General features: G+C 39.5%; 1 protein-coding gene across 3 annotated transcripts; it reads right to left on the bottom strand.

The window, feature by feature from the left end:
• Window positions 1–29,004: 29,004 nt before the first annotated feature.
• MYRFL (myelin regulatory factor like) lies at window positions 29,005–65,267 on the bottom strand. 3 transcript variants are annotated; one of them, XM_039703853.1, is made up of 24 exons: window positions 63,158–65,267; window positions 60,130–60,197; window positions 59,781–60,039; window positions 58,875–58,966; window positions 56,945–57,092; window positions 53,593–53,788; window positions 53,049–53,125; window positions 52,255–52,365; window positions 51,599–51,689; window positions 47,579–47,779; window positions 47,113–47,221; window positions 46,542–46,651; window positions 43,021–43,184; window positions 42,360–42,423; window positions 41,587–41,663; window positions 40,468–40,539; window positions 40,299–40,345; window positions 40,016–40,180; window positions 35,537–35,611; window positions 33,218–33,305; window positions 32,889–32,963; window positions 31,822–31,930; window positions 29,706–29,780; window positions 29,005–29,612 (listed from the first exon to the last, which is right to left on the bottom strand). In XM_039703853.1, the coding sequence occupies exons 1-24, from the start codon at window positions 63,214–63,216 to the stop codon at window positions 29,526–29,528; spliced, it is 2,619 nt and encodes an 872-aa protein (XP_039559787.1). In that variant the 5' UTR covers window positions 63,217–65,267; the 3' UTR covers window positions 29,005–29,525. The 3 variants fall into 3 exon arrangements, with proteins under 3 accessions (XP_039559787.1, XP_039559788.1, XP_039559789.1); XM_039703854.1 differs by lacking the exon at window positions 41,587–41,663 and adding an exon at window positions 41,304–41,380; XM_039703855.1 differs by lacking the exons at window positions 60,130–60,197; window positions 63,158–65,267 and having other exon boundaries at window positions 59,754–59,816.
• Window positions 65,268–72,089: the final 6,822 nt, after the last annotated feature.

The raw sequence follows: 72,089 nt of genomic DNA, 5'->3' as shown, positions 1-72,089 counted from the left end.
AGCCTGTAATGATCAAACCAGGGGAGGTTTAGAGTGGATATTACCAAAACCCACTGAAAGGGTTGTCAAGCATTGGAACAGGCTTCCCAAGGCAGTGGTTGACTCCCCATTCCTGGAGGCTTGTAAAGATGTGTGGATGTGGCACTTGGTGACATTGTCTAGTGGTGAACTCAGCAGTTCTGGGTTTATTGTTGGACATTATGACCTTAAAGGTCTTTTCCAGCCTAAATAATTCTGTGATTCTGCAAGAGCAGCACCTACAGGAGGCTGCAGAGCCCACATGCTGTATGTAATCCTGCAATAATATCAAACTTCTTTTGCTTTCTGACATTTTTTTCCTCCTTGCTCTGTATTTCCCTAGAAACCTCACAGTCAAGTTTATTCTAATTTTGCCCTTTCTTCTGTCAGGTTATTTTTACTCCTGCATCCCTAATGTAGCTTGAAATTAATGCAGCTTTTTTATTTATATATCAGCCTCCTCAATGATGTATGCACAGTTTGAGGAGAGATATAATTACAGGCTGCTGTGGAAGAGCACAACAGGCTGGTGTCATTACATCCCAGGCAAACTTCAGCTTTGTTTGGAATTCATGGCATATTGGATTCTTTTGAAAATGTTTGATCTGAGTGTCATTCCCCTAGACCTGATAATAATCTAAATCAGATCAGGACACAGGCAGTTTCCCTGTGCAGCATCAGAAATCACAGGAAAAGGGGCTGAGAGAGCACATCCCTGCTGCCTGACCAACAGGGCAGTCCTTCATCCAGGGACTTTTGAGCTCAAATAAGGAATGAGGCAGTTTTGATTAATACTTTAATTAAAGCACTCCAGACAAACACATCTAAAACTAAGAAATTGAGGTACAAAATTAATGCGAAAAACTGAAGTCCCCTTTGCAATGACCCCATCCTTGAATTTGCAATGTGTTGTCAAACTGTGGATAAATCACTTCTTACCAAAAAAATAGGTAAACCTCGCATTGCTATTTGAGAGAAGAGGTTCATCTGTGACCCACTGGGGCCAGACATGGCTGTGTATTTTACATGGTGAGGATTGCAAATGAGGAGAAAACCAAGGGACATTTCATCTGGAGACTGACCTGAAGCAGCTGCTAAACAGCAATAAGAAGAGGAAAAAAAGAGAAGAAGGATTAAAACTTTCTAATGTCTTTCTAATGGCTTTTGCTGGGGTATCTTGCTGTGGCCTATGAATTTTTAGATAGAAAAAGTAGTAATAAAAATAACATGTTTTTATTTTTTTAAATAAAGCTCACCTCACCTTATCAATTCCCCCAAGGGTGCTGTGATTGAGCTTAACTCTGGCTGGAAAATGGCTTTCTCATGCTAGGAAAACCCCAGAGTTTCTTAATCTCAGGGTCTTTCACCAAAAAAGAAAAGGTGAAGGGGAGCCTACAGAAAGTACCAGAGGACAAGGCAGAAGAGAAAAAAAAAATCTCAAACTTTTAGAACCTTCTTTATATATTAAATAGAGCCCCATCCATGGATGCTTTATATCTTTACTGTATAGGACGGACTGGGTTTTAAACAACTGAGATTTAGCCTTTGGATCTGTCATTTCTATTCTCGGCTACATTCAATTTCCAGTGAAGAATATTTGTTGAATCTCCTTAATGTTTTCTTTGTATAAATGGCATATATAATAGGGATGAAAGCAGAAAAAAAATGAAACAATGGCTTATGAAAATGAGACATTTTAATTAAATTTAAACATCATGGTACTTCTTGTTACTTAAGTAAGCCAACACTTTTTGTTTAACATTGCTATGAGATGCTTTTTCCTTAAATAAATTGTGCATTCCAATCCAGGTATCAAACCAGGATTATTCTGAGTACTCTGAATGAACACTGGCCAGTGGGACATTGCACAACCTCGTGGTCTAAAGACCTTTGTAAGTGTGTCAGTAAGTTGATAAATTGGGATGGCACTTGTTTTACCAAGGTGTAGGCTAGATTGGTCTAATCTAATCATGGAGGCTCCCTCCTCTGGCAAAGAGAGCATTTCCAAAGATCATCTCTTTGAGAGGCAGATCATCTCCTTAAGAGTTTCAGATGTGCAGGTAGAATAGCCTTCTGTGGGTGCCTCTTTGCCTGCTCTGAGCATGGAGCAGGAAATAGAAGAGTGCTTTTGGCATCTGTACTTACTAGTAGATGAATAAAAATAGAGAGATGACCTCATACTTTAGATCAAGCCTTTAATTTTCTAGCTTTGGCACAAACTGTTGCACTAATTACTAGGAATTACTCACACATTTCAAGGGGGAAAGCCCAACATAACAAAAATGGAAACAGTAAAATGTGTGGCACTGCAAAAATTCCGGTCCCAGGTAAGCAGTTTTATATAAAATGGAAAATCAGAAACCAAAATGAAAGGGGAGTAGGGGTGAAATGATCTCTGCAGCCTGTACAATTTCAATCTCATATGAAACAAACTATAGTTGGTTTAGTTCTATTTTGAAAGGTATATAAAAACATCCCAAAGGGAAATCTCATTACACTATGAAAACAATAAAAATACTTTTTAGTTGACCAGTGGAGCAATTCTAGAGACATACCTTTGAAAGTACTGAGCAGAAAAACAAGTGGATGGATTTGCTTACATTTGTGCAAAAGCCTCACTGGATAGGTTTGGTTGGAAACAGGGGGAGGCTCAGCTCTGCAGACCTCTCCATTTAGCAGGAGGGAGGACCTGTGTCACACTGTGTGCACTCCCACATAGTCATCAGTCATCTAGGGACAAAAAAGAGATTGGAGATGGACTTTGCTGGATGGCACTGAAAGGCACTGGAAACCCCCAAATAACCAAGGGGGGACACTGAAATGCTTGAGACTAAAACCAAGGAGTGAGGGACCTCTGGTTTGATCCATTCTTCTGATGATGTAAGTAAGTGCTCCTCGGGTCTGAAACAAGATTCAGCCTTTCCACATCACTGCAAAGGCCCGAGTGATTTCTCCAGTGAATATCAAGAAGAAGGAGCTTATTGGCTTATTGGCCACAGGCACAAGAGGGCTGTAACCCTGCCCTGCCTTGGCAGATCAGTCATGTACCCCATGGCCCCTCACCAAAGCCCCTTTGTTTCTCGAGGGCTGAGTGTTGGATTTCACCAGCACCTCAACCCAAAATCTCTCTGACATGTTTTATTTCTTTTCTCTTAGAAGACAGGACAAAAAAATTCAGCAATGTTAGTCTCTCATTAGCTATCAAACAAATGCACAATTACATATTTGAAGTGGAAATGGGGAACATTAAGGCTATTCTAATTATAAAACCACCATACTCTTTACTGAAAACTGCCATCACAAAAAACAAAACAAAACAAAGAGCCATATTTCAATGTGATATTTTGTAAAATGGCAATACTGTGATAGAGATACAATTACTGCAAAGGCTGTATAATTGGATGATTTAGGGTATGCAGGGTTTTTGAAATACATTGGGCTTGTTCCTTTCACTGACATTGCTAACATTTTCTTTTAAGTCTTTCATTTTACATTAATGAATTCATTTTACAAAATCCCCTCTTATGCTGGTGCTAGAAGGAAAGTCAGTTGGGCCAATTTGCTTTCTGTGTACTGTTTGTTAATGCACATCCTTCCACATGTCCCTGCATTCATCTCCACTCTAGCTGAAAAAATCTATTTTTTCTGTTGTATTTCCCGGGGATCTTTTCCTGCTCTCATTAATTTTTATTGCCTGGTCCAGACCACTCTCTGCTCTGCTAAACAACAGGCAAACAGAACAGAAATCATGTTCCTAGTAGAGTGGACAGCAAATTCCTCGAAAGGAAAAATAATAACCCCATGTAATTTTTTTCCACTCAGTCCCTTACACGGTCTGGCACTTGAGTTGTTTTTTTTTTAAATCCCTAACTACATCAGCTGAGGGTTTTCTGTGTTCTGTCATCAGTCACATCTAGCTTTTCCCCTCCATCCCATCTGCAAATTAATCCAGCATCCCCTGGGGTAAATTCATTGTTCAAACCATTCCTGTCAGCAGCTTGTGAAGGTCTTGGCTGGCTCGCCAGGGCAAACACTGATCCCAGACCTTGTCAGCTCAGCTGGGACACAGCTGCTTAGTGCCATGCCAGCCTGAGTCCTGTCCCATGGCGAGGGCCAGGCCACCCATGGCACAAATATACAGCAAATTTTGTCTCTCAGCAAGAGGCAGGGTTAGGGCTTGCTCTCATTCATCATCCAGGAGGGACAGAAATACTTTTTTACTCCACTGCATGCTGTAACCTGAAAGGGTTGTGCTCCCCCCTAATACACACACAAAAAAAGACCTTAGTTAATTGCTTTTCCCAGTCTTCCTGCTCTAAGGGGACATAGCTGGTGCCAATGAATAATAAATTGAGTATTTGCATATTTTCTTTTTTTTTTTCTTTTCTAAGTTAAATACTTGGTGCCATTTGCCAACTATAGATCTATTGTCTTATTGCCCCTTTTTGAGGTGATTTATACTCTGAGCAAATAGCTCCATGGCTCACCTACAGAAGGTGGAAGTGCTGGCCTGCTGAACAGTGCCAATTTCCAAACAAATTATTTCCTTTCTCTTTTGATTAGAAGAAAAAGGTGGCAAAACCAGTTTGCTTTGCCTATTGTCTACCTCCTTTCTTTGAGCCAAGTTATTTCCACAATCCATTCCAGGCATCAGAGCTGGTCAGTGTAATGGAAACCCTTCTCTGAGCTCACAGAGAGGACAGCCTCAGCTCCTGAGGAGCTCATCCCCTTGGAGATGTGCAAACAGGGTGACCACTGAGAGACTGGACTCACTTCAAGCCTCCAAGCATTGGCTCTGTGTGACAGAGCCTCAGCAGCCTCATGGGAAAAAAAATCCTGCCCAGCTGGCTGAGGGCAAAGCTGACAGAAAAAACACTCCGATCAATTTTTTGGTTTTAATCTGAATACCACTGAGGTGAAGCTCAACTGAACAACATATAGGGTGGGCCTCAAGTACCTATGAAGAATAAGAAAAATTGTTCTCACTGGGATTTTTAGGTTACAGGAGCTATTTCAGTGCTTTCACAAGATTGTAAGGATAGTGTTTGAGAGTAATTAATTTTCTAGTTTATCCGCAGAATGCTTGAGTAGAGATAATTGTGTTTTACGGTGCTTGAGAAATCCAGAAAGCAGTTCAATGTCAACTTTTCTGCTGAGGCAATCCAGTCTTGCAGATTAAATACTGATAAACATACCAAAGATACATAGCTCTTGGTAAATGCTAAAGCTCATCATACTGCAAGTGTAATTTTGATGATGACTACTTTGCCACTAATTCAAAACAACACCTGTCATTGTGTTTGAAGCAGGCAAAGTGCTGAAATGACAGTGCTGGAAGCTGTGCTCCTTTATTCAAACACGCCTCACAGAGACACAAGTGCAGCATCAGCTCCTGCAAACCAACTCATCTTCATGTTTCCACATCTTATGGGAAAGGCTGTGGCTTTCAGAACATGAAAAAAATCTCTTTGCTCATTCCTGATCTCTCTACCAAAATAGGGAACATCTACAATACCAGCTTTTGCAAGAGGCTTCCTTGGCTCTGTTGAATAACACAGAATAACATCCATGATACCCTGTCCCTTTGTGACAGCTGTGGGGGAAAACTAAGAGGCAGTGACCTTTGCTCCTAACCTATGCAGAGGATGGTTCATTCACTGCCTTTCATGCTCTACCTCTCCAAAATCCTGCTTGCTGGGCATCCCTGTATCACCTGAAACCCTCCTTAATGATACAACTAATTTCTCTGTTCCTGTTTTTAATGTATCAGCCACTATGTTCCTTTCATATTCTTCTTGGTCAATGAAAACCTAAAAGTTAACTTGCCCAAGAAGACCTGTTGAAGGACATGTACCAAGAACCAGTGGGCTACAGCATCCAATTCCACTGCTTTTGCACCCACATTGGATCAGCCATGGGTTTGCCATGCTCCTCAGTGCTGAGCACACCCTGGTCACAGCCCTGGAAGGAGAGCAGGGCATGCTGGCAGGGTGGGCACAGGAGGGCTCCCATCTCACACTCACAGCCCAAGGATCTGCCCCGGGCAGGGCTGGTGGAGCCCTGCACATCCTCTGCCCTCAGCTTGGGGCCGTGTCACTGCTCACACCAGCCAAGAGCTCCAGAGTTTTCATTGTTCACGTGACAAATGCTAATTTACTGCTTAATTACATCTCAGTGAGAAGCTTCTTTCTCCCTACAGAAAATATTATTGACGTCAAATGGGGCTAGCACTGGCAGGGGTGCAGAAATCTACTCTTGAAGTAAGACATTATCAGAGCAGACTGTCTTCCCTTCTTCTATTTAAAATAACATATTGTTATTTAACAAGAATTTAGCAATCACAATACAAGTTTAAATACAAAGCAATTAATTAATTGCTTTGTAGATTAATTAAAAGATGCATGATTAAAACAAATCATTTTGAAGATTGAAAATTTTGCAACTAATTTTATGTTTCATAATTCCTGTTCTCCAATATTGTTTGCAAAAGTCAATGGCAATTAATTAACATTATACCATTCAGTCAAAACTAAAAGAACTTTGGACATTTGATTCTATCTGTTAACAACTCTGTTAAACAAAATAGCCAAAGCCCAAACTACATTTTCATAACAACATTTATTGATGAGTTTCTGTCCCCAGCTTCTTGCAAAATGAGAATGAGTTAGAAGAAGCCAGATTTATCCTGAGGGGCAAAGGAGGCTACCTCTGTCACATCAAACTGCTCCAGGATAGTGTGAAAAGGTGCTGGTCATGTCTACTGGCCTTCACCCAGCCACAGCCTCTCCAGAGGTGAACAATGATCTCCCAGCCTCTGCGGCAGAAAAATAATTCCCAGTGGGCCATTATCCTCTATACACTGAGGGGCAAAGTCAAAAAGCTCCATTAAAAAAAATTCTGAAATCAAAGAGAAGAGGAGAATTAATATGTCATGGCCAGGAAAAGGATATGGCAACTAAAACTGTAATTTAGGGCTCTATACACTGAGGGGCAAAGTCAAAAAGCTCCATTAAAAAAAATTTCTGAAATCAAAGACAAGAGGAGAAATAAGATGTCATGGCCAGGAAAAGGATATGGCAACTAAAACTGTCATTTAGGGGACTTTGAAATAACAAATTAAAATACTTCTGGAACAGAAGCAGGCAAATGTCATACCAGCTAACGATAAGAAATGCAACACCTGAGCCATAAATCCAACAGTCAAGATCTGGAAACCATCTGACCTCGTACTTACCTTTGCAGCTAAAGCACCTGATGGACAATTAGAGGTGGCTGGGGGGGCTCATGGCTGAGCTGCTGGGCTGGAGATCTCCAGGCTCACCTCACACCCCTCCCATTCACAGGGCTGGAGCTGCAGTCTCACCAGGAGCACCTGAAGATGAGGGTGCAAAGACTTCCTGCCCACCCAGTCAGAAATTGGAGAGAACCCCCCTGCCCACACGTGAAAATCCCAGTACTGCGAGTACTGGGGACCATGTAGCAGACAATAATCCTAGTAATAGATGCATGCAGGAAAACAACTTTAAAAAGCACTGTAGGATTGAAAGTCTTCCCTAACAAAATGCTGGATGTCAGCCTCAGTTGGTTAGCATTACAACTGAAATGTGCTTATAAATATGTCATATTTTTGTAGCACTCAGAAACCTCGGGAGCATTAGACAGTCCTCAGGACAGTTTCCCTCAAATGCGGCCTACAACAATGTTCTCATTTTCCTCAACACACTGAAGAAAAATATAAAAGGTTTATCGGTACTCAGGCATCACACATAGGCCAAGGGGAACATATGGGCAACATGTTATTACAATGTTTATGGGCATTTTTCCCAGCAACATTGCCCAGTATGGAACATAGGACGCTGACCTAGGTATAGGCCTGGGATTATCCTGGAAGGCAGCTCCTACATCCACAAAACAGTGACAACAACCCATTACTGAGAATCTCTCACAGACATGTGTTAATTATTTTATGACACATAAAGCCAAGAGAGAAAAAATACCAGGGAAAATGCTTCTCCAGTGGCAATTTATGATTCCACCTTGGTACCTGCAGGCAGAGGCAACCTCTTTGCACTGCCAACAGCCAGAACCTCCAGCTAATGAGTCTTCAGAACTGCCGTGAGCTAAGATGTGGTACATCCTCCCTGGTTTCCAAAGGTGGTGGAATCTGGGGTGTCCTTTCTTGGTGCTGCTTTCTGCCTAAGAGGAAAGTGTGCACTTGGCACCACAGTCATGCCCATGCCATGTTCCCATAGTCTCTCGCAGGCAGGGCTGGGGGTGCTGGGGGTGACACCCTGCCACACAGGGTGTCAGATCAGCTTATGGGTCTGGCCAGGCATTAGCCTCAGCCCACTCATTTGATGTGTCAGGTCTCAGAGTGTTCTCAGCCTGCACCCAATGTGTCTCTCAGTGCCACAATGCAGCTACTGACACCCACACAGAGGGGAGTGCCAGGTGGAAAGGGCAGAGCCAGCCGTGCCCCTGCACTCTAAACTCAGCTTAAGTATATCTAGGTGGACTTGGTGAAGATGGGTATTGGAGAAGGTGGTTATACTGCTCCTTGGGATGTCTCACTAGCATTCTCTACATTGATCTGATTCAAGCAGTTGAATATGACCTCATTGCTTCAGTGATGGAAATCAACATTTTATGAATTTGAAACAAAAGAAATAGCACTAAATCGCTAAGAACAAGCACCACACAAGTGCAGTTGGCTGAAAGTCAGATGCATTGGCTGCCAGTGAATTTTAGTTTGTGCCTGTAAATACATATTTTTTGTGCTTTTGTTTATAAAGCATGCAAGAATATCTGGAGGCAATATTTTAAGCAGAGGACACAAGACAAGCTCAACAGTCAGACTTGAAAATAGGATTTAATGGTATTTTTAAACTTATTTGATTATGTCATCATCAAAAGTCAAGGTTGGAATTGTGTCAATTAACTGACCTAAACCTTTTCTTCCATGTGTATTTTAAGAACATATTAAGGAATAAACATCATTAGCCAAAACTTGGGCAATACATATGATCTAATTATTAATTGAGTCAAAATACAGATTAAATAAAATTGATTAAGACATCTTTTACAAGCCTTATTTTCTCTCACCCCTGAAGTGAGTATAAACACATAGCTGTCTGTCTTGTCTCTGGAGGGAGATTTAATTTTTTAAATTTAATATTTATCATGTGATTTTACTTTTTGGAAATTTTTTTTGAAAGTGTCTATGTCCCTATTTATTGGAAAATGTCTGTGTCCCTATTTATATCATGATTTCTCACCTGATTATTCCTTATTATTTCAGAGTTATCATACTCTTCCTGGATGCATGTTTGGTAGTCTCCCTTTTCAAGGGTATACAAATGATTAAAAGTTTATTTTCACAAAGTATGTGGAGTGGTTTTCTCTGCTAAATACCAAAACAATATTCAATTGGGAGAATTAAGCTTGTGAAAGAGATGTTAAGGCAATGTCAAAGATCTTTCAGGAAGACGGAACTTCTATGCAATAACAACATGGTTGGATTAACTTTACAACAAAAGGAAATTAGACTGGATTTCTACAGAGTCAGTTTTGTTATTCTAGCTAACAATATGATTAACATTGAATGAATAGTAAAGGCCTCATTCATGCTTCACTTAGCCCAAATTAATGTGACTGATTACCCAGCCTCTCTGTACTGGCAGAAATTCCCGTGTCTCCTAGGCTCATTTATCTAGGAAGTCTCACTTCTAAGGGAGTTGACCCCAGGTAGGAAAAAATAACAATAGCTGAAGCCTTTGAAACTTTTGCACATCATTGCCTTTTCCTCTGGATAACCAACTCCACCTGCATGTGGGGGTAAAAGTCTACAGCCCTAAAGATCCAGCTGAGCTCCCTTGTAGACATGCAGTTTGACAGTAACTTCAGGAACTGTTCCTTTCTCAGGGAGGTAAATTTATTTCTTAAATTATTCCCATGCTCCACATTGCCAATAACCAGACCATCCTAGACAGAGGTTAGTACTAGGCTTGGGATTAGCTGCTTGCCCTCATTGAGGACCATCCCTGACTCCCCAAGGTGTCATGAATTAAAGCTGCTGCTGAATAGCTCCTTTCTCCCAAACACCTGAGGAACCTTTGAGGATCTTATGGGCTCTGAAAATGACAATATGCACATCAAGTGCTGTTTGGTTCACAGTGAAAAAACAAGTCAGCACAGACTGACATCAATGTCAGCATGACAAAGGCTGCAGAAAAAGCTAAGCTGTAGATTTATCCTAAGAGGCAGGAAACCAGGCAGGAGCAGTTAACTCCCATCCCTCCTGCTGCCACTGCCCCATCGCATCAGTAATGCTGGAGCAATCACTGCCTTGGCATAATCAACATGAAGAGCCTTGATTTTGCCTTCTCCTCATCCTCACCTAAGTACAACACGGATGAAAGCTGGAGGCAGTGAAAGCAGTACACGTGCATAAGCAGGCAATTGTCTCTTCACAAGCTCACACACTCCTTACATTATCCCTCAAAATACCTTCCACATTCCACCACAGGAGCCTGACTTTCACAAATGCACAGAAGGTACCTGCAAGACTGAGCACCTTTTGTGGTTTCAAGACCTGCTGGTGCTTGAATCCAACATCTACCCCCCACCAAGAAAGCCGTCAGCTGCATTTCTAGAGCTGGGCTGAATGGGGAACTGAATCCTGGCTTTATCCTTATGCATTCATGGCTGACTCGAAGGGAATCCACTAAGGATGTAATGGCATTGCCAGGGTTCTCACTGGGGTATTGGCACTGACCAGTGGGGATCTTACTGGCCACCCTTCAACTTCTGTCTCTTTAATCACCAGAAAAAGGACCACACTCTCTTAAATGTCACTAATTAATGGCACTGAACAGAGTGCAAGGCAACGCAGTGCTACATTAGGGGCAGAGCCTGAGTGCAGCCTGGAGGACACAAAATGGGAGCAAAAACATTGAGCCAAACCAGCTGCAGCTTCCTCGGCTTCTGCTACTGGCAAGGTGCTGGGTGGGCAGCAGGTGGAGATGGCTTTGGGGAGCCAGAAGAAGACAGGGAAACGTGGGAAGAGGAAGACTGAAGAATGCTCTGATGGTCTGTGGGTGGGAGAGGAGGAAAGCAGGTTGCTCAGAGTGAAAATCCAGAGGAAACTCTGACACACCTAGGGGTGTCACATTATATTGTCACAATACTTCCATTTTTAAAGGCACTCAAAGTTGAATGCCCTACATAGGATAAGGAAGTTTATCCAAGCTAGACAATAGGGTATGGATCCTACCACTGGTGAAGTGAAGACAGCACCTCCTTTTTCAGTGCAACAAGAGTGCCTGAAGGAAACAAATTCTGGTACTAGTCATTCAGTAAATTACTTTGAATGCAATTCTTAACACTATAAGCTAGGTAAATCTTCATTTCTGTGTTACTTCAGATAGACAAAATACAAACCCAATCTCATACCAAGGCTTGACATTAAACCAATTACTCTGAAACACTTGCACATCTTGAAGTCTTTTGATCTTTCTGAATGGGTGACAGAAACTTCTCCTTGCAACACACTCCATACTGAAATGATCTGGCTGTGATGCCATGACTCTAAGCACTAGCATGTGCTGCAGACAATTTGACTCACAGAAAAAAAGCTTTACCCCTTTACATTGGTCACTGGTTTGAGCAGTGGAAACCAACATTTTGGTCCATTTTCACAAACTCACGTGAGAAGAACAGGAGAAATTACTGAATACCTTCTCTAAATCCCATGCAGTTGTCACTACTGGTAGCTCCTGCATGACACTGTTTGTGTCTCTTGAACGTCTTTCTGGCATCTGCTATGCACATGTCACTGGCAACCAGAACCAAACCAAATCTTCCTCGAGTCCTCTAAGACAAACAAGAGAAGAATGGGAAAGTATCTCAATATTCTTGCTGGGAAAACTCTACAGAGGCTTAATTTTTATCACCATTATGGAGACTATGTCTGTGAAAGTAAACAAAACAAAGAAAGGGAAACCAAAGGTTTGTCCAAGAATATGCATGTAATTTTCATAGCAGACTAAGTCCTTGAGTCATGCAAAGGACAAAGCTGTGATAAAGCTGGGTTATATAAACCCATTTTTCAGCCCTACATGCTCTAAATATTTCACATCTAACAACACTTATGTGTACTCCCAAAAGTAAAATGAGTATTATGATACATATACATATCTGTTTGACTCCTGCCTGGACACAAAAAAATATATTTGTACATTAAATTGGAAAGCCCCATAATCCAGAATATAGTTCCAGAATGAAAACAATGTAAAGAAAATTGCAATCCAATAGATTGTATTGTCATACTTAGTCCTTAGCTAAAAGCAAATCCATGTTTAATTTTAAAGATTTGTCATTAGGACATATATATGAAGTAGTCTGAGCAAGAGTCAGGAAAGATGATCAGATTGTGTTACTTTTTCTGGTGTTGCTTTTTTCATTATAGTTAATTCATCTACAAACTTAACTCTTTGTACAAAATATTTTGTAGAACTTACTGACTTCATGCTTTTGAAGATTATCCTGACACAGTAACACAGAGCATTGTTTTGATGATGGCAATGATGTTGAAAACCAGTAAGATAACCATTCCCCTTCCTGAAAGAACACATGGCTTTTATGAGCATTTCTAGAAACAAAATAATAATAGTAATATGGCATTTGAGAAGAATGCAGAATTCTTTCAGAATAACACTAAAGGACATTTAAAACATGTTGAGATGCTGGAGCATGTCCAAAGGACAACAAGGCTGGTGAAACAAGCCTTGAGGCTCCAAGGCTGGAGCACATGTCCTGTGAGGAGCCTCTGAGGGAGCTGGGGTTGTTTAGCCTGAAGAACAGGAGGGTCAGGGGAGATCTTACCACTCTCTACAACCACCTGACATGAGGTTGTGTCCAGGTGGGAGTTGGTCTCTTCTCCCAGGCAACCAACAACAGAACAAGAGGACACAGTCTTAAGCCACACCAGAAGAAGTTTAGATTGGACATCAGGAAGAAATTCTTCACAGAAAGGGTGACTGGGGATTGGAATGTGCTGTCCAGGGCGGTGGTGGAGTCATCATGCCTGGAGGTGTTTAAGGGAAGACTGGATGTGGCACTCAGTGCCGTGGTCTGGTTGAGAAGGTGGTTATGTCATAAGTTGGACTTGATGATCTCAAAGGTCTTTTCTAACCTAGTTAATTCTGTGATTCTGTGGATTTGGGGAGAACAAAGAAAGGACTCAAGCCCTGGAAAGACAAATATGATACCAGAATCCAGAGTAGGATACATATGGGATTAATTACACAACAGGACAATATACACAAATACATCTGCACACTGCATTACATCTATCTTTTTCTAAATCTAGCAAGTTTCCCTGCTCTGTCATGCACGTACAGTTTCAAGCCCTGGAAAGACAAATATGATACCAGAATCCAGAGTAGGATACATATGGGATTAATTACACAACAGGACAATATACACAAATACATCTGCACACTGCATTACATACTAACTTTTTCTAAATCTAGCAAGTTTCCCTGCAAGTTTCTGTCACACACGTACAGTTTTCCAGGCTGGCTATTACAGGACAGAAGTAATTTACCCAAGGTAACTGCGCCAGGAAATCCCTCGGGAAGGATGAAAAGCAGGAGCTCTCTCCCCAGGGCCTCCTGCCTGGAGCCCTTTGATGTCAGCCGCATGTCCCCGCTTGGCAGCAGGCGGGTACTGCACACGATGGCCCTGTGCCAGTCACACTGTGCATCCCAGGCTCCTGGCAGAGAAAGCGTGTCATTCCCGGGAAGGAAAACCTCCTCTGGATGCCAGGGGAGCAAAACAAAACAACTCCTGGCAGGATGCAGCACAGGGACTGTTCCAGCACAGAGGATCCAGGTATCAGTTTGCACAGTCAGAGATTGAAAAACTGACATGGCAAATGTGACTGGGAGGAGGAGGAGGAGGAGGGACAGACAGATACAGAGGGATCTCGCCCCTTGCAAGCCAAATATATTGCTTTTGGCAAAAACGTGATTAAAATTTAATTAATTACTAGGTAAGAACAATCTTAGAATCCCTAAAGGAAAACACTGAGTTGTTCAGCAGGAATAAACCATCAAATTAGTTTTTGTCAGCACTTGCATAATCCAGGCTAAGGCAGAACTAACATTAGACTTAAAATTCCCTGTACAGCAAATCTCTGCCTTATCCTGGATGGGATTAAATATCCATGAACATGCTCAGTTGTGGTATCACAAACAAATAGGTTTTCTGATAAAATAAACATATAGAATAGGTTTTATTGAGCTTATTTTATAAACCAGAATAGGCAAAAAGCTCAGAAAGGCTGCCACTGAATACAGCCTTGCAGCTTTACTCTGAGATGGACAGGAAGACACATTGAATGACAAGTGAGAACATCTGGCTTCCAGGATCAGCAAACTCTTTTCCCCACAGCCTCAGTTTCTTCTCCAGAAAGACTCAAGGTATTGTGCTTTCCATGTTTGCAGAGGAGACAGAACAACAGAATAAGGCAAGTCTGTCAGCTAAACATCTGCTTGACTAGAGTCATATAACATTCAAACCAAAAACTTTCAACATTCTTAAGAGACAGAGGGACTCCCTATTGAGCTGCATGTGCCTTCCAAACTTGGGCAACAGAGACTCTGTTCTCGTTTCACCACCCTCATCATAAAGATCTTCTTCAGGTTAAAGGCATTACATCTTGTCCCACAGGTCCTACCAAACAGTTTGTCCCCATCCTGCTTATAAGCCCTCTATAGGTATTGCAGAGCTGCAGTAAGGTCTCCCTGGACTTTGAAGGCTTCTTTTGTCCCAGATGAACAACTCCAGCTCTCTCAGCTGTTCCTCATAGCAGAGCTGCTCAGGCTCTCTGATCATTTTCATGTCTGTAATCTGGACTTCCTCTAACAGGTCCATGTATTTTCTGTGCTGGGGACCCCACAGCTGGATGCACTGTTCCAGGTGGGGTCTCACCAGAGCAGAGGGGCAGAATCCCCTCCCTGGCCCTGCTGGCTAAGCTGCTTTAGATGTAGCCCAGGATATATTTGGCTTTTGGGGCTTCAGGCACACACTGTTGGCACATATCCTGCCTCTCATCTACCAGCCCCCCACAAGCCCTTCTCCACAGGGCTGCTCTCAATCCCTTCATCCATCAGCTTCTGTTGGTACCAGGGTAATCATGGCAGTCAAATAAATACAAGCAGCAAAGGGTAAAGAAGTTTTACAAGAAGCTGCACACACATGTAAGCAGTAAAGGACCGTGAAACCTGGGACACCTCATAGTACAAACTTGTAAATACTTCACCCGATGATGCAAGTGAAGCTCTTTTGGCTTGCAAAAGAGCAAAACTGGCTGCCACTGCTTCAGGCATGACATAGTGCTTGTGGATCCAAGCCCGTGTCTGTCAGATCAGTTGATACAGCTGGAAAACAGACAATACCTGCTCTGACCCCCAAGCCTCACCTCGCTCACATTCACTGTGGCGAAGCTCAGTGAAATTCCAAGAACCAGGCACACAGTCCTGCCAGGGAAGCCATGGGACCTGGGCAATTCCAGCGCCACACAGTCCTGTGTCGCAGATGACACCCCTCTCCAGAGACAAAATAACTCTGCCAGCCTCAGGCCTGCTCTGGCCCAAAGCACTGCTGGTATTTGTGAGGACCAGGCTTGGACAGAGATGTTGACATTCCCTCCCCAGGGACACACCAGGCTGCTCAGCAGCAGCTTGTCTAGCTCAAGCCTGCCATCTGCACCCTGTGTGTGTAAATATGCCCTTTGCAGCTGTGCAGCCCCCTGGAAGTTTCACTGACCTATATTCCCACGTGTGCAGCTCACAGAGCAGCACCAGTGCTCTGCCACCGACATCTCTTCCACACATCACAGCAGCTTCGCTCTGTGCCCACCCATCACCTCGAACACTGCAAAAGGACCGCTTCCAGCACCACCTCAAGCCTCAGACAAAAGCACAGCTCTTTGGCTGAGAACTTAGGCATCACCTCAGCTCTGACACACTCACCAAAGGGGTTCGAGAGATGAAGCAGCACAGCTGAGTTCACCAGATGTACAACTGTGTCTGAACAGCAGTGGGCCAGTATGTCAGGCACTGCAGGAGCTCACTAAACAGGCCCATTAGCCAGAAAAATAGGGCACTCTGCCAATTAAATTATTAACCTCCAGGCGTATTTGCATGCATCGAACATACTCAGCCTTTCCAGTTTTACTCCTTTTCCTACACTCAGTGACCCATGCATGTCACAGCACTCTATGTGGCTAGGAAAACATTTTTATAACGCTTTGTAAGTGAAGAATAGCAGAGACGAAGTCCTGCAGAATATCTTATGGCAAGTCAAGGGAAGAGCCTGGAGAAATGCCTCCTGACTCACCATACAGTGCTCTGTCCATCACATCACATCACATCACAATTTAGTGTAGGGACATTGCAGTGTCTGCCACATGCTGATAAAGTTGTACAACTACAAACAAATGTAGTAAGTATGAAATCTTAAATCACATGGGATTTTTACCTAAGTGAATGGTTTCTTTGTTTTCTCTTCAGCTTCTTACATGGATGAAGTTATATGCACCTTAAACCCTTCATAGACCGTGCTCTAAAAGGTGCAAACATCTTGTACTTCAAAATCTGTAAAATAATAATAATAATAATAATAACAACATAAAATATATATAATTGTTCAACTTGCATGGTACTTTTTCCCTCTCCTTTCTGCTCTGAAGCAAATGCATGCTTCCAATCAATGGTATTCTGGGCTCTGTTGCATGGGGTAAATAACCCTGAAGTGCTATCAAAATGCACAGCAGCAGCACAGGCCCCAGAGGCATTATTAGATCCTCTGACTACATTTATGGTCACAAATTTTTGACTGTAGTTACAGCTGAAAGAGTGACATTCTTTCATTCCTCAGGTCAAACTAATTCATATTGTGAGCATGTCAAAACTTCTAAAAATCACTTATTCATTTAAATCACAGCCATGGGGTTTTTTTTCCCTGAGTTTGAGCAGGGGAAGTACAGGCATAAGCATGCGGGTGAAGCACTGCAGCATAGGAAACTCCTAAGTACAGCTCCCAGTGGTTTTCAATGGGAATTATGCCCTTCAGTCCCACAAATGCTCTTGAAGACTTACTCCACAATGCACATCTTTCTTTGCAAGCTCCATGCCGAGCAGCACTGCCCTTTGGCAGAATGTCTGACTGCTCTCCTAATGTAATGCAAAGAGAGAAGTGAAAGAGAGAGACAAAACCAACCTTAATTCAAATCACAGAGAAGGGTTGTCTGTATTAATCAGTTCAAAATAAGAATATCAAAGAGTGTTTTCCATAAGTTAATATATTTGACAGGGCATTTTGAGAGGCTCAGGGATGCAGAAACAACTTTTGTATAGTCAGAACAAAAACAGCAGACAAAACCAGGTGTTAAAAAGCCTCTAACACTGCAGAGATTCCCTTAGTAAAGTCTGTTTTGATTATCATATTTTAATTTCACACAGCCGTTAGGTGAAGAGCATCTTAGCCATATGCTCTAGCACCATCTAGCTTGTGCCTAAGGTACTTCCTCTTCAAGTAGGAAAGTGGTTAATTTGTCATAAATGTGTCATTTCCTTCAAGTATGACTGTCTGTGCTTCAGGTATTTTAGTTATTTTGACATTATAATCCAAATGAAAGCAAAGGTAGTGAGTACAAAGCAGCCTCACATGTTAAAAGAGGCCCCTTCATGGATAAATTCCCTCAGCTGTACCCTTTTCCATCTGCCAGTTTAGCTGTTCCCTCTTTTCTGTGCTTCAATCCTGCCAAAAATACATGTGTGTTAGGTATTTCTAAAGTTTACACTTCAAATTTTGTTTGCTTAAACAAGGTTCCTTAGGGGAGCTCATTAAGAAAAGCAACAAAGAATGGGCCAAAATAACACCAATTCTAATTAACAAAGGAAAAAGCACCAAAAATATGGAAAGCAGAGAAGGCTGCTGCTCCTCGCAGGCAAGGCTAATGGTCAGTATTGGGAATGGCTTTTCTCATGGAGGATTGAGGTGGCTCCCAGGGGCCCTTGTGCCCCACAGAAGTCACCTTGATGCACTCTCTGGCTCAGAGCTCAGATGCAGGCAATGCAAGTGAGAAGAAAACCTCCAGTGAACCACTTAGTGGTGTGGGAACTGATGTTTGACTTGGTTCACCCAGGAAATGATACGTGATTCCATTCAATACTTGGGCTGACATGAGCTGCCCTGCCCAGATTCCCAAAAGTGAAGTTCATACTAATGGAAACTGTGATAAGGACCACCATTAACCTGCAGCAGACGTCAGAAGACCTCTCCTAAGGAGCCAAGAGGGCTGTTCTTCTTTCCCTAATCCTTGATGGAAATGTTAGGAGAGTTTCTACACGTTGTGAGGGCTCACTAGTTACACTGCTGCAGATCTCATCAGCAATATTTGTAGAGACCTCACTAATATTTTTTAAGAGGCTTCTAGCCTGCTTGCCCACTTACTTCTGCCTGGAAAGCATCTCGTAGCTGAACACTCATCCTTATGGCACAGGTTTACACTGCAGCAGAGTGTACCAGAGGATGAGGCTTGCAGACAACTGTGTGCAATGCCATTGGGGAGGTCACATTGAACTGGTGCTCGTGCTATTTCCCTCCTGAAGGAGAGCAGACAGGTCCTAATGCACGGTGTCTGCTCTGGCAGCCCCAGAGAGCAGTCTTAGCTCCTCCACTGCAAAGGACTCATTAGGCAAAAAGCAGCTGGGGCAGGCATTGATTTGGGTATTGTTTCCATTTTTGCTGAGCCAAAGCTTTAGGGAGGAACTCAGCTGGTTTGTTTTCCTGTCAGCAGCTTCATGACTAAATTAGCTAGTGAGTTACAAAGTGGTGATGCCAAAAGTGCAGCAATGCAGGGAGCCTGGTCACAAGCAGGTGTATCTGGAGACCAAACAAAACCCTGTTCTTCTGCCAAAGCTGCACATAACTTTATGTGTTTATGTGAAAAGCCCTTAAGGCTGTCACTCAGCTTTCAACTTCATTTTGCAGACATGATAAGCCTCCAAGACTTGAGCCTTTCTAATACAAGGCAATGCAAAAAACACAGGGACCAGGCTCAGCAGGGACATTGCCCTTCAGAGGGATTTAGAGACTCCCAGCTCAGCACTACGCCAGGACAAACCATTTTCAAACACCGCATTTTCCTGCCTGCAGGTTACAATATGCTCACAGAGGCAGAAAGCTCATTACCGGCCCTAATCTAAAGGCCATCTCCCTGGCTCGGTGTCCCCACGCCACGCCCGTGTCCCCGTGTCCCTGCAGGCGAGCAGGGCGCGGGCACCGGCGCAGCGCCACACGTCTCGCCGCGGCCTTTGGCAGCACGCAGCGATGGCACAGAGGATGCTCCATCTGTCACCGTGCTCTGCAGCAGAGCTTGACCTCGCTAGGACTAAGGAAGCCCCAGCAGATTAACATTTAATGATGCTTTCAGTTTCAGCCCGTGTAGTTTTTCATCTCTCAGAGGGCAGACATGGAAGAGAAAGAAAATCGTATACTATGTACAGCATATGGGTCTTCTTTCAGCCATCTGCTTTAATATGCTTGACTTTGACAGATTCTGATTTTTTTAAATTATTTCTACTTTGAAAAAAAATTCTACATATATCTTATTCCAGAAACAGAACATTATTGCTTCTTCTATACCCAGACAATTTTTGTTTAGATTTGTGTAACCATCATACCTAATTCAGTTTAAATAAGTAAACACAGGGGATGTGGTTCTTGGTAGCTGTCTGAACAGAAGCAAGGAAACTAAACCTTGCCAAGACAGATGGGTTAAATGAGATCCTTCATGTCACTCTTTGTTGTCTTGAAAAACACATATAACCACATGACTTAATGCAAAAATAAATCCTTAAGGGACAGTAAAGTGAACCAGAAACACAGATTTTCCATTCCTTTTGTAAAACACTTCTATTTTTTTTTTTCTTGTATTTTCTGCTTGTGAAGCATCCAGTTTGTGCTCTGTGCCCAGGATCAGGTGCAGATAAAGCACCTGGAGGTCTGCTCTATATTCCCAGAGGCCCATCAGCGCTGTCTGGAGCACCTGCTGAAGTCAGTAAGATCACCACAAGCACAGATGTCAAAAACCCAAAACTGTGGTATGAAAGTTCACAAAGTATATATTTGGTGGCATGGCTGAGCATTTGATGACTTAAGTTAGTATTTGTAGGAAACAATGACCTGAAAGAGGGATTTACCTGAAAAAGTATGGGGACAAAACTGATGGCACAGAAGGAAGGAGAAACACAAAATCCAGCAGAGAGATCCCAAGCCCACTGAACATTTCCAGAAGATAAAGGTAAGAATTTTAATTTTGGGACTATAGTTACCAAGAGATAAGGCAATAGTCAGATCCTTAAAGCAAGTAGATCACCTAGAAAAGTGATAAAACAACTGGCAAGAGGATAATTGGTACTGCTTCAGCCATGATACTGTAGGGGGGAAGCTAGATGGGAACACAGGAGCCTACAGGGGGAGAGAAGGAACTGAATATCACTACAGTCACTTCAGCAGCCAGAGCCCAGCTTTTATGTGCACTGCAGTAAGAGATGGCAAAGTAAGAGCTGTGCAGTCATGAGGGTAAAAACAAGGCAATTAACCTGTCCCACACAGTAGCTTTCATAGTTTGTTTTTTAAATAGTGCCCATGAGCCTTCAGCAGCCAGCCAAGCAACGCTCACCAGCACCCTCCCAGCAATGAGGTCACCTCAACAAGTCACTAGTGCAAGTTTTCTTTTACCTGAAGAAATCAGAAGGCTATTATCAGTTCCTAAAATACTGACCAAAGTAAATTGAGAAGACAGGAAGTCACTTTTTTGCAGCCAAGACCCTCCAAAGGAAGAAAAAGAAATTGCTTCTTAAAGTTTAAAATTGCAAAATCACAAGGTTGCAGCAGACTCCCAAGCAGCCTAGAAACTGAGAATCATTAGTTTGTAGAAAGGGTGCCCAATAAAACCTTACAATATCTGCAGTAATTTAGAGAACAACTCCATTCATAGATAGAGCATGTGCTCAGCTGCCCAAGTCACAGCAGATCTGGCTCAGAGGAAACTTCATTCTCTTTGGTATCATGACAGGCCATGGGTTTAATGGTGCAGGTATTTCATGTCTTCCTGGCCCATCTCTGTCCTACTCTGCTATAGAATAGATACCCCTGTCCTGGTGAGAGACATGCTGAGCTGAAGCATATCAATTCCTCAGAGGGAAAGAAAACCTTCTGGAAAAATCTGGAGCCTTGACTCTTCAACCTGCACATCTCACATCCCCTTGCTAAAGCTCAAAGCAGATAGCAATAGTATGAAATCCAAAAGGAAATTTACTCTGAGTAGTAAAAATGGGTGTTTGCAGTTAAATTTAACACAAAACTGAACTCCCTGCAGCAAAACCCTGAGGTATTAGTAGGCATTGTTTATGAGCATCCTCATAGTGTGTTCCTTCCGCCCCAAAGGTATGCACTGACACAGTTCCCAACAGCAACAGAGCAGGGAAGAGAAGAGTGCAGCAAAGCCCTGAAAGCAGATCTGCCTCCCTGTGCAACATTTTCAGGGTATCACCCTTAAGTGTAGGGTCTTGATCCACGTATGGGTGGCATAACTACAGGACATAACCATTATAACCACCACTAGATGTAAAGACATCCAAACACATCAGCAAGAATATTCACAGTCTCTAATTAACAGAATGAGAAGTCAGAAAATATAGATCATGCTTAGCTACTGCCTCATTTTGTTAACAAGGGATAATTGAAAAAATACATGCTAAAGTGATTGCCTAATCATCACATCAAATTTGTTAAAAATTCAATTTGCCGTGATCAAACAGTTATTTACAAAAAGCAACAACACAAAGCACGTTACTTGTCTGGGGTCTATCTCACCAAGTCTGAACAAACAGCCTTTGTGCGAGGAATTTTACAGAGGAAGGAAGATCAAAACTGTGTCCCAGCAGCTTTTGGGCTAATTTTGGGACTCAGAGTATCCTTCCTGCTGCTCCATCACCTCCAGTCTGAGAATTATTCATGTCCCTTTGCTGTGCATCCTGAGGAACCTCTGATATTCCCCCTTGCATCACTACCCTGACCCAAACCATTCTCCCTCTATCATCAAGGTAAAGGTCATGAGAGTCCACAGGAAGAACTTGCATGACTCTGTGCCTCCAAAATGCAGGATTAGGCCTACTGACAACTAAAGTCCTCTGTCACCTTCACTCTCTAATGATATTCTCTTAATCAAGGTTTTCTGTGAAAAAATGTGTCATCCAAATGCATAACAAATTATTTGTAAGTAATTTACCAAAGAGGTTTGTTCCAAATTCATGTCAAGCTCTGCAGATATAACAAAGCAGTCAGGACACAACTTATTTTAGGAATCAGCAATATGCTTTAGGCAGAAATCTCAACTTGTAAATATTGCTTTCTGGCCCAGCAGATTTCCTTTGTGACAGACCATGACCACTTCATAATTCTAGGGCAGAACCATGAAGATTAATAAAAAGCAGAGAAAGGATTTTAATCAACACAGCCAGCTGGTCTGTGGTTTGGATTAGGTTGTGGAAGGCAAAGTGTAACCTTAAGATTGAATGAAAAATGCAAAGCGCTGATTACCCTGCAGACAATGTACCAGCTAAATTAACATTAAACTCTCATTTGCAAATCCTCTGCTTATATCACTGCACGTAGACAATTGTGATACATTTAACATCAACCAGAACTTTTTAAATCTGCCTTTAAAATAATGAGTTTTGTTTCAAATCCTGTTCATAGAAGTCGCTTTCCACCGATTACTAAGATGACCTATTTTAGATCTCATCCTTTACAAGTATTGTGATGAGTTCCTTTTCTGGAGGGAGTAAAGCAGGACACAAGATGTCTGAAAAGCAACGAGTGAGGGATGAGGACAGGGAGTCTGCTCAAAACCCAGGAGCAGGAAGATGAAGGCTTATCCAAGAGAGGGACATGCAGCCAAAGGATGGGACTTCTGGTCTGCAGAGGAACAGATTTGGGTGCCTGGGAGAAGGTTCCTCCTCCAGGACACAGAGCAAGAGAGGCATCAGAGCTGCAGCCTGACCACTGCTCCTGATCAGCAGATGCAGGCTGCTGCCAGCTGCTGTGGGGTGGAGGGAGAAGGGGGGAAACAATCTGGCTGGACCCTGGCCAAGGAGCAACAAAAGGCTTGTGTGCCATCCCCACATCGTGCTGCCCGCTGGCCACCCAGCCCGCAGAGCACCATAGCAACCAGAGCTAAAATGGGTCAGGATTGCCAGGGCAAAACTGTTATTTTGAATTTACAGTTTGCACTGAAAATGTTCATTCATGTGCTGTTTTGACAGAAAACACACTATTTGGTGAAGCTGAAGAGGGGAGAGGAAACTATGCTTATGAGGAAATCAGTGCCCAAAGTGCTGTGAGTGCATGGATTTTTCTTTTTTTACTGGCACTGTACCTGGACAAGACACTCTAGCACTAACTGAAGTGCCATGACACACTTGAATTTCACTGAGGTTCCAGGCAATACCCACAGTGCCCTGGGTGCATCAGCCAGGCTGCTCCTGACCACCTGCCAGCACAGCCCAGAGGTAAGCAGGAGTGGAAGCAAGTCTCTGGACAAATATATATGATTTAGGACTGAGACATGCTTATGCCTTGGCCTTTCCTTAGAAAACACAGTTCTTTCAGCTAAATGCATGACTCATAGCCAGCCACTGCCACTCCAGGTATTATGTGATGGTTTGCAGATGTTAATTAAAATTATTCTGTCCATATTAGAAGAATTTCACAAATACTATGCATGCATAAGTGCAGGGGAGGGGGTGTGGAAGTGTACCAGTGAAAACAGTTTATTTCAATTAACTTGATCCCCACTGTACAGAAAAAAAAAAAATTTATGTTTTTTCTGGAGAAATATTTCTGTAGCTTAAGAAACATTGAGTTAACATGCCAGAATCAAAGCATTCAAGCCGAAAAGCTAAACCTAGACCTAGTACACTCCTCACTGGGACTGATTTTTCTAAAGTGCTGAGCACATGGTTTTACTAAAACAGGATGTACTTGATTAGTACAGGACATACATAATCCTGACACATCTGAGCATCTCAGTGTGCCTGACTCATTTACCCTTAAAACACTGACCCACTTCCAAATCCTCTTCCCCTTCATGAAGTAAAAACACAATTAGCAAAGTTTTACCACTGATGGAGGCATGAAGGCTCCATCAGTGGTCCCAGGTCTATGGAGGAGCAGAACTGCATCCCAGCCTCCTTGTGCCACAGATGTTATCCAAAGCTTTGGAGCTACAAACTAAAACTTCCCAAATATCCTGTTTCAAAAAGAAGCATCTCCCTTAAGAAACCTGAGAGACATTACTCAAGATTCTTTTGTCTGGAATGAACTAAATCCTGGCTTTTAACCCAACTTTTAACCTAAGTAACCAAATTTACAAGCTGATATGATCAGCTTCACTGTTCTGCTTACTAATAATTTTTAGGTACTGACCAATTACAATCAAATTTGATGGAGGCTCAGCCAAATTATGTTTCTTTAAGATGCAAGAAAATCTGAAGCCAGGAAGTTGAAAAATACAAAACTTGTGCCCACAGAAAGAAACAGATAGAAACAATTTAATATTTCCAAAGGCAAGTAAGAAATCCCTGTGTGAGGGAGCATCCAGTTATACCCCTCAGTATGAGAAAAGCTCAAATCAAAGCCAGTCCTGCCTTTTGCGTTTCCAACATGTAGAGAACATGGGAGAAAGCAAACATCTCGCGGAGGAGCAACCCACAAAAGCCAGCAGAGCAGCTGTGATGTTGGCAGTGACAGACTATCAGTGATACAGGACATAAATGTGAAGTTGTTTCTCTGTAGCACCACTTATCTGGGACATTAATAGAATTATTCTAAGATGAAGGCAAGATCAGTAAATGATTCCTTATCCTGAGTTTCCATCAGTTGTTCAAAGCTTCCACGGTTACTATAATGTCATATATAAAAGCCATTTCTTCATATAAAGCTACATATCATAAAAAAGTGTTACAGCACTGCAACTGAAAAATAGTTATTCATTTTCTGTGTATTTTGAAAGTAGTTTCTGCACCTAAAATGAACTGGCTTATTCAAAACACACTGTAGCACTCATATCAACAGAAAGAGTAAACCTGATATAAATCAGGTTTGCATTTTGCAAATGGATTGGCTCAGGTTCTGTGCTACAGATATGTAGGTCAAGAAGTCAGTGACTCCTGAGTGAGGAACTTCTTGTACTGTGAGTAGAATTTAACTCAACAGCAAATCTTAAAGTATTTTTCTGATTTTATAAAGCAAGCTAAAATCCTAGAAAAATGTAGATAATCAGGACTTAATAAAAAGCTCACCCCCAGGTCTCCCTTCAAACCTGTGCTGGGCAGGACTGCAAACCCAGTTTTGGGATTGGTAACTTCTCATGGTGGGCTCACATCATGTCACCAGGCAGCCTCCTCAGTACCTACCAGGCATCTTCTGAACAAAAGAGTCACTTGAACTGAGCTGTGGTAAGAGACCACAATTCCTCTTTGCTCACAGCCGTCCACAGATGTGCCAAAGGCCATCAGAAATTCCAGCTGCAGACTCACACCTCAGAACTGCTCATTCTGCTCTTCTGCCTTGTCCTTGGTTTCCATGAAGGATTTTCTCCCTTTAAAGCCTCTTGGCTCAACACACTGGGCTTTGAAGTGATCTCTGGCTCTTACTTCAAATGCTGCTGCCACTGCTAGATCAAACACAGAGAAAGCACAGCAAAGTAATTTGTGTTACAGTCAAGTGAAAACATGAATTGCCACATCATGTTCTTGGTATGCACAGCATGGTTTGAAACCCAGATCAGATGGCACAAGATCACCCCATTCTAGCCCTGCACTTGCCTTCTGCAACTTACAGCTGTGACTTTCACACAGCCTGGCAGTCTGCCTTGCCTCAGCTCCCTCTTAAATTAGGCAGACATATTCCAGTGATGGATGTCTGAAGGTCTCTTACAATCACATTGTGGTAAAAATAGATAAGGGAAAGAGAATTTCCTGTTCCAAGTAGAATTTACGTAAATCATTAATAATTCATTATTCAGTATTCACAAAAATTCTTCCAACTTAGAATGACCACTATTAAGAAATGTTGTAACTTCGGACACGGAAATGAAAAAAAAAAAAAAAACAACCAAAAAAACTAACAGACATGCTTAAAATTGTTAAAACCTATTCATTTGGAAAGGTCAAACCATACTTCCTGTGGGTGTACAGGATGGAAAATGCTGCTGGCCATATTTTCCCTGCGGTATTCTTTTCTCTGGTAGTTCTAGTTCAATACCATACAAGGGAGAAGGACAGCGGGAGGCCAAGAATGTCACCAGTCCAGTGCTGTCAAGATGAGTTCCACTGCTCCAAACACAGTAAAGAAGCTTGGCAGTTCAGGGAGTGAGAATCATTCCTAGAGCTTCTATATTTCCAGTCCAAAATTAGTCAAAATCTGGTCACATAGGTCAGTCACTCACTGGGCTTCTGGTGGGGCTGTGTCACAGTCTAACCCCATAAGCAGCTAAACAGCACCCAGCTACAGTTCTTTAAACACCAAGTGTTTCATTTCTGCTAGGTCTTCCCTAGCTTTTGCCAAGATTGATATTTGTTATCTCAAACATGTTAGAACACAGCCTTCATACAGCCACATGTCACCTAAACCTGAATGAAATCTTCTACAGTAGCTTACTACAAACATATGACAGGACTAGAGAACCAGTTGCAAATTCTTAAATGGGCAAACTGATCTATAAGTAAATCAACAAAGCCTTTTAAGAAAAAAATAGTTGCTATCCTACATGCACCTCATGCTAGACTCTAATTACAGAAACCCTTTTAAAGACAGGAAACACTTAAAGTTTACATTCTCCTGCAGGGCTCTGTGCCACTGGGAAAGGAATTACAATCCAGAATAGTGTGATGAAAACCAGGTGGGCCTGAAAAGCTAGAATTTTTGTTCAAAATGCACATGCATTATCATCTGTGACTGGTTGACTCTATCCTCAAGTCCATACTGCAAAAAATTAAAGGCACAAATTTCTGATTATTTTGTATCCACAGTTCCAACATCAGTTAGTCTCCAGAATATTACAGAACAGTAGTTTGCACCACAAATACTTCCCAGGAAATAAAAGTCCACACCACAGAAATCCCCTTACGCATATAAGGTCAAACAAATGAGTCATTTAAGGGAAAGAAGCCAGACATTGCAATTGACCCCAACTAAGCATATGTATCTAAAAAAAAAAGTCAGTGAAAAGGAGATCTTAAAGGAAATCCCAAAATAGCGACAAAAGAAATGCCAAATCAAGACACTGAAACAAATTAAACTCTCCCATCACGTTGTCAGGTAATAAATATATAATTAAGGCACACTGGTGTTTACAAAGACTGTGGCAAGGTCTTTTTTAGACATTAATTTTTCTTCCTAATGTTTCCCTTTCACTGCTAAATAATTTCATTCAGAGGACAGTTTTTCAAACATAGCTTTCATATCATAAATCTTTAAAAGCCTACAGTCAGTCTATTATATTTACTTTCTCTTCTCTACACAAAAAAGTATTGATCTAAACATACCCTACAACACTATTTACACCTTAGTTGATTATTATATCTGATTCCTTTCTGAGAAATTAATGTAGAACTTCATTTGAATAGCTCTTCCTTAAAAATGTATTTCCTAAATATAAATAGAAAGAATTTTCCCATACAGGTGTGTATCCATATGCAACTTAGAAAGCCATGAAGGCAAGACATTCTTATTTTCTATTCTTTAATCATACTAACACAAATCATAAACAACAAGAAAAAATGTGACCTGAATTTAAGAGTAAATAGTTCATTCCTGTTTCAGAGGGGGAAAAGGTAGCTAAAACACAACTCATTGAAATAGCAGCAGCGTTGTTAAATCACACAGCTGTGGTGGTAATGATGGGACTGCTTTCTGAAATGAAACACTCAGACAATTGAATTGACCTGTTGTTCCCTGACTTACACTTATTTTAGAAGGCATTAACAGAGTGCTACATTTCTCTTTTAGAGTTTTGGTTGGTTTTGGTTCTGACAACAAAAAAATAAATGTATTTATATCTGAAAAAGGGCAGCAGATACTAAAAGAAGGTGTATGCCTATAGGACAGAAGCAGGTTATTCCTTATTGCAAAGGAATAATAAATAAATAAATAACATTTAATCATTTTCCCATTTTCTGAAAACTGAAGAGTATCCCAGCTCAGCAGTGTTCCTACCCATTTGCTCTTGTCTGCTGTACATACAATATCATATAACTTCACTATGATCCTTACGATCATTTTATTCACACATCTGTAGCAGGATGCTCTGTCTGGGATGCAGTAAAGGCTTGAGCAATGCAAATTTTTCAAAGCTATCATTGGGAACTGAGAGGCGGTGTCATGCTGCTTTTGGTGCTGAATTACACAAAACCAAATCTGACTCATAACTCCAAAGTTAAACATGCTGATAGTGAGGTGAAGGTGTGGCAGATATTGTAAGGTATCGTTATCTAAAGACGCTGAGCTGACACAGCTGACTTCTCCATAACCATATGGAGACAGATGACTGACAGTGAACCACTTTATACTATAAGAGTACCATTTATATATATACACTATAAAAGTGGCAGATGGCAGGGATTTCCAGCACACTCCTTCTTGGAGCATCCTTGGGTGGGGACACCTCTTAAGGTGAGCTAAAGATGTTTGCCCACAATCATTGGTATGGGTGAGTAACATTGATCTCTACTCAATAATTGTTTCTTTTTTGATAGCTTTAATATCATTGCTTTAATACAGTACATTATTATATACTATATTAGCAGTGTTAGCTTCTATACCATGTAGTAAGTAATTCTGGTTAAGATCTTTTTGTTTAATCATTTATCGTAATAAATCATTCATTTTTATTCATCTGGCTTGCCATCCTTAATTCTGTGTGACAAAATTGTACAAAGGTTCAATCAATGTGTATAATTCCTTAGACTTATACCGTTGACCAAGTCTGGAGCTAAGATTGGATCCAACCACTCCCAGACTCCTCTCTGAGGAGTTAAGAAAGCCAGAGGTCATTCTGCACCTTGTGACTCTATGGGAAGGCTTCTCTAATAAACTTTGAAGCTCCCACTCCACCCACAACAGCATCATATATTCCATTACCTCGTGTCTTTTTAGAAACAGGTTCTGGAAATGCAGAGCTATGGTTGTTGTCAAACACTTTATTTTTCTACTTTTTTTTAATTTAAAAGTGAAAACAAAAAAAGCCAAGAAAGTCCCAAACAACCCAGAAAGAGGTTTAAAAAATATCCAGGATTATTTTGAAGTCTCTTTTTCATATGAAGTGTTTCCTCATCTTTTCCCCAAAGAACAGAATACTTTGCGACATTTTAATTACACTGCCGATAAAAGTAGAAGTAGTAATCAGTAAAAAACATTCCAGCAAAGTAACGGTCTGTTGAGCAGCTAGCAAAACCCTGCAAAAGAAGAATAAAGGAGGTTCATACAGGAACTTCTCTCAGTTCAAAAGCTATCTGTCTTTTGCTCTGCTGCCCTTGGGAAAGGCTTACCGGCACAGCTACGCGGAAGGAGTAGGCGCTGTCATACAGCTTGGATACAGGGAGAGCCCAAACGTGCTGGCGTCCCTAGGTGACAAATGAGAGCCAGATTAGATAACCTCATTCCACGGGAAACTGGAGAGGACAGACTCTGGAAATATTTCATTGACAAATGCAGTGCAAGATAATTATGATACCGAGACTTGATAACTACAGGCAAAGTATTTAAAGATCAAGTGCTGACTTTAAGCCCTGCAAATGTGGGTTTACTCTGATCAGCTCCACATGCAGGAGAACTGGCAGGCATCTGACTCCCAGTGACACTCAGCTGCCTCTGAATACCTGGATTCCTCACTCGTTTTCTAAGCAATTTCCCCCCAAAATAGGGATTGTTCCTGATATGCCAGGTGGCCTGAGAGCTTTAATTTGTAATACTAGCAAATGGCGGTTCTGCTGATTTTGGGACAGCAAAGTTAACAGTGCTCAGAAGACAGATTTCCTCCTATATATTCTAAAGATACGGGTAGAGTCTTCACTCACTATTTCAAAACCAGATACCTGCAAGCTTTCATGCTATTTTTTATTACAGTGTTCTGCCATGCAAAAGTGAAACAACATATTTTGTACCTGAAATATTTATGCTACAATGAATAAAACAAAATCCTCACCTCTCTATTACCTAATGATCCACAGTAACTTACATTTCTAGTGTCTCAACTCCTTTATCTTTCTCTCCTCACTTCACTTTCTGACACATCCTCTCTGCTGGAGACAATATGTTCACATGCCAAAACCTACATGGGACTGGTGAGTCCAAATGATTGCTGTTCTGCCTTTTGGTAGGGTATAAGCCTTCCCATCCCTTGAAAAATCCTCTTAAAAGAAACCTCTTCAACTAGGCAGCATTTCTATTCTGAGTCACATCAAATCTGAAAGCTTGCTGCTGCTGGAGGCTAGTTAGCTTTCATCTTTTGATGTGGATTTCAGGTTGACACAGGAAATCTCTTTGACCAGTTTTGTCTAAGCTTCAAGGACATTTCTGCATTGTGGAGCTCTCTATGTCTGACTTATGTCTGACTTAATTTCAGTTCTGTTGAAATTACAGCAGACAGGTCAAAACTTGGAAAATTTGGGCTTTTGGATGACTATGCCACTGTCATAGAGAAGCCTGAAACTTTTTGCAAGACATTTGAAAAGTTGAGCAAAAAGTTAGCTGGAGGTATCTCACGTGCTGTAATCTGACTAAGCACAAAAAAACAAAACCCAAACAACAACAAAAACAAATTAAAAACATGTTAGGTATGGGTTCATAGATCAGAATTCTGAAGACTCTTCTCCAGAAGAAATTGGAAAATACTTCCAAATTCAGAGATGTTTCTCCTACAATGCGTTCAGAAATGCTATTATCATTGTTTCTGCTTTTCCTACTGTTTTAGCCAGAATAAACATTTCTGAACAAACATTGACAAATAGGGGCCCTGAAGGAGGCCTTTATGTCCAGGGTGCATGAAGAAAGTTTAAAGCCTTCATCAATTTTCTGGAGATGCTTCAAGATTTGCAAAACCTGGTCACTAAATATCTTTTATTGGGAAAATCTAACCTGTTTTACCAGCTTTTATCCCTGTTGAGGCAATCCAGAGAATGACATATAAACAATTTTGCTTTTAAAATGAAGAATTTTCCCTAGAGGGATTTATTGGTAAACTCCTGTTCACACAGAAATAAAGCAGAACACTACCATTGTTACAGGAAATTCTAGACTTTAAAACTGGAATTAATTACCCATAAGATAATAATGGAAGGAGTTTGGAGTATTCTCCTAAAGTTCTGAGTGATAAGTTATTCCCATTTCTTAAATATCTCTAGAGTTATAATAAGTTGTAGTGGTGGCTTAGACTGCAGCAGAATCAAAACTGTCCTTTCAGAGAGTTATTGGATAGATTTTTATAAAACTGACTCCAACAAAAAGACTGCATCCCATTATATCCATGCCAAAGCCAGCCATGACTGATAGACTCAAAGTGCCAGCATTTGGATTTCTAGTACTTCAACAAATATTGGAATTTTGCAACCATTACTTTCATAAAAAGGATTCCCAAAACCCAGAGTATTGCTGTAAAAATCTTACCTGTGTGGTTTCTTGAAAATTCTTCCTAGTGTTTTGGCTTGAAGAATAATGAGAGCAATAATTTCCAAATGTGACTTTGCAGAGAAATATAATTAATGGTTCTGTGGTGCTTCAAGAAACAGAGAAAAATAAGGATAAATGGCTTTATTAAAAATAAAATCAGTTGCCCCCAAACCACAAACCAATATTCAAAATACACTCATACTCAGTGAAACTCTGTATATGATGTATTAATCCCTACATGGGAGGGCTATACTATTGGGTTATAATGGCATACATTTAAAAGACAAATTTTCAGTGGCTGTAGAAAACAAGCAGTACTTCAGGAGTACTGTTATATTTCATCTTATCTGAAAAATGCAGAAGTTTACAGGGATAACACTGAAGATCAAAAGACTGGACAAGTCCTTTGTTTCAGAGACAGAAGTCATGAACTGTTGTCAAGCAGATTGTTTGGCAGCTGTTCTGGCTATTGCTGGCCTTTCTCAGAATAAAGCTCCAAAATAAATAACTTGTTCCATCTGGGAGAACACAGTGGAGGTCGGCTTTTGAGGAGAAAATACCTGCTGAAAGGAATATGTCTGCTGCTTTTCCCTGCTGTAAGTCACAATTTTATGCAACATCAGAAGTTCCTACAGAAGGATCCCCTTTTACAGGGCTTGGCACAACAGGCCCAAAGAAGTACTCTCTGGAGTTACTCATGTTATGTTCCTAATAATGTTTCTCTGCAGCAAAAGAAAAATCAGATCCCTAGGCCAGAGACCACAATCCTGCTAATGCACACATACATGTCTGCTCGAATGCTTATTAGGATTGAAGCTTAAGACTTCTGGATTTCAATACCTGCAACATCGGGTGAAATCTTCCTTGAGCTGAGAATGGTATTGGGCCTATGCAACAGCAAGAAATCTACTCAAAAGGTCTACATTAACAATTTAGTTGTGCATAGATTTTTCACACTCCTCTGAATAGGACAAATTTGTATAACAATAGACATCAGACAAGAATTCCTATCAAATTAAGAACCACTGTTGTCTTTTGCACATATTCCTTTTAATTGTACTTACTTTATTTCCAGTGAGATTTCTACATCCATGGGTGTGTATTTGTTAATAGGAATAACATAGCTGTAGTTTCCAGAGCTGAAAAAGGTTGTGTTAATACACATGGAATTTTGAGATAGACAGTATCTTCACCAAAACATGGAAATTGCACTTAAATTTAAACAGAAAAAAACATAAAAAGGTATCAAAGACTATCATACGCAAGAGGAAACAACTGTGACCAGAAGCAGCCAGGCCACAATAATGGTGTTTTATTCTACTATAGCATAATAAAACAGTTGTTTTTATTATTTTATTAAATAATAAAATAATAATTATTAAAAATTCACTACCTGCATTGCAGATTTTTACTACAATAGCGGTTGTCAATGCTTTGCTGAGTTTCCAAAATCTGTATGGAACTGATTGTTGTATCAATCCCTAAAAATATTAAGAACAATAGTTTTTTCTTTATTATTATAGAAATCTTAGATAAGAGCATAATACAACTGCAGTTAGTCTACTGCCTTGATTGCCACCACAGGACTTGCTGCAGGTCTAAATTAGCACTCAGTTAAAAGCCCCTGGTTGATTACCATCATTCTGCCACTGGAGATAAGAACCTTGTTCAGTTTGCAAGGACAAGTATCCTGGGAACCTAACATTGCACCATTTTCTTTTGGTCTTAAACATCAACAGATGTTGAAGGCTACTTTGATGGCAGCGCAAGTAAAACTCAAATATGCCAATACTCATGTTAATGTACTAGCAGCCATACTCATTCAAGTAACCACTCACTTAAAAAACCTCATCTTTGTTGAGAGGAATAATATGGAATACAACAAAACTTGCTTCTAATTCTCTGTGGAAGAAAACTATGCAACTTAAATGAAAATTATTATTTCTTCATATAATATTGCCTTGGACTTGCAAGAACTTTTGTTTTTGCAAGAATTTTGTAATATTCTACAGATAGATGATGAGTTTATACTCATAATCTAATGAGGTTTATACATGTTTATAATGAGTTTATACTCATCATCTATCTGTAGAATATTACAAAATTATAACATTGTTTTTCCCTTAGGCAGACACCGCGTGTCTGAGGTTGCTGTCCAAATCCTTCCTGAACTCTGGCAGCCTTGGTGTCATGACCACTTCTCTGGGGAGTTTGTTTCAGTGCCTGACCAACCTCAGGGTGAAGAATCTTTTCCTAATATCCAGCCTAAACCTCCCCTGACACAACTTCCTGCTGTTCCCTCGGGTCCTGTCACTGGTCACCAGAGCAAAGAGATCAGTGCCTGCCCCTTCTCCTCCCCTCCTGAGGAAGCTGTGGGCCACCAGGAGGTGTCCCCTCAGTATCCTCCTCTCTAGGCTGAACAAACCAGGGGATCTCAGCTGCTGCTCATACAGCTTCCTCTGCAGACCCTCCACCTGGGGTTACGAGGTGGTGCAGAAAGCACAAGGAGGACTTGGCTCAGCAGGCCCATGCCCTTCACATCAGGCTCTGCACACTGGGGTTGTGTTTCTGCTCCTCTGTTCCACAGCAACCATTCGCTGTTTTGCAGAGAAACTTGATGAGTATGGGGTGACCTGTTCTCTGATTATAAAATCTCTGTGTGGTAGTAAATGTTTAATTTTCAGCATACAAATATCTGCAAGTGTCAAAGGGAGATTGAGCATGTTCATCTCAGAGAAGTAGCACAGGGAACATCTCCCTGTGACATAGCAACTCATTACTCATGAGAGGATCTCATCTGAGGTGTGTGTACCCATGCAAAAAAATCAGAAGGGGAATTATTTTTCCCAGATCATCCCACTGGGGGACATCCAAGCAGCAAGCAGAACTGTATTCTATTCCTCATCTGCTTTAAATGCATGGTCTAGATGTCTAAGTCTAGATGTTTTATCATCCAAACATTGCCTATTCTTTAATCAAATATTTATTAAAAAAAAAAAAAACAAGCCTTAAAACAGAGGATTCACATAAACCAAAAAGACACAAGGCATAATCCTGCTCATAGTGAATGAGTGCCAGAGCATGCTGTTATAACATATGTAGTCAGCAGATACTCATCTTTGCATAAAAGAATCAATATTTTCAGCCCAGGCTGACTCTGACAGCAGTGCAGAGTCACTAAAAGGGAAACCTGAAATCAAGCCAAGCTTCCTGTGTCAAGGAACTTAATTTCATCTCCTCTGAAGGCAGTGTCAGGATCTGAAGGTAGGGATGGCCCCTTTGAGCAGTTGACATTTTAATCCCTTAGGTGAGATGAGGTAAACCCCAAACACTTCCTTCACACTGCATCATGAGTTTCCTGCACATGAATATCACACTCCTATCCTTAAGCAGAGGATTTTAGTCCCTGCCAAGGAAAATGCCACTTATCATTTTATCGTATCTGAAACAAAGCCTAAGAACTCTCTAGAAAGGGCAGTCAGAATGTCTATAAAAATCTAATTAATATGTAAGAATAAACTAAAAATTACATGAATCACAGGTTTCCTGTTGTTCACAGGAACTAAACTCACAAGTGCTAATTCTCTATAATGATGAATTATAACTGAAACTTCCTTAAAGTCCAGAAGCAGAATTCAAAGCCTAAAAGTAGATCTTGAAAGTTATACAAGTAAATATTTTAATTTTTTTTTCATTTAAATATAGGACTTACAGTCATTTCCAAGATCAGGTCTTCCACCAGGTTTTTTGACAGGATCTCCTTTGGGTAACGTGTCACTTTTGTTCCCTGTAAAAGGATGAATGTACAAACATTCCCCAAATTAGTCTTGCACAATTGTAACAGCAAAGTATGACTACAAAACCAGAAGATATTTTGTTAATTATCTCTTGAATAAAGGTATGCATAACCATGAGAGAGATCATTAAATTACAATGCACCTCCATTCAGAAGAAGATATACACAGTCAAAATAAGTTTGCAGATAACAAGTTTTTGAAATCTACAGAATATCAAAAACATTTCTAAAACACAGCCTAATAGAAAAGACTTCATCACACAGAGAACACCACCAATTTCTATAACAGAGAGCCAAGCTGATAGTCAATATGCAGCCAGGCACTTCCGCACAAAACAGAACATAAAGCCACATCTTTCTTATTAGTGAGAAAATGGCATTAGGAATTACAGGCATCTGGTGTGCAAATACAGGCTGCAGGAATAACCCAAATTTTTGAATGTGAGATGTTAAGATACTGAGGAGTGAGCCAGTACTTCAGAGAGAGGATGCATAACCAAATAAAAAAAGCTAACACACGTCTCTAATAAATGATCACCTTGTTCCCTGATGTCACCTCTGTACCTTCACACATGGAACTAGGCTGTGTAACATAAGCTGACAACTTCTGTCTTTAATTGTTATTCTATTCATTTTCTCAACACTTGCCTAGAAAAGTGATCTTTAAAGGTATTTTGAATAATCATCATATAGTACAACCAGGGAAGGCAAATGGCCCTTCAAGCCCTTGGGAAATGCTATTCCTGTGCTTCTACACAGATTGCCAGCTAAGAATCTGTTCAGAGGCAGGCAACTGGCACTGAGAAATGCTGATTTTGCCTAAACTAACATGTTTCACTGAATAGCACTTCTAGAATACCAAAATACTCCATTACTAGGTTTTCCAAAGGAAACTTTCTGATTTCAGAATGACTGTTTCATTATAGGAAGCAGGGATCAAAATGCGTTATTACTGAGACTGAAGCAAGACAGCTGGATTGACCTTATTGTTTTCTTATTCATTCCAGATTTGGATTTCATTTCAGTATTGGGAAATAAGAAAATCCAGACTTTTCTCATGCTAGTAGGTGACCAAGAGCATGGAGCAACATTAACAAATGGAATCCAAAGGCCCAGAAGCAATGAAATACAAAATCATCTTTGGGATTTTAATCTGCCTTGTGTTTTTTATAAAACTCTCATACTGCTGCCAGCTATTCCTTGAATTCATTTCCTATTTACTAACTCATGATACAGATCTACAGGTTCTGCCAGATTTGGTGGTAACTGCTGCATTCAGTAATCATCTGCTGTCCCATTTCATTAAACAGTTCTGCACACCTAGGAAAATGGTTACTGAACACATGCAGTCACTAATACACACACACTCATCTTGGGGCAGATCTAATTAAAGCCTGTTCATTCTCTCATTCCTCCTTCACAAACTAATTGTCACACATTCATTTTCTCCTGACTTCTCTTAATAGTCCAGATGTGCTAGCAATGCATTAAACACTGTAATTTTGCATTTTCATTAACAGAGAGCTATTCTGTAGAAAACCTATGTCCCCTAGTGGAGGTAAAAGATTGCTCTATGCAGATAAAATAGTTCAGCCCATGCAAGTGTTGATGGGAATATTTACTAAAAACTTGGAATTAGTAAACACTTAAAATTTGGTGGAAGAAAGCATTAAGCAGTATCAGAATTTTGTACAAAAACCAGGAAAAAGACAGATTTCCTTCACTAAGACTTCCACTATTTACACTAAGTCAGTAACCAGCATAGAACTTTAGTTTCACTTGGGTTTTTACTCATCATAGAATTATAATTTCATTGTCCTTTCAGATATTGCAATCTAAATTTTGAATACAAGGTGCCAATTGAGAAGACCAAGAACTACCACAAAGCACCACAGCAACCTTTAATAAATTGTAAATAAAATTCCACTCTCTCACATATAGTAACACTGAGGGTTTTCTCAAAGCCCCACATGGGGTGTGAAGATCCAATTCAATAACAAATAACAAGCATGACAAGAATGTAATAAGGAAAACCATCATCTTCAGATAAGATGAAGAAAAACTCATCCAATAAACGTAGTATTTTTTTCCCCTCAAATACTCTATGGTTTTAATTCAAGTGAGTTGCAATATTCTGTAGGCAGCATGGGAAAAATCAGCTGATGATTTCTCATTGTGGTGGTACTTTACTATGAATCTGTTAACTGCCCTCTGAAGGCAATAAATGGGAATGCCTGAGGCTGACCAAAATCCAGCAGGAGCTCTCACCAACCTTTTATTGTGAGGGAAGAGACACTGGGGAGAAACAACAAGTAAGGACAGCTCCTGGTTATTGGTGGCACTTAACACTAAGGGGAGAGCAGTGAGCACTAATGGCATGGAAGCAGAGAGCAGGAAAAACCCAAATGCTGGAGGGTATTCACATTCCTCAATTCCAGTGAAATCAATGGAAGTTCAAAAGCCTAAATCCTCCAGAGAAATCAGTTAAAAGAAAATATGAGGAAAAAAGGTCACATTAAGCTAGATGACATAAAGATGTGCTGAGTTTTTGTGAAGTTCAAAAGCCTAAATCCTCCAGAGAAATCAGTTAAAAGAAAATATGAGGGGAAAAAAGGACACATGAAACTAGGTGACATAAAGCTGTGCTGAGGTTTTGCTTAATAATTTTTCTCTTGCTTATGAATGCTTTTGCTTCTACTTGAACTTTCTGAGCAGCCCTTTCATCAACAGCTCCGGGATGCAAAGGATTAGGAGCTACAATGTATGCAGTAGTCTGCACCCACAGAATTCAAGTATTGCATGTGGAGCAGCAAAAGGTCTGTAATAACTCTTGAATTAGTATTTAATTTAGTTACAATTTCAAACAGCTCTACCTTTCCATGAATCGGACTGATCAGCTGATTCTAAAGCATCCAGTTTTTATCATGATTATTCCCCATATTTAATGCTTAGCCTTTTTTTCTGAAAACATTTTCCTTTTCATTTATCTTGGCTACAGCTACATTAAACAGCTTGTTGGTTTTCCTTCTGTTTGGATTTCATGTTGACATTGTTACCTTCCATCTGGGGATATATTCAGGTTCATTAAACTTGTGCAGAACTGAAATCTTTCAGTGGCTTGTGTACTGTGCTGATTTTTCACTCTTGGATCCACTCTTAATGCTATTTGGAGCATAAAACCTTGAGAAGGTAATGCTTTGTGTTTATTCTTATCTTCTCTTTCCACCTAATATCAGAGGCAGCCAGCTGAGGATAGAAGGTTTTCATATTTCATTTTTATCTATCTATAATTCCTTCATTTATAAATGAGATTAATATCTTCTTAATTAATCAACACTCTTTCAGGTTTCAGAGCAATATAAGTCACTCAGGTATGACCTCTTGAAAGCTGTACTGAGCTCTATCTGCCACAGGGCTTACTGCAGCACTGATCACAAGAATCTCAAGGAGCACTCACATGCAGCTTGTCTGCAGAGCAAAGAATGGCCAGTGGGTGAGCCCCACTGAAACTGCTCATGCTGAGAGAGCCACAGCCATTGGTGATGCCTGCCCTGGCAGACATTTGTACTTCAGAATCCCCAGTTTCACTTCACTTTGTCAACTGTGCTGCCAGGATTGTTCCCAAGGCCAAGATAGGAAGAGTATGAATGCTGCTTTAGTAATAGTGACACTTGCTTCCACACACTGGGTATGTTAAGGACTCTGAGAGAGGAATACACATTCCCACAAGTTATGCATACCTTTATGCATTAACCCTTTCTTATAAGTATTATAAAAGTTGTAAACAACACATCTTCTCATGCACTACACATATAATATCTGGCAGACAGTATCACTAAAATAATTAATTCCAGTAAAAGTATTTTATTTTACAGAGTTCTGGCTTCAAATATTACTGTTCAAAATCCCTGCCTTAACAATCAGAGTTTTAAGTGTAAGTTTTATGTTTTCAGGCAGTTGGCATTCTGTCTCTGCCCATAGAAAAGATGTAGTACCACCACATTGTGACATAATTCAGTTTTTTGGAGTTTTTTGCACCTGTAAATTAATTCTCTACAATCCTAATCAACTCACATTCAAGTGTAGCCAAAGGTCAATTAAAGGGATTAGTGACTTTCCAGTTCACATCAAATAATTTACCAAGAATGGCCAGGAAAAACAGTGACACCAGACAAGATATCTTAGGGCCCCAAATTCTTAAGGGTAACCAGACCAGATTTTTCAAAAACATATTGACTGCAGTGATGATTAGTTATATCAAGATTTTTTTAATCCTCTGGACTAAGCTCTTTTGTAGAAAGCTAACTACCTTTAAAGATTCTGGCCCTTTCCCCACACTTTCCGTTCAGCATTCATCCTCTGCTCAAATTATAAAGAATTACATTTTCAACTTACGTTTTTCCTTTGCATTATTTTTTCCATAACTTATAAATTTGACTTTTGGTTGATGAATTGGACAACAATAGACCTTGTCACAAGGTAAAATGTCACAGAAATTCACTTCAGGGATCCTGCTGATGGGCTGTGTGGTCTGAGAAACTGTGCTTTCACTCTGCAATGCTAAAAAAGAAAGCAAGAAACAACAACAACAAAACCAAAATATAATTCCCACAAATGCTGTGCACTGGCATTTTATAATAGCCAATTATGTGTATGCAGACCAGCAGAGACACAGTACCTGCTGTGGTAGTAGAGGGAGAGACTGGAACAGAACTTGAGGTAGTGCTGATGAAGAAAAACAATTCATTAAGAAACGGACATTAGAGTTGAGGACCAAAATAAATTGATCCACAGTCTATTAGTGATTCTACTAATTTGAATTCACTAATGGTGATTTAACTACTTGCCTGTAAACTGGATGATTTTCAAAACGGCTGTCATGAAGGCTAAGTAAATACAGGCTCCATATTGTCAAAGCACTGTAGAAAGAGAATTGTTCTGTAGATTTACGTCCATCTTTTATGCAACACAATAGGAATAATACCTTGACAGCATTGTGTCACAATGCAGTCATGCAAGTGTTAACTATCTGATCACTTTAGTGGGAATAAATTCAGCTGAATTTAATGGGGTTTAGATCAAATACTTGTATACAGTATTGTGTTCATGTACTTGTATTCAACACAAAATACAGCCACTTTCCAACCTAAATAGAATCACACCACCAGTTCAAAGTACTCAGGTCACAAAAAGATTGATTGCAACCCACAGGGTTTTGGACTGGCAATCTCAGAAGTCCAGAGCATACTTTCCTTTCCACAAGTCCAATGTCACAAGTTAAACTTCCAGTCACATAATTGCACACCACAGTGGGAACGAGTTCAGCTTCATTTCACACAACAGAATCACTCTGTACATCAGAAATTGTACTTAGGCACAGAATGACTGGATAAAGCATGCAGAGTCCAGGTTTGCACCTGTAGTACAAGCCACTGAGGTAGACTCAAGGTGCACCATTCATTGTGAAGTGGAGAGAGATCAGTTATGTGTCCATTCCATGAGTACCTTACTTTTATACAATGGTTTCAACTTTACAATATTACCAGGGATATTAATTGTTAATTTAAATACATTGTGTTCTTCAAGTAGGAAGGGAAAAGATGAAGAAAAAGTGCTATATTCTTTCAGATAAGTAGAAAAGGGAATGGAGAAACAAGCCAAATTGTTGTTAATTAATTGTTACCATAGTGCCATAATAGCAATCAAAGCTATTATAGTCACCCGGAAAATCTTCACAGATTTGGTCTTTGATAAGCAAACCTAGGGTAAAAAAAAGTTTGGTTAATTCAAGTGGCACATATCTAAGCAACTACGAGTAGATTAAGAAATACTACACTGGGTTGACTTTACATCACCTTTGTTTCTTTCCTGATGACCCTTATATCGGGGTCAACGTCTACAGAGAAAAACGTCAGTAATTAAAGGTCCCCAAGACTTTCAGTGCATTATTGTTAATTAATTGTTACCATAGTGCCATAATAGCAATCAAAGCTATTATAGTCACCCGGAAAATCTTCACAGATTTGGTCTTTGATAAGCAAACCTAGGGTAAAAAAAAGTTTGGTTAATTTAAGTGGCACATATCTAAGCAACTACTAGCAGATTAAGAAATACTACACTGGGTTGATTTTACATCACCTTTGGTTTTTTCCTGATCACCCTTATATAGGGGTCAACATCTACAGAGAAAATTTTCAGTAATTAAAAGGTCCCCAAGAATTTCAGTGCATTGTTGATAGTTTGGGGGCACAAACATCGTAGAAGAAAGGATACATAAAAATAACAGCTCCTTGTCCTTTCTTCCTGCCATTTTTTATTCTTTTGAAGTATTTCAAAATCAAATAAAGAACTCAGTAAGTGTCCAGAACTAAAAGCTCAGCAGCTCTCATTATGTGCTCAGACCGTGTAAAAGCAGGACTGGTACAAATACAGAAGAAAGGCACATTTCAAACAAGTAGGATAATCTTAGATGATGGACTGTCATTATGGTACAAAGCATATTTGAGCTGTTATTTTCTCTTGCTCTTTGGCACTGGCACAAGCAAAGTAGGCAAATGAGCATTGGTTCATATTAAAGAACAGGACTTGGCAGCCTAGGAAGACGGTCTTGAAAAAGGTCAATAGATGTATTTCCTCACTTATACGATCTCTTTGAAAAGGGGTATCAACTTCCTATACTATGATACAGGCAAGAGAAAGTGAAAGAAAGTCACTCAAACATGCATTTCATTTCACTCACCTTCCTGGATTTTGGTGGGACTGATTTTACTGATGGCAAGAGACTATTAGCTCGACTATACCTGCTGTAAGAGACAAGATCTCTTTAACATTCAAATGCTTCAGCAAGTAATGAATGAAGAAAAGACATTTTTAATGTGTTAATATCACTTGCTTTTGCAATTTTAACATTTACAAAGGGAAAGGCAAAAGTGTCAGCAGATTCATTTTCAAGGATAAAGGTTTCCAGTTAATTCACTCAGGTGAATGCTCTTAAATGCTACATTTGATTTCAAAGAAAACTTGGGGAAATGGCTTAGAAACAGGAAACACTCATCACTTCCACTGAAGCACCAGTGAAGATTCTTTCTTGCAGAAGCAGCTTTGCAGATTTGCTTTAGAAACAATTTCCAAGTCCCGGAGCTGTAACTGGCCATAATCTACTCTTTACTTTATGCAGCAGAAGCAATTACAAAAATTACTGCAATTTAACAGCCATTTCAAACATTAATTTCATCAGTGACTAAAAAAATTTGAGAAATTTGGGGTCTTTTGCACAACTTAAATGCTGGAAAATAGCTGAACTCTACTGTCAAGTAAAATCGGTTTTCACTTCTATCACTTTAGAGATCACCTTAACAACTTGTGTGACAGCTATGAGAGAACATCCCAGCCAGAGGTACCTGACTTTGCTCTCTTCACTGACTGTTGACTTTAAACTGTTGAGCCGTTTCAGCCTGGCCAGTTTCCTATTCCACTGTTCCAATTCTTCTATTCTGACTTCAAGATTGTTTGTTAGTTTACAAAGCTGCTTTACAGCACCAACATTCTCCATAAAGATCTGATCCTGAGAAGAAAACAGTGACAAAAGTAGACACATAGTAGATACATAGTATATTCATCAATCAGAAGTAACAAGCAGAAATTAGTGCAGAATTCACCTATATAAACACAAGTTATCTCACTGTAGATGGGATGCATGTATGACCATAAAACCCTTTTGCTAGGCATTTAATTTGCAGTAAATTGTAAATGAGAACATGCAGAAAAATTTGAAGCTTAAAGGGCTTTTTACATCAGGAATTTAAACTGTATTTTACCTTCATACCATGTTGAAACTTTAACACTGTTCCAACAGGCATCTATTACTTGATTTTCAGTGCTTTAGCTGAACACAGATTTTAGAATCCCTTAGCAAAATGTATATCCAACCATGTCCCTACAGGCATTAGGTAGGCTCAGACAAACCATTTTGTACACATAATATTAATCACACAGAGATACTTGAGACAGATTAAAAACCAAACCAGATGTCAAGCCGTGATTATATAATATTTTGCTCTCCCCTTCAGCCTCTCAAGTCTCTTACAGGAATCTTGTAAGTTCTAATAACATAATCATCTCTGCAACTAAAACAGTTTAGACACCCTCCATTTACTCCTTCTGGATATTTTACTCAGGAAAAGCCTCCTATTCTCCTACCCCTGCTTATCATCTAGGTATCAACCTGCACTGGAGATGCCCTCAGTATAATCATCCAGGCAGTATTTTATCCATTTCTGAGTCAAAAATGGTTATTGATCCACTGCAGGAGCACAGTAGAATACTTTGTTTGTTGTGTGTGAAAGAATGGCTTTCTCATAATAATGTCCAACCAGACTGCTGTCATTGGATGAAGCAATGACTGCAATTAATGTTGTTGTGTTCCAGTCTAGTCAAGTTATACAGAAAATAAAAGCAGTTTTGCCTTTCACATTGTTAAAGCCACGCACACCTTCTTTTAAAGGTGACTGCATTCCACAAAACCAGTCAGCATTTCATGCTATCAGAATCAGAGCACATTATCAGCTGCAAGTCACAAGCTTTCCTACTGCCAGAATACCAAGAACCCATTTAAATAAAAAGTGACTTCAAAATAATCTCTTGTACCTAGAACTGTGAAATCACATATATGGACACATGCCCTCGTATCAATAATACATAGCAGCTGCCCTTTCCATTGTCTTCAAATCAAGCATGAATTGTTTCTAGGTGGCTTCAACTAGCTGAGAAAATTGCTCTTCTCACAAAATGAAGGAACACTCTATTTGAGAGGAAAAAAACTGATCAGAGTTTTACTGCCCCTCTAGTGACAAAGTACTGAGCACAGTGCGAATGAGAAGAAAAGATTCTGTTTCAAAAAACCAAATTGCATATAGTTGAGACATTTCTCTAGAAAGCAGCAGACCCTGGTTCAAATGTAATGTAATCAATTAGTTTTACAGAGTTCAACTGCTCCAAACTGATAAAGAGACAAAACAACAGCCAACACCCTACTTATCTGGATATAAACTTAGAATATGAGATAATAAAAGTTCAGGGTCTCATCACCTGCCAAACTGAAAGAAGAGAAATTTAGTAGTAGTAGTTATAGTAATAGTAGTAGTTGTAGTAGTAGTAGTAGTAATTCAAGCTGCTAAGCTATTCTGGAGCTGGCAGCTCCAGAAATTTAAATCAGATGTTCCACCTGAACAAGACATGTTCCAAATCTCTGAATTCAATATACATCTTAAACCCCAAAGGTCATGGAATTGACATTCATGTGCTCTGCCACAAGTGTTAGAAGAAAAAGGAGAAAGCACAGAATTATCTGATCATATTAAAACACCAATATGCCTGTGAAGTAATCCCAGATCCAGATCTAGACAAGTAGTCAAGAAAATGCTAAGCAGCAAATAAGCTATTGCTGTAACAATCCACTCCTGCTTGGACACAGGAGGATCATACCCTACAGGCATGAATAGAAAGTAGGCATTCTCCATTTGTAGGTCACATCCCTGGGAGACATCCTGGCAAGCACTCTCCAGAGAGCCAAGGTACAGAGAAGAAAGGGAACATGATGGGCCCAAGCAGCAGTGCTGTGAGGCACTGAGATGGTATTTTGTGCGATACTTTTTCAGCAAGGAAGAAATATGAATCAAAAGCTCAATTTTCCAACCTAAACTTCTGCCAGAAGAAAAACCAGACTACCTCAAAGAAATTTTGGAGGCATTCAAAAATGCAAATGATGGTACAGGTGTCATAGCATATAACTGGAAGGCCTAAAGGGCAAAATTAACTTGGAGTCACCTACCATTGCTCTTCTGCTAGTATCTAGAAATCAGCTACAGGCTGGAACCCTGACCAAACAGAGCAAATTTTCTAAAAATCTCCTTTCCAACAGTATCTTCAGAAGTGCTCTTTCCACAGCTTTATTCAAGGTATCTAATTCATACTTCTTTTATACGGAATACCAACCAGAATATTTAATTTAAATTATCTATAGCCTATCAAAAGATGGCAAGTGAAATATTTTTGTTTTCTCCAAGTTTGCTGATGTAAACCTCTATAGAATAATGAAAGAATGCATTATGATAATGAATCCAGGATTGTGTTCATTATATCATCCAGATAAGGTCACCTTTCTCTAAAACCTCCCTCTTCTCATGATCAGCTGCAAGTGGGAAAAAGCTGGGAATTGGTCATTGGCATGCAGTGAACCAGCACTCAGCAGAGGGGCTGCCTTGAGCCAAGTGCTGTCTGCAGCCTTGTGTGACTGGACTCTGTGACTGACAGTCCCTTGCAGCTGTGTTTCCACTGGAAAAGGAGGAGAAGAGAGCACAGGACAATACCTCAGCAGTGTTTCCAGCCTATCAGCATGGTAACTATTTTGTGTGCCATTTCATAGCATATGATTTTAAATCTATAAAAAGCATTTCAAATTGCGAAAAAAAGCCCCTACACACAGAGCTAGCACTTGGATTTGGTATGTAGAGGTTATACCAGGATTAGAGTAAGGAAGTTTTTATTTAACAAACTGAATGCCATCATTGCTTAATTAACTGAAACACTTAAGAACAAAATAATGTTTTGGAGTACCAATTTTTGAACCAATGCTATGAAATCACTATCCACTTATATTCAGAAAAGTTAGGGCTTTTTCCTTTTAACTGTATGTGTATATAGAATTGTAACCAGTTTTTCATATAGATACTTCTTGTCATTAAAAGATTCAGCCCTTTACTAGCAGCTGGTGGTTCAGTTTTTCTCCATGATTCGCCAAACACCATTTCTGTAACACATGTTGGGGACTACAGCTTTTTATGGGGCACAGCATGTGTTCACAGCTCCCCACATAAAAGAACAGTCTAAATGCACATTCCCACTTTCTCCCTCAAGACCATACCTTGTCAACCATAAGGAAGTTTTCTATTTTTTCTCCATCATTACAAGCAACATCTCCAACTTCTCTAACAGCTTCAGGTAAAAGCCTCTTCACTTCCTGGGCTATTATTCCTGTTCAGGAGGTTACAAAAACCAATGTCAAGAAACACACTGGCATATCCATTGACCATTCTAAAAACTACAGCCAAAGCAAAAAAATTATCTAGAATTTCTCTGTGGTAGGAAGATCCAAGATTTCAGGGATTTTTCTCCATTCCACAAGGAAAAAAAAACAGAAACCTTTAAAATTCTCATTTTTCTGCAGAAAGAACAAAATAGTCTGTAAGCACATACTGCATTCTCATTAAACTTCTGGAAAATAAACTTCCCATCTTTAAGAATTGAAATAGAAGTTGTAAAAGTACAAGCAATACCTAATTTTGGCATTTTTATACCACAAGAGATACACAGCAAAGTGTGAAATTGCAGCAACTTTAAAAATGAGGATGAAACAGCAGGATATTAAAAGACACTATGGCACAATAAATATCAGTAGATGTTAATGAAAAATGGGAACAGAGCTGACTTTATACCTGTTTCATGGGTATCTTTTATTCCCATAACAGATGCAAATTCAGGCTTGTAGTCATATTCCACCAGCCTCATTTGTGTTATTCTTTTTAACTGCTCATTTGTGTCGACCTAGTTGGAAAAATACCAAGACTTACATATTGAAACATTAAGCATGGCATCTAGGACACCACTGAGAGAGCAACTAGCCTGACACAGTCATTTGGACAATCATCAAATAGAAAAACACAACTTTCCCATTCCCTACTACCAGAGTGCTATTTGTATTTGTACTGCCAGTTCCCCTTCTGTTTGACAACTCCCAGCTTCCACAGAGAGCCTTCTCCCAAGTCTGTAGGTGGTGGTTCTCAGAGCAGTGGCACATCTGCCCTCTTTAAGCCAGCCTTTCAGCACAGCCAGGATGCAGGAGCTGCGACCCCCGCGTGCTGCAGCGCGACCAGAAGCGCCCTGGGGCTGCACGGGGCTCACCTCGCGGATGTTCTGCTTTGCTCGGCTGTCCGAGGGGTGCATGACTCTGCCCATCACCTTGGCATTCCCACAGACCACCAGCGCTTCGTCCGGCGCGTCCGTGTTGATGCCCACGCGACCGTGGTAGGCTATGGTCTCTGGAGCCTGCCCTCGCTGCCACAGCACATCGCTGTCGCTCTCAAACTGCCCTGGGTTAGATGCCTGGAAGGAAATTGTTTGCTTTAAGAACAGTATAGATGCACTAATGTTTATTGTTGCGGTGTGATGTCATGGTTTGCCTCAGATACCTCGGGTTTCTCTAAATTGTTCGCTTCAAGAACAGTATAGATGCACTAATGTTTATTGTTGCAGTGTGATGTCATGGTTTGCTTCAGATACCTCGGGTTTCTCCCTGAAGACTCCTTCCCCAGGTGTGTCAATCACCCCTCCTTTCCCCACCCTGACTCCTAAGTACTGCTTGCCAGTCCTGGAATTCCAGAAGGCTGTCGAGCGATTGGGCAGATTCAAAAGATGCCCTCCACCCCTGGGGGGCATCGGCCTATCCAGGTTTCCTTTGTCCCTTGAGACCTCCTCTCCCATACCTGGTTGGTGGTCCCCGCATTCCTTCCCTCCCCTCTCCCCTGGGTAAAAGGGCAAGCAGACCACGCGTTTCGGAGTTCTGTTGGAGCTGTTGCTACATTCAGAGGCCCATGGGCCAGAATAAAAACCCCGGATTGAAACCTTCCATCAGAACCCACTCCTTCCTTCACCATCGCCTTAAAGCTTCTCCGGCACAGGGAAGTCTGCGGAGCGACCCTCTACGAGAGGAAGCTCATCCCACCTCCACTGGAGCTCCCACATGCCTGGGCTTGGCCCAACATGCCCAGCTGCGGCTCACAGCCAGCCAAAGGTGTCTCTGGGGTGAAACACCACAGTTGCCACCATTTGGTTCAGCAGCAGGGGCCAGACAAGCCAAGGCTCGTCCCATTCAGCAATATTGGTAACTCCAATAGTTTATTCTATTATTATATTATTCTATTAGAAATACAGGGAAAATGAAAAGCCAGATCTTAAATATTGAAATTGTATCCAAGAACTTTTTAACACACTAACAGAAAAAAACAGAGTGGCATTATTTCTAAGGGTTTCTGCTCACACTGCACTGGCCTTGTGCTTTTTTCCCTTGAATTCTACTTTATTAGCACCTTAAGCTAAATTGGCAGTGCCCAAAGCTTTCCAAATTTTAACTTTGACATTACACCACATAACCATTCTTTATCTACCACTAAATTTTAGCTGAGACTGGAAATCAGAAAATAGAAAGCAAGGCAGAGTTTAAACACGTGATTCATAAAATCCTCTGTAATGTTTTAAATTAACTCATCTTGAAAATGTCATGTCAAGGAAACAGGGTCTTTTAAAGAACACCAATAAAACCAAGAATGTGTGTAACAAGAAAACGATTTTATTCCAATAGTTCATTTTGGGTTGTTTGTTGTTTTGGTTTTTTTTTAAACTTTGTATTCAGGCCAAAGCACAATCAAGATAAAAACAAGCCAGGCTTTCACAAGGCTTTGCCAGCTACAAGGCCTGGCACTGTGTACTCACCACTGTTTGTCACAATTAGAGCATGATCTGATAAGCCTGACAAGCCCCACTCAGCTGGTAGCTTTGTTGTGTTGGAGTGCATAAAGGGCCAGAAGATGAGCTGCTATTCCTCACAGTGCATTTGCATGGCTTTGCCACTTTAAGGTAGCCAGTGGCTGACTGGCTTTACCCTGCCACTGAAGCCCTGTTAGACAGGTAGACAATTTCCTTTTTTTCCCTTCTATCTTTCCTGTTGATATTTTCACCATTTCAGACCAGAGCCTCTTGATCTGACTTTTTTTTCCTCTGTCTGAAATAGTGGCCAGGTTTGAAAAATATCACTCCATGAATTCCTGTTCAAAAACTGTCTAACATGAATTGAAGGAGCCCTCTTCATTGAAATTCCAAAATAATCTAATACTAAAAATAGTTGGAAATGTAAATTTCTAAATCTTACATAAAAATATATATCTTGTAAAGTAACAAGAATGAGACAATTGTGAAAATTCAACAGCTTCCCCAAATTATTAATGATGTGATATCTGTAATAATGTCATATCCAGAAAAAGAAATTCAGATGAAAACAGGATTGTGGAAATTAATGGACAAATAAGGAAAAATAACTATATATGCAGGAATAATGCAAACACACTGCTTCAGCATCCAGCTGAAGCAAAAAACCCGCAGCAGCAGCCAGGATGATAAAACTTCTCAGCCATGCAGCAAACTGCTGAACTCCACACACTGCTTTCAAGGTCTCATCACAGCTCCACCCAGAAAGGAGCTCCAGGCCACAATGCCCCCCCAAAACCTAACTATCACTACAGAAAGAGGGTTTATGGTGCAAGGGGATGCTCAGATGAAAAAGGAGCCAGGACTGAAACCATCTGAAGCCCCCAACTTCCTTTGGAAACCTCTGAGCAACACCCCACATGCTGGAGATTTGCCCTTTTGCTCTCCCCAAATGCAAATGCTAAACCACACCATAGTCATAAGCCTAGGCAGGTGATGGGCTGCCAGAAAGGATGCAAGCAATGGCCTGCACAAAACAATGTCAGGACTAAAAGCTTCTGACAGCCCTTGACTTTTCTTTAGAAGCCTCTTCCCAGCTCCACTTAATACACCAGTTTTTGGTCTTTCTTGACTCCAGGCCAAAATGCAAAGCCTGCTCCCCTCCGTAAGCCAAGGGCTAGGAAGAGTCCATGCAAACGAAGCAGCTCTTCGACCGACCCACATCAAAAAGCCGTAAGCCAAGGGCTAGGAAGAGTCCATGCAAACAAGAAGCAGCTCTTCAACTGACCCACATCAAAAAATTCAGTGCACTGCAATCTTCCAGAGGCCCTCTCCATCTTTTGCAGTCCTACCACACGGCAGCTTTCATATTTCCCATCTTTCTAAGCCCTAAACTTAATATTCACCCTAGAAATAACTATAACTCCAGACTATGCCCAGCTCAAACATTAGCCACCACCTACGGATCACAAGAAAAAGGAGCCAGGACTGAAAGCTTTCAGCAGCCCCCACCTTCCCTTGGCAGTCCTCTTGCAATCCCACTCCTGGCACTCTGTGTTTTCCCTCTCTCCTAACCTCAATTCTCCATAGCTCACGTTACACTACAGGTCTGGGTTTTTTCTCTTTTCTGAGTTAACAGTAGGCTAAAGCTGAGTGCTGAAAGAAAAGCCTTCTGTGAACCAGGCAACTGAAAAGTAACAGTTAAGAGATCCTGGCACTCTGTGTTTTCCCTCTCTCCTAACCTCAATTCTCCACAGCTCATGTTACACTACAGATCTGGGTTTTTTCTCTTTTCTGAGTCTAACAGTAGGCTAAAGCTGAGTACTGAAAGAAAAGCCTTCTGCAAACCAGGCAACTGAAAATAACAGTTAAGAGAAAAAGAGATTATTCTTCCTTTTGTTGATATGAAACCTATATTGCTGCCATCAAAATGAGAGGTGGGACACTCTGGAAACACACTGGAAAAGCAAAGTTATAAGCCTTAAACTTCCTAGAGCTGCTTGACCTTCTTTCATTGTTTTTTTTTTTTATAAGCCTTAAACTTCCTAGAGCTGCTTGACCTTCTTTCATTACCTTTTTTTCCTTCTCATCCTCCTTGGAAACTGAAGACTCTAGCTAATGAAAGATTTTACAAAATTCCTGGCAAGTGAAGTAAACTGTTTCACTGCAAATGAAAAACAAAGTCTGGAGAAATCAATATATTTTGTACTGGAACTCATAACAAGCTTTCTTTTAAAATCCTTCTATAGCTCTACTTATAACATTTTAAATTTCTGATAATTAAAAGATAACATACTCATACAATATGCAACTGTAGGCTTTTTCCTGAATCATTTTTACTCCATGGTAACTTTTATCCCCAAGAATCATGATCCCTCAATCTCCTGTGAATATCAAAACAGTAAATACTTTTACATGAAAGTAATACAAACTTATACCTACCCTCACAATGATCTTTTCAGAGACATTTGCAGATAGTAAGTAGAACTGGTCCTGAGAGACAGCATACAGTCCAACCACCAACATGAAGTATCTAATTTAAAATTGATTTAATAAAGACAATAATTGAAGTAATTCTTTCTCACAGAAAAGAAGTTTTATATATAGCTGTTATTATTGATATATAAAAAGACAGATGATGGTTTTTTAAATGTATTTTTTAAAATACAAAAGAAATAGTATTTCCTTCACTCTTAAGAAATATGCTTTTACAAGCTCCACAATCACTGCTAACTAGCAAAGAATATAATAATTTTTAGAAATTCAAGTAATGAAGCTTGAAAGATGAAAAGCTTTCCTGTCTCTGAAGAATATGGTCATTATTTGGGTTTTTTTGCTTCCTGATTTTGTCAGCCATTATTCTGGCTATGATTTCTTGAAACTACCTCTAACCATGAGGATGAAGTTTTGGGTGTTTTATTCTCATATCATTCTGTGACTGCAGAGAAAGAGGCTTTTAAGAACATACCAAATATTACAGAATTTAGAAAAAAACTACAGATTTGATAGCAGCAATTTTTCACAAACACTGGCTCCATTCTACAGCAGACCTTCTCTTTTCTACTTCTAACACACAGGCCAACTAGCTATGGCAATACCTCTGATCAGGATTAGGTTTCCCCTTTTTTCTCATATTATTTGCTGTTGTTTCACTGAAATGCAGCCGTCCCAGTGTTACTTTAGTTGTCTGGTCCCCTGCCAGATCAACTCTAAAACAGAAAAGAAAACAAGAGCAGGGAAGTTAATATTTGGAGATCAGAAGAACAAACATTGATTCTGCCAGTGAGTTAAAAGCTCAAGAATGGCAGAGCTCCAGAGAGATGCTGCATGCATGTTTCTAGCAGAGGCACTCCCCCTTAAAAAGCACTGTAAATGTATCTCATGCTCATATAGGGCAGGAACATTCTGACATTTTTTAAGATTGGAAATACATCTGTCATACAGCTCTAAGCAGAGTAAAAGAGTGTTTCCAACTGAATATAAATATTTTGGATAGCCACACTTAACATCTGTAAACCTGTTGAAAATTTCTCTTAATGAAATGTGACCAGGTATATATATACACACACACACATATATATATATATTATATATATAGAATATATATATATTACATATAATGAATTTGTGTATATATATATACACACACACACACACACATATATAATATATATATTATATATAATGAATGTGGTTTTTATATATTTTATATTTTTACATATATATATATATATTACTACTGTGATGCTCTGTGTGCAACCACAATGAGATCTGGATAAAAATCAGAAAACTGGCTTAGAGCTACTGTAAGGTTTCAAGAAACAGCTACTTCTTATTTCAAAACAATCATACATATTGAAACAAAATGGAATAATTTTCTCAGAAATCTTACTTTACAGGATGAAAAGTTTTTTTGCTTCGATCTGATTGAGACTGTTCAATAGCAATTGTTTCATTTGGATCTTCCACCTATAAAACAAAAACAATTTTCAAAAATGACAAGAATATAAAAATTTTAAACACATAAAAATTGAAATAGACATTATTACATAAATTGTGCCTAAAACAGTGAAAATGCACCCATTTCTAATGGAATGACATAGAAATTAATAGAGGAACTGACTGCTGGATCAATTGATAATTAGTATCTAATCTGAAGGCCCAAGTATTTCTGGAGATGTAATATGAAAGAGAAAAAAAGTCCAAAACAAAAAGAAAAATGCATTAATTTACAAAAGAAAAAGTGCTTTCTGAATGCAGACTGTTATTAGCTCATTCCATGCTCAAGCATATGTGCAGATATTCAATGTGAGAGCAGAACCTACGTAAGGTAGTTACATGTTCTTGGTCAAAAAATTACTAAGAAAAAAGTTCAATTATTTACCTCATTACACAGGTAATTAAAATTAATAATCTCAAAGAGGAGATACACTTGCCTTAATTCCATAAGCTTTCAAGTAAAACTTTTCTATTGGTTTCCTCCCCTGCTGAGTTTTGACATATTTTGGATGTCCAGTGATTCTAATATGAACTGTGATTTGGAAATGATTCTTCTTTTGGCACACAAAGGCATCATCTGCTGTTGAAAAATTAAATCCTTTATCTGTGACAATGTGATATCCTACAGCAGGTCTACAAAAACAAGGAGAAGGAATGGCAACTTTAAGTACTGACATACTAAGTGATATCTTGAGCTCCTTTTTTTTTAAAATGTGTTGCAAAAATCCACCTGATTTTTAGTGACAAACCTGGACTAAAAATACATCATTACAATCACCAGTTCTACAGTATTTTCTTCTTAGACTTCCAAAGGTGTAAAAATGAAAACATGTATAAAATGTCCTCTAATTCTAGTCTGAAAACAAAATGTTTGGAAACCAGAGGTTGAGAGGCTTGCATAATCCTCACTTACAAATCTGATATAAAGGAGCTCTGTGCACCTAAAAGCACAAACCAACCTTTTAGTGTATTCAATCATTCATTACAACAGTGCTACAAACCACAGTCTGCAGCCAGTGCTCCAGACAACAATGAGCTAATGAGCCAGCAAGACTCCCCACTTTGTTCACAAATTCCCACAGCAAGTGCTTCTGCAGAAGCAGTGGGATTCCAGTAAGGCTTTACTTAAGCTTAAAAAAAAAGCTATCAGTACCATCCCTCCAGCCTGACTTTAAGTTGTCCATCCTACTCTGAGCAAACTCTAAAGTAACTCTATTTTATTTCTTCAAAGGACAATTGGTCACCAAAGAGAAAGAGTATTGTGTGTCTATGATTCACAGGAAACAAGGAAAGGTATCAAAAGGTCTTTCTATTAGAGACAGTGAACTCACCATCCCAACAATGTTTCCAGTCCTCTGATTTAAGGATGGATAATTCTGAAATAACTACATGGCAAGGTTGTCTTATATAGACATTGGCTTTTCTTGTTAATGAAAGTTTGATAATGATAATCTTGTATAATGCTACTAAGAACCTCTCATTAACACAATTACTGAAGATGGATTTCCATTACTCTTCCATTATTATTTGGAAATATCAAAATGTACAGACTTCATAGGAAATATACAGGCCTTATTATTGTTTTATAAATTATGAACAGAAGTCCCCTTTCAAACAACTATTGATTACCTGGGACAGGGAATAAAGAGAAAACTACCTACTTCAAAATTACTAACTCATGTGTTACTTCATATTTAAAATGATAATGAAGATTCTACCATCTCCTCAAACCATCATTATTAACGAAGTAAAACTTAATCAGTTTTTTCCTACAATGGGTATATTTTTATATATATATATAGTAAATTAGTATATTTCATAGGGAAAGGAGTAGTTTTTCATATTTAGGCATCAGCAAGGTCATTAGCTGATATTGTTAATGCAATTTCAGACTATTTTCCTAAACACAGGCAAGCAGCCTGAGAAGCAAAATTACGAATGTCCATATCTCCAAGCTGCAGTGTTTGGATCAATGGCTCCCAAAGAGCAATTTCATATAATAACATTCTGAGTATGTCATTTATAGTAAATAAGAGCAAACATATATTTTTTTCTTAGTCCACAAAGAATGACGAGTCATACCGAGCAGTACAGCAAAATTTGGAATAACTTTTAGGTTGTTATAGATATCCCTGTCACACCAGGATCCCTACTAGAAACACACTTCAAATTCTTCTTTCTATTCAGAATTTAAGTCTTCAGAGATCTTCAGGACAGAGCACCACCAATACCAGACAAAGGCCAAGAATGTGCCAAGCAGACACAATGAATGGCAGAATAAACACTAGAGTAATGTTTTCTAATTAATCTACCTCAACTAACAGCATTTTTGCTGTGAAAACGAAACAACTAAGACGTTAAGTACTGTATGAATAAAATGGAAAATAATAATTAACCTGAGAAATACCCCTCAAATGGGTGCAGCAATTTGAAGGCATGGGATCAATCCATCTACACTAAGCAATGAGAAGCATGTGAGTGTTCTAAGGCCAACAGAATACAGGATCCCTACTCAGATAATCTGTGCAATATGCTGTATTTACAGTGCATCATGGAACAACAGCACTGCCATTGACCTCACTTAAAAATAATACTGACTTCCTCTGCAAACAACACCTCAGTGCCCTCCCACAGTAATGGCAACAGAGCATGTATTAGGATACTTTATTGCTAAGCATCACAGTCTTTGTTCACAAAGAATTATGTCTGGAACCTTAATTTTAGGTGTATGGGAAGCAACAAGTAGCTGGGCAGTGGCAGGAGAGCAATCTCCCACCATCAGCACACAGTCCTCATGTAGTCATTGACTGAAAGAGCAATCAGGAATTGGAAGCCTTCTTTTAGAGTGAATACTCATATCACAAACTCAGCTGGAGGTTTCTGGGTCCATGCAGCTCCCAAGGAGTGTAAAGGTCTGCTCTCTTGTCATGTCAATCAATATCTGAGGAGAAGGGTTGTGTGGGGCACAGTAGGATGTGCAACGCCCTTATCTCCTGTGTGCAAACAGGGAACATCAGTGTCCAGCAATGACACTGATATGCACCCAGATCCCATGAGACATTTTGGCAGGTTGGGTGAGAGGAGCATTAAAATTTACTGTGCTATGTAAGTCCCGAGTAGACAGTGACAAACTTATTGCACCAATCCTGAACAATTAACCAGATGCTGTAGAAAAGGGTTCATTTGTTAAAAGGGTTCATGTGCTAAATATTAGAATGATTAGATTAAAATCAGGGACATAAAGTGAATTTGGAAGGATCTTTTCCAGATCATGTGCCAAAAAAAAGTATTTACAGTTTGATTAACACAGCAAAAATCTAAATCTTTGACTGAACAGCTGCATGTCACCCGCATATCTATAATTATTAAGACTTAAGTTGTATAAGCCCAGAAGTAATACTGGTAACTTCTAATGTTTTCCTTTAATATTTTAGACCACCAGAGGAAATAGTGCTGCATGCTTCATAATTACTTGCCCCAATGCATTTGACAGAATAAACAAAGGTTACCAGGTATATTTACTCCCTTTTCTTTTGCCCCTAAATCCCTGAAGGGAAATCAGAAAACCTGGCATTAATTTCAACCAGTGTTTCAAGTTCAACTTATTTGATGAACCTGCAAGTTCATATTTCATCATACCTGTTATATTTCCTTCTCTGTTCTTATTTCCAATAAGAACAAGGGATGCTAAATGTATCATTTATTCCCACAAAACTACAACCGATAAAAAAAGAAAAAAAACAAAACAGAAGAAACCATTTCTTTTCAAGTGCAAACATCAGTGCTTACAGTTTTTCATAATTAGAGTCAAATAAGCTGTTCCACTGAGAAGTTTGATATGGCTGCCATGTAAGACCATGACAGCATTTTTCCAAAGCTGCATTCTGTCCATCACTGTCATATTCTTGCACTTCAGCAGCACAGTCCTTTACAATTGCTGTAGAGAGATAGTGACAATTCAGTTATTTCTTTGGGACTAGCAAAAAATTCTGCATAGACACTTTTACAAATATATTTACATAAATGCACATACATATAAATCATAAATGCATTGCATATATATTTAAATGTGATTAACCTTTGCAGTTATTCCACAAGATTGTGTTATATTCTCTTGCTCTAGAAAATAAATTTTTCAGCTTCCCTGATTTGCAAAACAAATGTTTGATTGACATGACAAGTAGTACTTTCTATTTTTTATTCTCTCTCTCAAAAGGATGAATAGTTTCCTTCAGGGGAGGGGGGAAGAGAACAAAAGCTAAGAATTCTACTGTACATCTGCAACATTGCAAGAAGCAATTAAGCAAAATAATTGCATTTGTTTCCCATTCCCTCTACCACAAGTTTGAATTGAAGAATATACTACAGGAGGCACAGTTTTCCAATAGCCCTTTCACCACTACATCTGGTTGATCTCCTTCTGCTTTCTGCCTATACATCAGAGAATTCTTTGACAGACAGGGTCAACCCCAATTCTCTGAGATATTATACATTTTATGAAGACAGAGGAGAAAGTGATAAGAGAGACAGATAAATAGAGTACAGCAAGGATAGGAGAAAATCTGTCATTGAGCATATAACTAAGATCCATCCACAGTCAGTGACAGCACAGTAAAACAACCTCCAGAGTCACCTCAGGCCCAAGCTTCATTTGCAAGCACCCACTTCTGACATACAGCAGAGGATAGATAGATAGATAGACAGACAGATATAAAAACACCACAGTGAAGAAATTCACATATGACTTCTAAATTATCCCCGTGCCATTTTCACCCATGTCTCTTTTTCCAATGCATGTGTCAATGAGATTTTATTAAGAATGACACCCAAAGAAAGCTTGTTTCAAAGCTATATCTTTCAGTATTAAAAACAGCAAGAGCAATTTCAGATATAGAAGTGTCTGCTTGTCTTCTTTTTCAGCAGTGGTTAACTTAGAGGACTAGTCACAACCAAGAAACACTGAATAAACAAAAGATATTAAAGAAAAAGCAACTTATTAAATCCATTAATATTCATTAAATATGTTCTAAAAGATTGATTTAATCCTGACAAATAACTTCTTCTGAAGAAATAACAAGCCACTCAGATTTTTCACTAACAGATATGGGTAAAATTCCTCAGGTAAACCAGCCATTACAAACTGTTCATTTAGAGTGAGCCTCACACTTCACAGAAGCTGATTCATTTCTGTACATGCCTGATAAGGTCTTTTGTATCAATTGGTATGAGGGGTTTTTTTATCTTGATAAAACAATGAACCAAAGCAATATGGGGAAGGTGGGAAAGAACATACAGCTTTTACCAAGCTTGCTTATGCATACACTTTGTAGAAAACAAAACATGGAGTGGAGGAGATCATGGGAAGTGGTAATCCCTTTATTCATCCACACAACTAATTCCCTGTTCAGCTGACCCAAAATTGTTTCTTTGCCCAATCAAGTTAGTGCCAAGCAAAGTAAGCAAAATATATTACCATTTCTGTAGAGGAGGTTCACATATGGAAAAGGGCAGAATATTCTATCAAGAAAAGCCTCAGGAAACATGAACCTCTAATGCTCCTTTCTCTTTGCCAAATAGAAATAAATCCTGGTTTTCCAAAATGGTAAACTGGGTAGTGGAGTAATGACCACTAATACCTTGTCTGAGCCAGCTGTGCTCCTCAAGTATTCACTTGTCTGTAGCATAAAACACTAAATTTCCTCTTGACACATTTGCTCACCTTGTCTGGAATCCTGAGACTGCACTGGAGAATCAATCCCATCTCCTAGTAATTGGGACAGCTTCCTTTTTTTGCTTGATGCTGCAGAAATACTTTTGTAAAAATACATGTTGCATTACTCCTTTAAAAGTGTAAACATAGATATTACAGAATCATAGCAAAGGAACACCCAGGTATCTCTTATCTCATTTTAACTGTACTGCCATCCAAATTCTGATTGGCTGAGGGAGGAGACTGTTGGTGGGTTTTCAAAACTGAATTATCTGATTTTCTCCTTCCAAAACTTCTTTTTTTTTTTTTTTAATTTCACATTAATAAAGAAGTTGATTCCATTAAAAAATTTATACAGTGCATAAGTGGCAGGGGTTTAGTTTCCTGACATTTGCATTAAAATTATAGCTTTTATCTTGAATAATTTTACTTTTCACCAGTTAATGTTAAAATACCAGAACATTTTAAATAATTGAGCATCCAGAACACATTGGTGGGTTGTATACAATTACTGTCATTGATAGGTTAATATGGCAGATAGTATACAATTACTGCTTCACTTGCTTACATAGGTATGATAATTCCTTTTCTCTTATAGTATTTGCTAGAACACTTACAAGATCCTCATGCACAAATCTCTACAACAGGTATTGCAAAACACCTCAATATTTTTATAATCCAGTTATGAAAACCTGTTGATTTCTCATTAGCCTTCTATTGTTTTAAAAATTGAAATGCACAATCTAAACCTCGATCAAGGTATTTTAAAGACCCCTCAACCACAAGTGTCTCAAAAATGTCTAAACACTGCCATCCTGTGGAAAATCCTACACCCACAGGGATTTACAACCAGTCTTAAACCAGTTCTACTGGCTTTGCATGTCTCACCCTTTGCATAAAAGCTTTATCATTTACCCGGAAATCTGAGATGCATTAGGCTGGAAGTATGAATAATTAAAACCCAAACAGCTGGAGGGTGTCGAATGATTCCATGGATTCACCGCATTTTCTGTCTTCAGGCAGCAGCCCTGGGAGGTGGTGCAAGGATACCCTGTGACACTGGGGTCAGGGTAGGTCTCCATGAACCTGCAGGGAAGCTTGCTCGGTGCCCCGAGTGATGGGCACGGGAGTGGAGGCTGCAGCCCACCGGGCCACACAGCACCACACCATGGGGCTGAGAGAAATAAGCAGAGAAGAACGTAAGAACAAGAGGAGCTGGAGATCTTCCTACAGGCTTGGGAGAGACCAAATTCATGTCACCTACTTTGTAGCTGTGGTGGGGAACACGGTTCTGAGCCAGAGTCTGGTGGGGAGTCTGGCAACTGGCTTTGCCTGGGGATGAAAAAGAGATTTTAATTTCTTCTGAAACAAGACACAGAGGACAGCAACAATGAATGCTGAAAGCAACTGGAGAGGGATCACCAGGCTACTGACAAGGGTCTTCAGGAAGCATTGCTCACTATGTTTGCTGCCCCTTCTCACAGGAGCAATGTCACCTACACTTCATCAGACCATCTGCTGCCTCTCTGCCATGAAGGAAGACCCAATCCCCATCCCTTCTCACCCAAATCCCCCTTCACAACCTGCTCACTTCAATCCTCCTTCCCAGGAGTGGTTCTTCAGTTATCTCCAGGCACACCAGTGACTCTCAACACATGGTGCTCACAAGGGATTTAAGCCCCATTCTCTCTAAACTAATGGTTAAAAATCTGTGGCATCTTCATCTCTCTTAAGGAAGAGAAAATGCTATGCCATCTTGCTGCCATTCAAAGGAGCTACAGAGGCTTCCTCTGTTACATTAGGAATAGATGGAGGTTCAAGAAATGGATTCTCAGTCCTTTCCTATGAATTGTCAGCTCAAACACTGCTCTGAAGCCTGATCTGAAACACAAGTCTTAAGGCTTGTGTTAGGCTCAATTAGGCTAAAATGCTGCAGCATTTTAGAAGGATGCAGAGGAAGGATGACAGAAATCTAATGAGACACACCTCCTGTACCAAAGCTGAGTGTTCTCTCAGAAGCTGAATAAAGAGACATCCTCGTATGTATAAAAGGCATGTTCACACACACAGAGCAAATATTTTCAAGCATCAATGGAAAATTTTCACTGTGTTGTTTCCACTGCAGGTTTTATATTTCTGAGTTTGGATAGCATTAAAGAGAGCAGTTTCATTTTTGGTTACTGCCTGTTGCTTTTGACATGTGCTTGTGTATTTCTTAAGGTATTGCTACTGGTCTTCTAACGTGTTACCTCCACAACCCTGCATTTTGGGTTAGCTTCAACCACATGGCTCCTCTTTAAAAATCAATTTTAAAATTACACACTAGAATATTCTTTCATTTCCTTCAAAATAGATTCTCTGATGCTTTTAAATACCATAACTACAACACTCTAAACTTTGTTTTCAACTTTGAATACTTAGTAAATTTTTCATTTTCTTTTTTTTTCCTGTGAGATATTTGATCCATATATACTAAATTCCAATTGTGCTTTGTAAAATTTTAAAAGATACATCCATAAAAGTCCAAAACTTCCCTTCTGCACATTCAGTTCATATTCTCACTTCAAATGTTGCCTTGGTACTTGATTTCTGCTTTAATGTAGATTATTTCACTAAAATAGAAAGACAATTTCTAGGAGAAAGTATTTATGATGTAAAGAGGTAGTAGGGGTATATATGTCCAAGTTAGGATTTCACTGAAACTGATACTGTGCTTTTTGAAGGAAAACAAAATAATCTGTAGTTTAAATGATTCTGCATTACAAAGAGTATATCAATGAAATCCCTACTCAGCAAAGGACATGGCAATCCTTTTTCTCCTCTCACTGATAACGTGGAAGGTATTACTGTGGAAAATGATGAGGAAATCACATGGTGCTTCACATGTAATGCAAGAGAAGAATAAATGTAATGCTGATGACCTTTCTGATGCAACATGATCTTTAATGGAAATTTCAAGGTACACCCAAGACCTTGGTGGTAATAGCACCCTTTTCATTGCACATGATATTATGGAGTTCTGCATTTTGTATGTATATGTGGAGGCTTTGAATATTTTTCTCCTTTGAAGTATTTTGACACGTTCCTTTATGAGATTCTATTCTGTTTACACATAAATTTTCTGCACTACAGACAAATGCTTAATAATTTGACCTGTACAGATCTAATGATTCAGCAAATGTTCTTAATGCCATAAATAACAAAATAGAACTCTAATATTACTGCAAAATCCTGTTCAGCCTCCAAAACATAATAGTTTTGGTTTTCTTGCATGTAAGTACTTTGTAGTACTATAACATCTAATTTACTTAAGCTACATAATAGCATACATATACCTGTTTACATTTTGGCTATACTTTATGTATAAAAGAAAAATAATAACATGTTTAAGTTGTCATACAGGAGTTCAATAATCTCATTAACCTAAAATGCGTTTAGTCACTCTAAAAATAAAGTTTATGGATATTTACATACAACTTTATCTTCATTCTTCTTTACTTTTGTAATGTGGGCATGAATAATAATTCATTATTCATGATTTAGAACAGTTAGGAGCCTATTTGGCCCACTTTAAGTAAACACGTGTTGCTGGATCTGTCTAGAACGAAAACTTCCATGCTTAATTATTTTTAAAACATCCCTTCTTGCTCTGCTTCTTGGCAAGTGTGAATATCACACTATTAATAGTATTTTGCCTTGAACAACAATTATCTGACACTTGTCTAGATTAAATATTTGGTGTTTAAGTCTTTGATAGATCTATACTGCATCATTTTCCACCTCTGACCATAAGCCTTTGCACTATGTATCCTTTGATAGTTTTAAAGTTAGTCTCAAAAGACACTGATGGACAGTTTCTGTTCTAAGTATTAGGGTGAAAACAGTAGCTCTGCTTCCTTCAAACTGGAGGACTTCTGTTATTTTCTCAATGTATTATACAGTAGCCTCACTTTTATCACTTATTCTGTACATAAACAGTAAATTAGCACTTACAGGAATGCTAAAGTAACAGCTCTGCATTTAATGTCACAATTAGCTAGACAGTCGTGAATCAACTCAAACTTTATTATCACTCATTCCATTGAATAAGAAGACCACCATATTTCCATTACTGGCTGTAGTTAATTTTTTCTAAGTCCTCCTATGCAGCTTCAAGAAACAATGCCAAGAGAACCACAACCCTCTTGAAACTCAGATTTTATCATGGCATAGATAAATTCTTTTTATCTGCTAATAAAACAATTCAAGAGCTGCAGCTAAGGAGAGGAAGTAAATGTTGCTATAATACTTACAAAGTTCCAAACTCTATGTCACTACTAATGAATTCTTCCAACAGGCTTGTATCCACCATGGGATTTTCCAAGGCTCCATGGACATCTTGTCCTAAAGTTAAAAGTAAAAAATACAGAAATTCACAGGGAATTGTCAGTGTCTCAGAATAAGTGATGCTGCTAATGGTCCTACACAAAGGAAAACCAAATCTGCTGTCTCATGTGTAACAAAAGGTTTATGCTTCTGGTTTAGTCACTCTGGGAAAAAGGATGATGAGAAATGCAGAGTAATTAACAATGTGCAGGGGCACTGCAGAGGACAGTGCAGCGCTGGACAAACACCCCTGAATGCACGGCATTAAGGCTTTGGGGAATTACTACAGCAGGATGATAAAGGACCACAGTCTGCAACTGAGAAAAAGGGTTCTGAAGATAGTTTCCAACTCCTTTACATTGAGGTCTTAACAGTTTTTTGGGTTGAAGCTCAGATATTGTCTTACACAGATCCACTTGGTGCATTAGTACTCACAAGTACTGCAATGAATTTCTGATCTAAAACTCCATTTAAAAATCCACCATATGAGTTTAAATAAAGCCCAAATAAAGCCTTAAAAATGTTTGATTGGTGGCTTCCTCTTATTCTGCCTAAAAAAACCAGCCCACTAACATGTTAAATGTATTAGCAAATAGAAAAGTTCAGTACTTTGTCCTGTGTTGCTTAGTAACTGAAGGCTATAAACAGGTTTTATGACTATAAAGTTTCCGGAATTCATGACAACTTTTGTAGAAAGTCAACTGGCACTCATTAAAAAACCCAGCCATGCAGCCTTACTCTGCAGCAAGCCTTCCATAAACACAGGTGTGGCCAGTCAGAATGCAAACAAGATAAGGACCTTGACATTCCTGTTTGAGCTGCAAGTGTTTCTTGTGAAGTCCCACTTCACACATGACAAAATGGACCAGCCCACACAGCCAGAGATGTGAGGCTCAGCCCTAGAGTCTGACCCCAGCTTGGCAGCAGCAGAAAACACAAAAGGTTAATCTCTGCCTCTGAGCCAAGGAGTAGTCACTGCTTTCAGTGCACTTGCTGTCTTATCACTGTCTTATCACTTACCCTAATATATCTTCAGTTCCTTCTCTGATGTCTTTGTCTGATACTGTTCCTTCTTGATCCAGTGCTCAGAAAGGACATTCATGCAAGCAGAACCTAAAATCCACCACCTTGCACAGGATTCCCTCAATACATAAATCCACATTGCTAATAAACATTTCCCAAATTGGTTTGTGGTCATAGATTAATCTAGGTATTGTTTACTTGTTGGTGCTGTAGGCTTAATTTTGACTGCCTTTCACTGAGGGATAGCAACTTGGAGGTGTTCTTCTGATGGATCCTCACATCTCAATTTATTGATGTTGTAAACAAAACTGTCCCATGCACACCAGAGAACAGATTCAATAGGTGCAGCCCACCAGCTTATCTCAGCAAAACTGGAACACACAAATTCTCGAAGCAGTAGCAGATTGCTTTGCAAAACCAGTTAGAGAGTGCAAAAGAGCCTGAGTTTCCTTGGCAGCCTTCCTCAAACCTGTTGGAGTCTCATCATATCATTCTTCATGTCTGAATGTAAGGTCCCCCAACCTTGAATTAGAAACCTTTCTCCTTTTTACTAATGTAGTCCACAGGAAAATTATTCTCTTCTCTACTTCTTGTTTTATCCCACCTGTTCTTCCTGTTCAAACCACCAAACCCTCATGAAGAATTATATACTTTCATTACTAACTTGAGGCCAGAGGTCAAACACAAAATGTTTTTCCTGTACCACACAACCAAGAATCCATTATTTTGACCAAGAACAGAGACAGGCTCTTTTGAATGAAATACAGCTCTAAATCAAACATGGACAAGGCCTTTCAAGTGGACATCCCACAGTTCAGATATTAGCTCTGTTGCTAAGTGATGATAACAGAAGTGTATATAATTTCTGCTTAATCTCTCCACTTTGCATGAACAGCTAAATGGGGAGGAGGAGAATGAAAGAATAAGCAGTGCTGGGAGAGGAAGGAAGTACACCAGGAAGACAGGCCACCACTAATGAATATTTGTGACGCAGGTACACAAAAAATGGGCACATTTTGCTGTCCTGCAGATGTCTGTAAATGTAATTTCCAGGTCAGTGGCATCACATGCTGGTACTAGCATCTGTTTCAGCAGAGGATGACCTGTTGGATCATATACAAATTTATTTTAAATGGTGGCATCCATTTCACAGGCATTTGATCACAGTAAGTACTTAACAGATATGGGCACCAAGCAAGACAGTTGCTCATCTGGGCATTACATGCTTGTGAGAGCAGAGAACTAACTGTGTGTATGTGGCAGGACAAGCCCTGCAGTGAGGCCTCTGTGAAGCACAGAACCATGTGCCTGGCTAAGAGCTGCTGGAGGATATGTGGAGTCAGCAGCCTCAGTCACCAGCTTGGCTCTGCTTGCAGTTCACAGTTTATGGTGCAATGTGCCCAGACATCTCTGGAAGAGTCTGCACTGAGTGCCACATTCAACTTTGGTGTCACTGTGCAGAGGACTACCAGCTACCCAACAAACAGATGAAGATCAAAGGACAAGCCAGTGCCATGACAGGAGGTCACACACAAATGTTTGCAGAACACACACTGCAGTCACAGGTTGCATATAGTTATATATTTTTCTCATTTCTTCTTAAGTTTGATACTTGTTGTTTTGTCCCCAAGTCTAAAACCTGTCAGTACCACCACTGTCTTCTGTTTCCTGTCCATTCTCAACTAGCTTGTCGCTAATACCCAGCCACAGGCCCCCAAGGAGAAGTATGAACTCCAGCCTATTTGGCAATTACTCTTTGGCAGACATCCCCTTCTTTCCTCTAGGCATGAGGCTCTCATCACCTGGCTCCTCAGCTTGACTCTATGGCCCTGTGACCAAGTCTCAATCCCTAAAAAAACCTACCTTGATCAATTCTCTGAACACTTTCATGTAGCCTTATGTATAACTGCATTTAAATCAGCTGCCTCTTTTTCAGTGGTATCTAAATGGAAAGTGAAGGATGGGGGACAGAGAAATAGTATTGACTAAAAATCAATACTAAACTAATAATTTCCTGACATTAGAAGAGGATGCCAGGAAGCTCCTAGCCAAGTCCAGTTATCTGTAGTAAGATCAGTGTTAAACTATCAGCTACTTTACACAGGAAACAATCCTTATATACAGCTCAAGGTTTAAAAACAGCACAGAGAACATGGTCAGTGTTCAGTAATACTTTCTTGCTGAACAGACAAATTCATGTTTACTACAAAGCCTTGCAACTTGAGATGTTTCTGCTTGAGAAGTAATAACTGATTTGCACCTAAAGACACTTACCATGAAAATAAGCATTTTTTTACAAAAAGAGGCTTCAGCACTTTATGAGCTCCACTATACAGGCTCAATGACCCAGCTGAACCTCACTGACTTACACTAAGGTAAGTATTACTTATGGGGCTTATAGGCCCTTCTTTCATGGTAATGGACTCCAAGACTGGTTGCCATTTGAATTGTGTATAAAAGTTCAGCTCATTCCAATTCGGACAGAGCTGCAGGAACAGACCTGCTGTCATTGACACAAGCTGCAGAGTACAGGGTTATAAGCACAAACCAGCTGCAGCCAGCCAGGAGGTATCTCAACCTAGGTTATTCAACTACAGGAAGACCTGTTACTACAAATTGTAAGGAGCGAATTTGTGTTAAGATAGACTTTTTCCTCCCAAAGTAACATTTTCTATAGAAACAAATCTTATCATCAATATTTTATATTTTCCATTTCATCTCTTATTCCTGTTTCAAACTCTCATCCTTAAAATGCTATGTGGCACCTCTGAGGTTTAAGTGTCTTGTATTTTAAGGGCATGTCTCTTCGGTGGCTTCATTATTTCCCACAAACTCTAATCTATGCTCCATGTTACCCATGCAGAAGTATGAGTATACAGAGAGGTGATTATTCCACTAAGGAAGAGATTTCTTTAGATTACAGACAGCACAGACAAAACACATTTCAGACATCTCAAAGTACCTTACAACAGAAAAGACCAAGTTCAACAGTGCAACTAGGATGACCTTCTATCTGATCTCTCTCACTGATAACATCAGCAAGAACAGATTGTTCTGCCACACACAGGTGGAAGAGCTAATCAGGAGCTCTGACCTTCCCTTGACAAATAGGAACTTACAGACTCTAAAATTCAGAATGTTTTAATTATAAATACTCACTTCAACAAGAATAATAGGAAGAAAATCTGCATCAAAGATGATAGAACCTCTCAGCAACACTAGACAAAAGCCATTTACTTGAAGGAGAAAAAGCCACGGTCAAATCCCAGAGTCATATCTAATCTAAAAGGTCTGTCAACTATTCAAAGAAGTGATTGCCAGGAAAACAAACATTATCTCACTTTCCTTGAGAAAATAATCCTGTTTCAGATTGTTCCCTCTCAATGCTGCAGATGCCATTTCGTCTTACCAGTGAGCGTCAAAACACATATGGACTGTAAGGAGCTAAAGCACAACGCAGAGGAACTCTTTTTGTTCATGAATGTCAAGTAATTTTACCAAGCAGATCTATAGATTCATTAACTGCCAGATGATGTGTTTGTAAGCCAAAACTGAACCACTGAGGAAGCACTCAGTAGCACCATTCTCCACTTGATATCACAAGATCCAACTTTTCATAGCCTTGAAAAACAATGTTTTAAGTAATGTCATTGCTATGACTAATCACAGAGACCACCAAATCAACCCTAGCAATTTATGACTCTTGCTTCATGAGATTTTGCCTCATTGAGGTGTTACAAAGCCAGCCTACAAGCTGTAGTGCTATGCTGTACAGATGCCACTACTTAGAACTGGCTTTGTGCTCAGTAAACACAACCTCTGCTGGAAAAGAGGGCTAACCACCTCTTTACTTCAGCTTGATCCCTTTTCAGACTTACCTATGGTTTATAAAGCAAGAAAGCCTACTCCATGCTGAATGAATTATTAGCTCTTGCAGCCTTGACACATATCTGTGTCCAGATAATGAAATTCAGCCATCAAACAGCATCACTGCATGCTGCATGGCCTGAGCAGACCTTTGTCACATTCTAATGGAGCACAGCAGAACCACACATTACAGAAGGGACATGACATCCCAAGATGTTTCGTTTGTCCTGTAATTAAAAAGAATCAACAGGGCTTCTCTATCCTCACACTGGTACACACTACCAAAAGACCTTCTAAAAAGAATTGAAGTAATAATTATATAATTAAAAATAGCAATTCTCATTAAAGAGTTCATACAGCTAAAATCCCTGCCACACCCTCTACCATCAAAGTACCATTGCCACAAAAGTCAACAGAACCTAACCTATACTCCCCTAGAAAGTCATGTTTTCCAAGAGGATTCCTAAAAATGTGCTTTTTTGTAATATTTGTATTCAATACTATTTTGATATTTATCAGCTGTGCAATGCAGCTGTTGGGAAAAAAAAAAAATTAAAAAAAAGAAGCCTGATATTTCAGCATTATGTTGCTGAAAGCAAAGCCAAAAAAATTTGTTGGCCTTTCAACTCCATGACATAAACTGAACTTAAAGAACATAGTATGAATTTCCTACCATCTATAAACAATACATTTGCTTGCTAGCAGCCCTAGATTGTAGCTCACCAATTTAAATTTCTTAGCTTAAATGTATTTCCTTGATCAATTTTTTAATGTCTTAGCTTGAAATTAAAATTTAAAACTTACAGTTGCCACCTCTCACCCAGGCCAACAGAGGGGCAGGAAAAAGAATGAAAGCAAATTACACGAGTGATTTTCCCAAGTAGGTAACTTAGAGATCAGTGAATACCTGCATTTGAAAACAAGTACAACAAAACCAGCTCAGAACAGAATAGTTTACATATTAAAAACAAAAAGCAAAGTGCAAACTGGAGGGAGAGAAAAAAAATACAAAAAATACAAAAGTAAAAAGCATTTGAACACATTACCAGAAAGTCTAAAAATGCAATTTTATTATAGAATCTATTAGGAAGTAAATTGTGTAGTAAGAGAAAATGATGAAACTAATTGGACCAGCTTAAATAGAAAATGTCGTGAAGAAAAAGGCAGGACAGATGACCCCAACCAAAAGACAAAAATATCCAAATTTAACTCCTCAGAAGGGTCCTGAGGATACTGACACAACTAACATTTTACCAGTTACAATCAGGCCATTTCAGGTAGTGGAAAGAAAACCCTCTTTACCTGACACACTAAAACTGAGAAGCGAGATCTCTAACCACATGAAAATCACTAAGATTTCAGAAGTGTTATATTGCAATGAGTCCTCAGTCACTTCCCAGTTTTTCTTCAAGGCAATTACCATGCTCATACTGCAGGCTTTGCTGGGTGTGCCTTCCCTTTGGTACTCTGGCCAGAGCACAAAGAAAAAGGCACTGCAGCACATCTGTACTATTTGTAACCATTCTGGTACTGATTTCCACAATAACTTAGTGTAAACACAGCTTTGAGCTTCAGAGCATTTTTTCTTCCTCCGTTACCCCCAAACAATTACCGCTTTTGCTGACACTAAAAATTGTTAAGGCTTCTCTTGAAACTAGGCTTACCTTCAAAGAACTGCTGCAAGGCCTCATTTTCTCCCACCACATCCATGAAAAGCCAGCAGAAGTGTTTTGCTTTCCTACTACTTGAAGAGCTCCCGCTGGGACAAATGCAGTCTCCTCCAGATGACTATGATCATGTCAAGGAATACATCATGATTTTGTCAGAGATTTCAATGACTTTGTCCCAGCTGATTTTATTCCTCGGTAGCTAGTGTCAGGCTTATACTTAGGCTTTATGTAAAGGACTTCACCTACACATAAAGGAGAATCTAACAAGGCTTTGGAGGCAAGAGATGTGGGTTCTAACCAGTCAATAAGTCTAATGTTCTTGTTTTAAGGACCTTTGGTCCCGGTACTAATTACACATGCGCAAAAAATCCAGCAATAAAAATTACTTATCTTGTCTTTGTACTTTCACACAGGTCATGTAATTAGTACTGCCAATGAAAGCAATAGTAATCAAAAATGCAAGAGCAAAGCCATCACTGATAGATAGGGAAGTAGAACTTCTATGTTGTTACTATTGTTAACACAACTAAATCATACATAAGCCTGTTTGTCTAAAGTAACAATGGAAAACATATGGGAAAGCAGAAAATGGAACAAAGCTCTTTTAAGGGTAGCAGCAAACTCTTTCTCTTAGTTCATCTTTAAACACTGAAAACTGCCCATTCTGTCACCACTAAGCAAACAGGAGAGAAATATCAAGTGTTTGAGTAGACATCACAAAAATGCTTTTGGTTATGAACAAAAGTTCCAATGAAGTCTGACATTAAGACATTTTTGGTAGTAATTATATTCACTAGACAAGTAGTTGTTGTCCAATTTTTACAAGCCCCAGGCACTCACAGTGACAAGGGTTTCTCACAATAAACAGCTCATATGAAAAATGCAGAAAAGAATTTTGGATTAGGGATGTGAAAACAGAAGTCAGCATTTACAAGATGTTGATGTAATTGAGTCAGTCATTACTACTGAGACGAACTACAAGGGGTAAACCTTTGCACAAAAAAATCACCTCAGCATAATAAATTTTAGATACTACCATGTATAGAAAGAACACTTTGCTCTGCTTAAATGAGTGACAGGGTTTTGTTTTAAAGGATATTAAATCAGAACAGCACCAGCTACTGGCTAACATTTGTCTACTGTTTGCTAATCATGGAAACAGTTCTATCTTATTATCTAAACTCAGGATTAACAAGCATTTAGGAAACATTTATGAGCCTAACATAAAACACCAATATCAATAAACACAGCTTGTTTTCTAAGACTGAGTAAAGCCAGATTTCCTTAGCATTATTGAATGGATAAACAATCCTTCAATGACTGCAGGTAGAACTATTCCAGGTTTCTACAACAGCAAGTAGTACTCAGTGACGGGAGTATTCCATCAGTACTAAAATTGCCCAGGTTGGACCTACATACTCCATTACTAATAATATCTAGGTTCTGTTGTTTGTTTTTACCTTAGCATTGATATGTCTGGTTAAAGCCAACACTTTCAAAGTGTTTTCACATATATAAAAGCAACACAAGCATGGTATTAAATTTCACTGTCCATGCTATTGACTCTTACGAAAACGGAGAACATTGCAGCAAGACAATGACAAATAGTGTTGGTTTTGTTCAGCATCAAAGAGATCCACTAAGATGCTTCTTGTTAGAAAAAAAAACTATATAAGCTCACCTTCTAGTCAGTTTACCTGTCAGTGTTTTAATCTTGTGTGCAACTGATAAATAGTAGTCAGGACTGAAATCCAATGTTTTTCCAAAAAGGCAAGTCTAGTTCAAACCCACAACCACGTTCCTTGTAACATCATCAATTGTCTGCTTTCAGCTCAGACAATGCCCAGGGCAAAAAAATGACCACTTGAACTTCAAGTGCCAAAGAAACACTCCCAACAGAAAAAGCATCTCTTAAGAGGTCAGGATCCTTTTTGGGGGTTCTCTGACACCATTTTTTTCATAAACACAAATTGTAACATCATACAGAAATTATCATCAGCATGTTAAAGAAAACACATAATGGAAATTTCTGAGTTTCAAGGACAACTATGGAGGAAATTACGTATAAGAAATTGAAAACTGGAAATCCCAGAAGACTGGGGGAAAGAAACTAATTTAAAGGAATGAAAAAATTCTAGTGAAAGAAAATTAGAGGGAAAGAGAAAGTTTTTAGCAGTCATATATGGGTAAAAATAGATTTCTAACCAAAAATCAAACAAAATAATTTTATCGTTCCTTCATATTTGAGAAGCACGCTTCCTTAAAGAGAAGATACTCAGGTTTATTGTGCTGTGACTCT

This window comes from Passer montanus, unplaced genomic scaffold, assembly GCF_014805655.1.
Source record: "Passer montanus isolate IOZ18808 unplaced genomic scaffold, ASM1480565v1 scaffold17, whole genome shotgun sequence".
Taxonomy (NCBI): Eukaryota; Metazoa; Chordata; class Aves; order Passeriformes; family Passeridae; genus Passer; species Passer montanus.
Note: the sequence above shows the minus strand (reverse complement) of the source record. Positions and strands in the feature narration are given on the sequence as shown.

Excerpts from the sequence above, each read along its gene's own strand:
- MYRFL (XM_039703853.1), bottom strand. The coding sequence starts at position 63,216 with ATGGTGGATACAAGCCTGTTGGAAGAATTCATTAGTAGTGACATAGAG. Across the intron at positions 60,198-63,157 it reads GACATAGAGTTTGGAACTTT|GCAAAGCCAGTTGCCAGACT; the intron begins GTAAGTATTATA and ends TTTCATCCCCAG. Across the intron at positions 43,185-46,541 it reads ACTTCCTTATGGTTGACAAG|GATCAGATCTTTATGGAGAA; the intron begins GTATGGTCTTGA and ends TTTTCTTCTCAG.